Genomic DNA, 72,089 nt, shown 5'->3' on the forward strand with positions numbered 1-72,089 from the left:
CCATCCTAATGCGCCCCTTCATCTGCAACTTGCTCATCGCATTGGACCCAGGCCTGGGGGGTCCTCTTCTAAAAATCATCAGTCATTCGCCCGAGAGGAATAATTGTCCTCTTTTTGGAATATACTGAGCTGTTGACGGTCCTGTCTGCGGCTAACCAAAGAAAGCAGACGTTGTGGTGTGGCCAAATAATCTTTTGCTCTCAAGACGTGGCTTGTGCCACCCCCGCACATTGTAAAGAGTTCCTTTCACTTCACCCTGCTCTTCACTCCATAAATGCCAGATATGGTCTGGTACATCCTTGCTTTTTTAAAGTTATATACAAGGAAAGGACTCACTCATTTGATTGCCTAGAGGACTTACAACGGTTTATTCTTCGCCACAAGGGTGATGAAATGGACTTTGGGAAAACATGATTACTGACTTCTCCACCAGGTTTTATTCCCTCTTTGCTTAACTTTTCTTAATTCACAGGTTCTGTTTTTCCTTCCTGAGGTCTTACAACAGTTTACTACTCACCTGAAGGAGAAAAATTGGACTTCTGGAAAACCTGTACATTGTCTTTTCCAATACGTTTTGGTTCCTTTTTGGCTTATCTTCCCTCAGTTTGCAGGTTTTTGATGGTTCTTTCCAGATTTTGTTGTTATCTGTTTATTTCACTTGTGTTTGTTGTGTGTTTGCTTTCTCAGGCAGTTACTCCTCATTAACCATGTGGTTTCCCTTCACAGATGTCTCTTGTCCAGCACGGATACCTCTTTTAAGTCTGTTCATATTATATGTTTCCGTGTTTTAATATTTATCACTTTATACAAATTTGTTCACTATACTTTCCTAGCTTCTGCTCCATTTCAAATTCTCCTTTTTCCTGCTCAATTTTCTTGTGGTCCATGCCGTTTCTCGCTGACCTTGCTGATTCCGCTGTCTGTCTTCCCCCCGCTTCTCCCCGCTTCCTCATTCTGTCCCCTTTAATCTGGAAATGTATTCTACTTACCTTGACTGAAGTCTTCTGGCTTCCTGTCACCTTCTCTCTTTTTATCATCTGTACCCTCTTCTCTTTTTTTCCTTCTTTTTTCATTTTATTCTTGTTTCTTTTTCCCTCTCTTTGGGGCATATCAACAAGGGCTTTATCTCTGCTTTTTTGGCTTTAAAAGCCAAAAAAGCAGAGATAAAACTAGCACCCTATCAACAACAGGGTGCTAACACGCAAATTTGCATGTTAGCACCCTTTTACTCTACGCTTCCCCTTGCATCTCTAATGAGATGCAAAAGGGGCGTTCCAGAGTAAAATAATAGGAGAAATGTCGCTAAGTGACATTTCTCCTATTATCAAGAATGTCGCTAACCCTGTTAGAGACAAAAAAAGCAGCGCTAACCGCGGTTAACGCTGCTTTTTTACGTCTGCTAATTTTCAGACTTAGCCATGATATCCTATGGAAGGAGGATATCATGGCTAAGTTTGCCTGTCCCTATCAACAAGGTGACGTGTGATTTGCTGGGTTTCCAGCGATAATCTCACGTTAGCCTGTTAGCGTGTAGATTTTTATCGCTATTGAGATAAGCGTTGCTAATAGCACGCTATCTCAGCGATAAAAATTCACGCTAGCCGGCGATAATTATCCTCACGCTAACAGCGCTGAGCGATGATTATCGCCGGTTGTTGTTGAAATGCCCCTTTGTCTTTTGGCTCCTCTCCTCATATCCCTTTTTCTTTTTGTTTTCACTGTACAGTTACTTATTTATAGACTTCAATTTTTGCTCGCTATATTTTTCACTTTTTAGAAAAATCTTGGTGCTGTGTAATGCCTCTTCCCTTTTGTGATGACTGATAATGTGCGCATTTTTTCCTAGAATGTGAAGGGATTATGTAACCCCATCAAGAAGCAGGGGGTTCTTACCCATCTTTCTAGATTACGTTATAAAATTGCGTTGTTACAGGAGACCCAACTTAATGACATTGATATATATTCCCTTAAGAAAAAATATGTTGGTCAGGTGCATTGTTTCCCAGCTAAAGATAGGAAAAAAATGGAGTGGTGATTTTATTTCAAAAATCACTTTCCCTTACTATAGAGAGGGAGAAGAGGGATACAAATGGACGATGGCTTCTTCTTCATACACGCATAAATGGTCCCCCTATCTCTCTCCTCAACACTTATGGTCCCACTGGTATTGATTCACAGTTTTGGCACTCCATGTCACATACTCTTCTTTCACCTGCTGACTCAAATCTCTTAGTTGGTGGGGATTGCCTTCAAGTCATGGACCCTTTCACCGACAGGAAATCTGCTTCCAGGTACATTCCAAACAAAATGCAAAAAACCTTTGCCAATACGATCGGCTCGAGAGGATTGGTAGATGCTTAGAGGATTTATAACCCTGATTGCTTGGAATTTACTTTCTATTCCCCTTCACATATTTCTACTTCTAGAATTAATTATATTTTTCTAAGTCCTCATCTTCTCCCAAATCTTTATCATGCTGAAATTGGGTCAATACTTATTTCTGATCATACGCCTATCTTTAACAATTTGGATCTTCCTTCAATACCTTCCTTTCTTAGGAAATCTGCTTCCACACTCTCCTATATCAAACAATTGGAACATACCTATTTTTTCTCCAATGATGAGGCTATCCTTGAGAAACTGGTCCGAGCGAAATTGAGTTTTAACAAGAAATCCATTGAGGAAGCTTCTGGGATTTTACTCAAAATCAATTCCAAATAGTGGCCGCAATAAAGCGGGTAAATTGCTGACAAATTATTTGAAGGTCAAATCTCAACGGTCTAGAATAGTCATCATCATTGATGATACTGGTGTCAATCATTTTAAAGATGAGGAAATATTTAAATGCTTTACTGATTTTTATATGTCCTTGTACACTCCTGAATCTTCCCCCTCAGACGTTGCCCTGGATACTTTTTTTGATTCACTGACCCTCGATCTCCCCCCCCAGACTGTTGTATTTAGACAAAGATGTGTCCCTTTCCGAGATTAAGTCTGCTTTAGCTAAGCTACCTAGGGATAAGGCCCACTGTCCGGACGGCTTCACCGACTAATTTTATTCCTGTTTTTCACAAATTTTTATGCCATATCTTCTATCTCTTTTTTAATATTTTATTTCCCATAATGAAGCTCATAGTTCCTTCCTTGAAGCCATGATTTGTTTAATCCCTAAAAAAGATAAAGATCCTTCTTCATGCTCAAATTATCACCCTATTTCGCTAATTAATTTAGATTGTAAAATTTTTGCTAAGATTTTGGCCCTCCGTATTAATCAGGTATTTCTGTAATTGATTGGTCCTGAACAGACGGGGTTCGTTAAAGGAAGGACACTGGCAGACAACTCCAGAACTTTTTTTAATATCATTAATTTTGCTTCTAGGAGTTCCTCTCCTGTTGCGGCTATACCCCTTGACGCGGAGAAATGTTTTGACCGCATTCATTGGCTTTTTATGATACGCGCCCTTAAATGGCATAGTTTTGGTCCCTCTATCTTGTCTTTTATTAATCTGTTGTATTCCCCTCCAACTACATCAGTCTTTGTTAATGTATCCCAATCTCCATGTTTCACTTTACAATGAGGTACTCACCAAGGCTGCCCTCTTTCTCCCCTGCTCTTTATCTTTTCTCTTGAACCTTTTCTCCAATCCTTGCGCCATTCCTCTACCTTTCGAGGTTTTGAACAGAAGGCAATTGAAATCAAATTTACCGCTTATGCAGATGACATTCTGTTATACATATCCGATCTCCTTACCTCTTTGCCTGCCTTCACAGACCTTTGATCTTCCTTTGCCACTTTGTCTAGTTGTAAGCTAAATTTCTCCAAATCTGAAGTACTTCCACTAAATAAATATTGTTTAAAAAGTATGTTTGACGGAACTGGTTTCAAATTGAACACTAACTGTATCACTTGCTTGGGAATCAAGTATTCTTCCTCCATTGCTCGAACAGTTCAACTTAATTTGGAAGATGTTTTATCAAAAGTGAACAGTGAGGTAGGAAAATCGTCCCCCTTATTTTTGTCATGGTTGGGTGGAATAGACTCAATCAAAATGATGATGCTTCCTATGATCAATTTTTATCTGTCCATGTTTCCAGTAAAACTTCCATTACAAATTTTCAAAACTCCTAATGGTATTTTAAGTAAATTTCTTTGGAATAATTGGAAGGCTAGTATCTCTTTATCGTTCCTGTCTGCTCCTAAGGATCGGGGTGGGGTCCACTTTCCCAATTTTCGCCAATATCACTCCTCCTTTTTAATTCGCCAAATGTTACCTTTTCTCTCCTCTTCAGAAGAACTCCCTATATCGATATGGCATTAATTGGAGGAATCCCTGATTCATCCTTTTCCCTTTTCCTCGCTGGCTAACTTCTCTCACAGCCCTCTTCTTTTAACTCTCCAACCATTTCACAATTTATTTTTACTTATAATCCTATCATTAGCAAATCTCATACACCTTTACAAATGTTCCTTGATTCATCTCTTTGGCATTATAAATCTATTAAACTCTCTCTCTCTGTACTATGTTTTTCGAAGGTTTGGACGGCCAAAGGGATCACTCAGGTAAACATTTATTACAAGGTTCGCACTTTCTCTCTCTCAGGAAGTCCAGGCTAAATTTTGCTTGCCTGCCCCTTCTCTTCTGAAGTATGACTCTTTGCGATTGCTTTTAACTCACCAGTTGTCTCTCCTCTCTGGATCTCCTTCTTCCTCATCAGACCTTCTTTTAGAACCTCTGTCTTCTTCTCCTCTTCTCCGGACTTCTTATATTTACAGATATCTTCATTTCTCTTCCCCCAACCGCTCTAAAAGTAAAATTGAACTTCTATGGTAATAGGATTTGCATACATTCATACATGGAACTCCATTTGGGCACGGATTCACCACACCTCTTGTACTGCTAGTACCACCCAAACGCTTTATTATTTTGATCAGAGGTTGTATTTAACTCCAGTTTCTGTCTCCAAATACAGCTCTGACCTGTCCCCGGACTGATGGTCTTGTAAAAATACCCCTGGCACATTCCATTACTCCTTTTCCCTTTGTCCTCATTTTGGACCAAGGTCTGTAAATCAATTTTCTCCATCTGGTCTGTCAATTTTCCCTTTGATATCTACTCCATTTTGCTTGGTAGCAATTCTGTAAATTGGTTTGGCGCTCACAAGACAGGCTTGTTTGTAGATTTGTTAATTGATATTGCTTTTCAGGTAATCAACTCTAACTGGAAGGATGCCACTAAGATATCTTTTTCTGCTTGGTGGAACCTTCTCTGCTGCCATCACAGGTTGGATAGGGCCTCTGCCACCACATATCAGCAACTCCTTCGAAAGGACACCTTGTGGTCTCCACTCACTAATTATTTATCCTTCTCTGCATTGCGTAATAGGGACAGATCCTTTGTCTTTCAGCCGCCTTGAATATTATGCCTTATTTCTATTGTTTAGGCCTTATTTTTATACTTTATTACTAACTGGGTAGTGATTGTATTCAGATTTTACAACTTATGATATCTGGTAAAGACTTTTTTTTGTTTTGCCCCCTTTCTGGCTGCTTTTTCTTTTCTCCTTCCTCCCCCCTCTCCCTGTCTTTCCTCCCACATTGAAACATTTAAAATGCTATATGTTAAGGTGCATAACTAACTATAATTGCTTTCATTCTTTGGTTCTAGTTTTAGAAATTGTTGCTGTTTTGAGTTCCCATTCTACCTCGCTTATATACTTTCTTCAATAGTTTTTGCAATTTTTCTACAAATGTTAATGTAGTGTTGCACCTATGTTTGTATTTCCTTCAATAAAGCTAATTAAAAAAAAAAAAAAACACATTACTCAGTGCTCAGTTAGGAGTATGTACAGAGAAACCTTTATGCTATTAAAAGGAAGTGCTTGTTCAGTTTCATATGCTCACAATATCAAAACCAGATTTGCTGTAATGGGAAGGGAGAGCAGGGAGAAATAAAGCTGATATTTGAGAGGCATGAGAGGTGAGGGGATATCCAAATCCCTCCTGTTGTTTAGATGGGTGGGGGTAAGAAATGACAATACACTCAGTTCTAGCATTGTTCACAGATGGAGTCATGGAATGTGGTCACAACCCTGAATTTTGTATTCAGGTTCCCATCTAGCATGACCTAAATGGCTATTCCTTTAACTCTATTATGTTTGCTGGACACACTGTTTCTGTTGTTGAAGGGGTGTAAGGAAGGGTATCTGGAAGGAGGGATAACGAGCATTGGCAATGCCAATAGGTCTCGCCGTACAGTGGAGTTTAATGGCTTGGATAGGAGTTAAACGTAGTGTGGTAGGGAGTATAGTGTTGTAGAGTGGAGTATAGTATTAGAATTGAGTATAGTTTCATTGGGCCCGATTCACAGAACTAACTTAAGACAAAATCCTAAACTTACTACCATTTTCGTATTCACAGAAGGCACCTACTCATTTTCGTATTCACAGAAGACACTTACTCACTTCGGTATTCACATAAGTTAGGAGTCCTAACTTTAGGACTCCTAAATGCCTTCTGTGAATACCGAAAGTCTTAAAATTAGGATTTTTCTCAGTTTAGGAGTCCTAAAGTTAGGACTCCTACTAAACTGAGAAAAATCCTAATTTTAAGGCTTTCGGTATTCACAGAAGGCATTTAGGAGTCCTATAGTTAGAAGTCCTAACTTTACAACTACTAAATTGGGAAAAATCCTAATTTTAAGACTTTCGGTATTCATAGAAGGCATTTAGGAGTCCTAAAGTTAGGAGTCCTAACTTTACTACTACTAAATTGAGAAAAACCCTAATTTTAAGACTTTCGGTATTCACAGAAGGCATTTAGGAGTCCTAAAGTTAGAAGTCCTAACTACACTACTACTAAACTGAGAAAATCCTAATTTTAAGACTTTCAGTATTCACAGAAGGCATTTAGGAGTCCTAAAGTTAGGACTCCTAACTTCTGTGAATACAGAAATGAGTAAGTGCCTTCTGTGAATACCAAAATGGTAGTAAGTTTAGGATTTTGTCTTAAGTTAGTTCTGTGATTCGGGCCCATAGAGTGGAGTGGTTTATAGTGTTGCGTAGTAGTATAGAGTACAGAGTGGTAGTGTAGAGGCTGTTGTGTAGAGTGTTGTAGAGTACACTGGTGTAGAGTGGAGTATATTAGAATATAGTGTAAGAGTATAGTGTTATAGGATATAGTGGAGTAAAGTGGTATGTACTGTATAGATGGAGTTGTGTAGTGTTGTACAGTGGAATAGTGTTGTAGAATGGCAGATAGTGGAGTATAATGTTGTGGAGTGGACTGGTATATAGTGTGTTAGAGTGTTACTGGAGTATAGTTTAATGGAGTATAGTATTATAGAGTTTAATATTGTAGAGTGTAGTGTTGTACAGTGTAATGTAGTAGAGTGTAGTAGTGTGGCTTAGAGTTAAGTGGCTTAAAGTACAGTGGTGCAGAGTATATTGGCATAGAGTGTAGTGGTGTAGAGAGCATTTGTTTTGAGCAAAGCTGTGATGAGTGTATTGGTGTTTTTGTGCAGTGAGGTAGAGTAGTATAGAGTGCTGTTGTGCATAGTATAGTGGTGTAAAGTATATTTCAGTTGTATATAGTGCAATGGTGTAGAGTGGAGCATTGTAGAGTGGAGTATAGTGTTGTAGAGTGGAGTAACGTTTTTGTTTAAGCTCCAAGCCTCCTAAAAAGCTTCAACACCTAGAACACCTCTGCACCAAACATAGGCAATAATACTTATAGACAGAATGTAAACTCTCTTGCCCAATGACTCACCACTCATCTATCCAACAGAATGCATGGACACACCAAAGCTGCACTCTTATGCGGCCAACACAATGCCAATGATCATTTGGATTGGCAATCTAAAAGCATTTAATACACCCACAGCTGATTTTTTATGGGGACATGAACCTAACACAATACTAATGCAAAAAGGTACACAGTTCGTCTAGTCGAGAAAGAGAGGGGGGGGGAGAAGAAAACAAAGGGATGTACTGTCACGTGTCACAGAGAAAAAGGCCTGGTCATGAGTAGTACAGGTCAAGAAAGTAAAGGGGGGGAAACCCTTTTTGGAATTAGGGCTCTCACACACCCAGCAAGCTAGATGTCATGCTTCATCATTTGAGCCTGCCCCTCGTCAGGTCGGCGCTGCAATTCCTGACGGGCTCCCAATATTGGGGCTCTTTGGCGGGGATCTTTTACGCCTGCCGAAGGGTGCCGTGGGGGTAAGGGGCCCTAGAATGTGTAGATGTAAATGAATGTATAAAATAGGTACTGTTAGTCCACACGTGAATTTTATTAAAGTGGTAAACAGCCTAATTAAAAACAATGAAAGTTGAGGTGGGTATAGGCACTAGTGATTATGTAGCTAGTTATGCATACCCTACTCTCAAGAAGATCGACATGTTTCGTGCCTTGGTAGCCAAAAAATGGTCAGGGCACTTCCTCAGGATCAATAATAAGGACTATCTACAACAAAAGGTAAGTGACTAATCTACATACCTAACAGGTGCAATAAGGTAACCTACAAGGGAAGACAAAGAACAACAAAAACGTGACAATAAACAACACATTGAAATGCACTCACATGATGAAACAGACTCTAGTCATTGGGAGGCTCATAGTGTCATTGGGGATCCAAGGGAAATAACAGTCACCCAGGTGGAAGGTATAAAGTTGTTCACAGTAAAGTGACAAAAACCATCGATGCAGTAGAGGGAAAAAATCTATCAAAGCAGTAGAGGGAAAACTCACCAAAACTGCTATCAAGACAATCTTGCAGCAGTGACCGGCGGGTATGATGGACTCCAATGTGGTTCCTAAAGATTAATGCCGGAAGGGTGAGGAAAAAAGGATTAAAATATATGTTGAAACCCGCGGTACCGGAACCGGTACTAAAAGGAGTATGGAGGGTCAATCCACGAAGCCCACGGAGGTGAGAGAGACCAAGGAGAGTCAGGGTGGCCCATCACCTCGTAGTAAACTAACACAGGCGGTGTGGTGTGCAGCCATGGTAACCCAGCAAAACAAGGGGCAGGCGGCGCGAAAGCCAGGTGCATAGGGGGGGTGTGTCGTAACACGCCCGTGCTGTCCTCCTGGTGTGAGGGACAAGCACCGCCACCCCTGATTGTAAGCGGGCCAGGGCATGGACGGTAGCGCCCATGAAGTCATGACAATGGAGTAGGTGCCAAAACCGCTCCGTAATAAAAATCTCACCTTAGTAAGGGTCTGGACAAGGGTGAAGGATGCGTGTAGTACTCACCCGCGTCAGTAAACGCATGTACTCCTGAACCTACCCCTACCGCCGGACCTGGGATGGTTGGAGGTAAGACAGGGTGTGAGCCTGATATGCTGCATGGGGATGACGTGTGCAGCACCATGTGACCGCTGGCGCGGGTCCCCATTGGTGGAGATGTTATGGCCGGGGCAGCCATGATGGTACGGGAAGGAAGCCAGGGTGGCTGCATCCTACTGACGTAAAGAACGCCATGTGACCAGAAGTGCCTAGCAGAAAGCCCGAAGTGGCCGCGGCGGCCGCGGCGGCCATCTATGGCCGGGAGAGAGTTATATATCCAGCGAAAGGCACACCGGGTTGGTAAAGACCATGGCGGCGTGGGCCCGCTAGAAAGTGAATGATTGAAATTAAAAATCAAGCCCAGGGGACAAAGATAAGTCCACAATGTAGAAAGGAGTGCCTGAGGGGGCTGCGTGGGACAAGGAGGCCTATTAAGGAGGTCATCCAAGGTGCCAGAAAGTGTGACAAAGGGCACAGACCGCGGAAAGTGTCTGGAAGACTGTATGGAATATCAGTCACGTCTAAGTGGCGGGAGGATCTCATCCAGTGAGTGCACCCCATGGGATGTCGTCGTTAAGACCCGTCAGGTGTGAGGATAATCTGAGGACCCATCTCTGCTCAAGCCTGAACAATGCATTTTTGGAGATCTGTGGATGAGCCTCTAAGACTACCCAGCTCATTGAATCAGCATGGTGTTGCGTTTCCTTGAAGTGTGTGTAGAGTCTAGTCATCACTCTCTGACAGCGTATGTTGCTTCTATGCTCCGTAATCCTAGTCTTGATCGTGCGAGTAGTCATACCTATCTAATATAGGTCACAAGGGCATGTAATCATGTAGATACAATTCTTTGTGTTGCAATTAGTGTGTCTGGTCAATACCCAGTGAAAATCATTTTTGAAAGTGATGTCCTTGGTGGTGGTGGTCAAGTTACAGGCCACACATGAACCACAAGGGAAGTGACCTCTTACTGTGGGTAAATCCCACAAAGTGTGTTGTGTTTTGGTCATATTCAGTTTTGGTCTTGTGTGGACCAGTAGGTCCTTGATGTTTTGTGTTCTCTTGTATGCAAACCTTGGTTTGAGTATGTTCAGGCTGCCCGTCTGTACAATACTGTCACGTAAGACAATTAAACAAGCATGGCACATGTACCCGAACGGCTACAAAAACACACACAACTCTTCCGCACTTAAAGCAATCTTGTTTTCATTAAACCCGCCACAGCACAAAAGCCAACCCTCTGGTAACGTGGTTCTCCTAACACTAAACAAACTGCCCGCCTTTAAACCTGCATGTGTGCAGTCTGATTTCAGTCACACTTCATTTAACCCTTCTGAATGAATGCCACTACTAAAGTGCTAGTTGACAGCTAATTGGCAACATGCTGCTCTAGAAACATCTTGCAGCGCGCCCACTTCCATTCATGCAGCAAGCCATGTCTTGCGCACACACACATCGGTCTCGCTTTTGGGACCTTAAAGTTTTTTGGCTATGCAGCATATTATCCTGGGTGCTAAGAAACGTAAGAAACTGTTGAAAGTCCAAACTACAAGGCCCACAATGCTGCGAGCACATGGTTGATCCTGGGCAAATCACTTACTCTCCCTGTGCGTACCAAATAATGATTGTGTCCTTGTGTAAAGTAACTGGTTCTTTACAGCAAAGCTGAAAATAATTCATGAAATTGAACATATTTGTTTCATAATGGCGACCCTGGCATCAGACTGGGTACAGAGGCTTGGGCAGAGGCCTTAAGTCAACAGAGCATTAGGAATTGGCATGTTGCCATACAATGATGTGGACATGATAGATATAGAACCTCGAAAACTGGGGGAGCAAATTAACGTAAGTGGATGTGGATAAGCATGTGGAAGGGCTGCAGGCATGACAGACCATGCTTCATAAAAGTTTCTAAGCACATAAAGAAAGGAATGTCCGCCCTCCCTCAAATGCCAAATGACCCAACGCAACAGAGGATCAGCAAATGCTATGTTACAACATGCCCGCGGCAAGAACGCAGGAAGCGTGCTGGATCAGTGGAAGCATAAATCTAAGTTGGTATGGTAAACAGATAAAAGAGTGTTTGATTTGATTGTGTTTGATAGAAGCTCACAACTACTTTGACAGCATATGGAAAGTTTGACCTACTAAGTGGGGAGAGAAAGCTTATTCTTGTTTGTGCTTGATGGGAAAAGCCCACGTATAGTTATATTTAACTGTTTATAATTAGATGCCAATTAGTATACAGGTACAATGTAAAGATGGAAAGGGGCACAGTAAAGGTGGGTGGAAAAGTGACAGGTGAAGGTCTAAATGCAAAACACAATAGTCATGCAGACATGTAATGTCAGACGTTGTTTTTTGTTTGTTTTTCACTCCTTTTATTATAATATTTTCAGCATAAAACTCTGCACACATTTTGACCATGTCAGCTGTGCCAAAAGAACACGCTCAGTGATTGCAAGCCCTGTTTCACAGAATAAACGTTCTGTAAGAAAAGTAAAAACATTACTCCGAGCCCAAATGCTATTCTAAATGCATCAATATTGGCTAATTAGTGACAAGGCGTGCACGCTTTCCGACAAACGTACAGCATGCAGTTAGATGTTGGACTAAACAAATGAACATAAAAAAAGTCAGAAAAACACCCACTGAGCATGAAAGTCAATATGTGCTTGAACGCTCATGATCTGAAGAGAGAGGCGGTTACATGTCCGGTTAACATTATTTATTGAGCGCAAAATTGTGGGTGTTCAGCCAGCTCCTAAGTGCCTGAGCCGTGCAATGCCGAGGTGCTGTGCAGAGATTATTTATTTGAAATTAGCGGCGTTTTCACTAAACTGATCACAGGAACTAGATGGGATTTAACCAGGAGCCTCAGCGCCACTTCAACATTTGGTGATTCTGAGCAAATAACGTAATCTCCCCGTGTTTACCAAATAATTAATGTGTCCTTGTGTAACATAACTGGAGCTAATGAAAAGCGCTCCAATACCTTCAGTCTGGTTCGCACTATATAAAACTAAAAAAAAGGAAACACGCTAGATGGGAGGAGGGAAGAGAGGCCATCATATGCTGTACTGTGTGATGGCCAACCAAAATGCTCTCTGAGTGAATTCGGGGGCAAGAGAGCTAAACACACAAAGGAGGGACTTTTCCAGAAATGCACCAATAAGAAGCTAGCCTTTCTGAATGCCACAGATAGTAACCAATGGAAATCGGTGGTGGTTTGCCAAACCCCACAAAAGAGATATAACAGGTCGATCAAGCTCGACCTAATAAAAACCCACACACCCAAGTATTAGAGACATGTGGAAAGACGTCCAATTTAGAAAAGGAATAATAATTGGAATGTTTTATTAAGTGCTAGATAGTGAGATATTCAACACCTGCAGTACCAGTTATTTTTACTAGCTACGTTAATTGCAGTGATTGATCGGCATGAGGTGGCTTGAAAGGCTGACAGGGGCCTCCTGTGATTCAGAAACTGCGATCAGCGAGCTAGATCCAGATCTCTGCAGCACTTGCAATAATTCACTGAGCTATATATATCACTGGGATTGGAACTTGTGGCCTGCAGGTTACACATAAACCTGAGCAGAAGGACAATTTCACCTTTCAACTATACTGGGTTTGGAAAGTGTGCCTGAACTGAAGACACCTGTATCTGGGCATCACACGCGTAAACCAGCCACACTATCTTACTGCAACTGGAAAACGTGACTTGCAGTAACACAACAACCTTTATAGCCTGTGCTTGTCATCTAGACTCTAGCCATTGTATTGGAATCAACTCTGTTACCTCAGAGTGCACACTGAGGTAAGAGGTGTTGAACACGCTAAGCTATTGTACTGTAAAAGCTGATTATAAACTGAAGCCTCCATATTTTCAAATGGTTTTGTTACACAGTATTCTGTCATACTTCCTTGGGGAATGTAGAGTAAATGTAATAAAAAAACAAGTATATAGCATTTAAACAGAATGACTTTGATGTGGTTTACATGCATTTTAAGTATTTAAATCTAATACAGAGGTGCACCATATGATAATTATATAATTTCCATGAAAATAACCAGACAGTCCAATATGATTTTCAAAAGCTGCGTGCAAATCTTCTTTTATTCTGTTAGTGTTCATATATTAAAGGTATGTACAGCAGATAACAGCCAAGATGTTTCGTACAGATCACTGGACTTCTTCAATGCAAGAATCACAATGATGTAAGTGCTGTGGTCCTGCTAATTCACATATCCAAGAAGACGAATCGATATATAGTCCTGACACATTGTGTTAGTTGCATCTACATAAAAGCAGACCAACTGGATAGTATATGGACAAGGGATGAAGTGAAAGTAGAGTACATGTCTGCTCCAAACAATTACAAATTAAGAAGCCGAGGGGTCCATCACTGCCGCAAGTTGAGTAGTTAACTCATCGAAAAAGATGAGTTAACTACTCAACTTGTGGCAGTACGACGGGGCTCACTGCTATTTGGCACGGATTTCTGTGCCTATATTGGGGTTGATGGACACCTCTGCTTCTTAATTTGGAATAGTTTGGATTGGACATTTACCCTACTTTCACTTCAACCCTTGTCTGGTCTGTTTTTATGTAGATGCGACTAACACGATGTGTCAGGACTATATATCGAAAAGTGAATTAGCCTGACCACAGCACTTACATCATTGTGATTCTTGCCCTGAAGAAGTCCAGTGATGTGGAAAAAACGTGTTGACTGTTATCTGCTGTACATATTGTTTATATATGAACCCTAACAGAATAAAATAAGATTTGCACGCACCTTTTGAAAATCATATTGGACTATTTGCTTATTTTCAAGGAAATTATATAATTATCATGTGGTACACCTGAGAGTGTGGGTTTGTGTGATATACCGCCTAGCATGCTGACTTCAGGAAAATGGGGTTTGTTGCCTATTTCACACATTTCCTGGGCTGCATTTCAGGATGGGAGGGACATGCAGTGTTTTTGCAGCCATACAGTGACACTCCTAGTTTGGAAAGTGGAAGTCAGAACAGACATTGCCTGTGCTAATGGATGTTTGAGTACATGATGTTTTCTCATGCTCATTTGTGACCTTACAAAGACTTTTCATTCAGAGGGTACTGATGGAAGTGTGTTGTACTTTGTATTGCCACCATGGATCTGTGAGCAGTATGCACAAGAGTGAAATGACTGAGCGTGACACTCTTGGTGGAAATTCCCATATGACACAGCAGATTGTTGTACTTCAGAAAAATCACCCTTGCATTCTTTTCATTATGTGTACTGACTCGCATGTGTAGGCACTGTTTGCCCTCTCATATTGTACATGCATATGACTGTACTGATGGCCCATGTTTAACCTCATTGTGAGCCACCCTGGCCTACACAGCTACTGCCCAATTTGACAGGGACCCATCACTGAATGGACAGAGTGAGACATATGTGTTGTCTGCCACCCTATTCCTCAATGAGCTAGCTTCGGCCCGTGGATTGCACAAGACAGACCTCGTGAGAAGGGTGTGGGAATGTAAGATCATGTCCCTAAATGTGACCACCATGACACAGGTAGCCATTCACAGGCAAGGACAATGAGGGGTGTGCATTGTTGGACACAGTGATTCTGCCTCAAAGCATCATTTACAATGTAATGTATGTCTTGCTCACTCACAAACTGCATTGCAGATGAGGGCCTTCTTCACATTGCTTTCTGTGCTGGCATTCTGCATGTGCATGAGATGGCTAGGTACTGTGTCCATACTCATACCTGCATGCCTTTAGGTACGATTGTCTTATGCTAATGTACTATGTGTCATGCTGAACATATCTGAATATCTGTTCTACATTCGTGCATGGTCCTGTACTGAGACACAGTGGTACATGACCCAGTATTACTGATATTTCCTTCTCTTGTCTCCCATGGCTGCAGCTTAAAGTTCACCAGCGAAAGGCCTTATGGAGGGCCATTGCACGCAAGGTACGGGCTCTGGGCGTCTTCAACCGACGGCACACACACTGTCAGAAGAGGTGGGATGACATCTGCCGGCTTAGCAAAAACGTGGATGGATGGACGTTTGAGGGCCCATCAGCAGCAAGTTGACAGTGAGTATTCTGCAAAGGGTGACTTTGGGTGTGAGTGTGACTGCATGTATCCCAACCCTCAGCCAGTGCGGAGCTCTGTGATGTTATGCTATGGCTTATAAGTGGCCTCTGCTTTTAGTGCAGCTGTCATACATTTACGCTGCATGTACTTTCTCATGTCTTTAATGTAATGGCCCTTGACATTGCATGCTGAAATGTGGCCTTATGGCATCTGCTGCATTAGGGAAGTCAGATACATCACTAGGCAGTGAACGGCAGTGTACCTCATCTTAGTGTTCTGTCGTCGATGTGTGCAGTGCCTGACCTCGAAATTGCGTGGAGTACACATCCACATCTGACACCAATGTGCAACTGTAGTTGTGCTTCAAAGCACAACATGGTGGATAGCAGAAGCTTATGGCCATTGCAAAAGGACATTTTGGAGTCTGTGTCTCTGTTGTCCCCTTAAAGTGACCCCATATGTAACTTTGACAACATGTTGAGATGTACATCTTTTTCACCTACAGCCACCTAGGTATGCTTACAGGAATCTGTATGTCAGGTTACATGGAGGCATGGTCAAGCTATTTGACTGTGTGAACATCACATGGGTCATTAATGCCAAGAATGCATGTTACAATGCATCTTTTGATTTTTGCTTTAAGGTTGCACATGCAGACTGCACAGGGGTGTGTGCAACTTGGGGGTATCATCATCATGTTTTGTGCTTTGTTTTCATATGATGTTTGTGACTATGGCACTAAACAGAACCTACGTCTCTGTCTCTTGCAGCATCTACCGAGGGCACAGAAGAACATGGGACGGACACCAGTGGTGAAGCTTCAGGCATGTCTGCTACACATGATCTCACTGATGTGAACAGCGCCTCGGAGGGGACAGGAGTGCCCTTGAAGAATCATGCCCAGAAACACCAACCTCAACCTCATCTGACTCCTCGATGTTGGCGGGCACAGGAAGTGGGAGATCTGACTCTTCTTCACCCACATGTTGTCCAGTGCCCACCCTCCCAGCTACTTCCACTAGTGCTGCACGTACCCGCAACAGTAAGAAGGGAAGAGTGTCCTTCCCCCCAGGCACTGCTGCCCCTGCCCCTGTCTCCCCTGCTGCTTTCAGTGTTGAGACTGTGTACCTTTTGCCCAGCTGAGTGTGGGTCAGAGTACTTTCCTTAATGCCTTTGATGTCCATGACAAGAAGTTGGCAATGGTAGTTGCCTTCATGGAGGGCATTCATTCTGACGTGGGTGGGCTACACAGAACTGTCCAGTCTTTGTCCTCCACAGTGATGGCAGCCATTCAGCTGTCACAGGCTCAGAGTCCAGCTCCAGTCCCTTTGGCAACCCCCCTGTCAGTGGCAACATCTGACAAGAGTGACCACACACCACAGCCCTCAGGCTCCAGGTACTGCACACACAGTACACAACAGCAGCACCCCAAGCGGCCCAGAGTGCAGACACCAAACAAAAAAAAGTCATACAGGAGCACAAAGGCAAAAGCCCTTCAGGTGACACTCAGGGGCATCAAGCCAAGAAGCAGGCCTCAGGCTCACATGCATCAAAATCAGCCCCATCGAAGGACCCTCCAGTCCCAAAAGCGGCTCCCAAAGACAGGCAAACAGTTGCTGTGCCTGCTGTGAAGATGGTGCCTGCAAAGAGTCCGCAGAAAAAGGCCTCTAAGGCAGATTCACCCACAACCTCAACTCCCACCCACACCCCTGTGAAGCTGGGACAGGAGGGTACTGTAGTGGGTTCACCTGGTCAACAGGGGATGGAGGGGAAAAGGCAAGGCCAGGCCAAGCGTACCGCCAGATCCAGCAGATCCCCAGAGGGAGGGCCACCACCTGCACCTGATGCACCTTTGGTGGAGAGTGTGCCTGCTGTGCCCGCCCCACTTCCCACTCCAACCAAGACGGTTCTGGGCTATCGAATCCCCAAGAAGTGGAGAGGCAGCCCTCCACATTCATCCTCACACACTGTGTCTCACGGCAGCATGCCTCCACCTCCATATGCCACCACGCCACCCGGTCTAAGCAGCCCTCTGGTTCCCAAAGCCACTGATGCCTCTACCTCAGCTGGTCCTCTCTCTCCCAGGTCCAGTCCTCCAACTGGCCCCGACAATCAGCCACCTCCCAGTTCAATTAACAGCCAAGTCTGAGGCAAAGTCTCCCTCCCAAACCTGTCTCTCCCACAGCAGTGCCTGGACTGCCCATTGTTATCCCCCTAGCTGTGTTGCTTACCATGGCAATGTACCGTGTCACCCATTTCCTGTGCAGGTTCTCATGCACCCGTGTCCCTCCTTTGTACTATGGACTGGTCACTGGCCTTGCTGTTTGTAATTTTGGATGCCCATTCCCTGTGCAGGTTCTCATGCACACATGTCCCTCTTTTGAACTGCGGACTGGCCACTGGCCTTGCTGTTTGTAACTGTGGATGCCCATTCCCTGTGCAGGTTCTCATGCACACATGTCCCCCCTTTGAACTACGGACTGGCCACAGGCCTTGCTGTTTGTAACTTTGGATGTCCATTCCCTGTGCAGGTTCTCATGCACACATGTATCTCCTTTGAACTATGGACTTGCCACTGGCCTTGCTGTTTGTAACTTTGTATGCCCATTCCCTGTGCAGGTTCTCATGCACACATGTCCCTCCTTTGAACTATGGACTGGCCACTGGCCTTGCTGTTTGTAACTTTGGATGCCCATTCCCTGTGCAGGTTCTCATGCACACATGTCCCTCCTTTGAACTATGGACTGGCCACTGGCCTTGCAGTTTGTAACTTTGGATGCCCATTCCCTGTGCAGGTTCTTATGCACACATGTCCCACCTTTGAACTATGGACTGGCCACTGGCCTTGCTCTTTGGAACTTTGAATGCCCATTCTCTGTGCAGGTTCTCATGCACACATGTACCTCCTTTGAACTATGGACTGGCCACTGGCCTTGCTGTTGTCTACTTTTGATGCCTATCTTGGTGATATGTTATAAAGACAGTTACTCCTGTTGTCTGCTTTGTCAGTGTCCTTGCTAAATAAAAGTGTTTTCTGTATGGGTATGGTTGCATGTGACAAATGCTCTGTATGCCACTTTAACATTGCCAATTGCTTCTTTTACTTTTTCTGGGTTTGCCAGTGGTGAGAGGCACTTTAGTTCTTCTTGACTCTGAGGCTTGAGTGTGCAATAATGGGTGTTTGTGATGATCTACTGTTCTACTGTTATCATACTCATCATATGGTCATGTTTGCTAAATTGTACAAATGTCATGTTATGATACAATACCACAACAGAGGTGACTTCTATTCACATGATTACTTGTGTGGTGGCCAGTGTCCATCATATCTGTGTGATCTTTCTTGATGTGTGAATAGCAGTGTTGAAATATGGTCATCTTGTGTAGGCCTGTCTTCCTAGTCACATGGGTACATTTGAATGTGTGCCCTTGAGTGGTCATAAAGTGTGAAGGGGTGACTTTGTCAGTAGTGTTGATGTGTGTGCCCCTACAATGCCAACTGCACACATGTATGCTCCAGGAAATGAGTGCCTGTTTGTTTAAATTGTCAGCCATGTGCTACAGATTGTGTGCACATGTATGAGTTGTAGGTTGAGCACGGTGCAAAGTGTTGGTGTGTCCTTGCACTCCTGGGAGACACCTTCTTGTTGTTGCTGCCAGTTGTGAGTATGCAGAGTGGGTGGCAGCCGAGTCTGTGTTGTGTTTTGTTGATCAGCCATGTGTCTTGTTACTGTTTATGCACACTGTTCAGACCTGCTCAGCCACACTGACATTATTTGTGAGTTTTCACATGCATTGCTATCACTTGACCCATTTTTGGCTCCAGTATGGTATGTGTTATGTGCTTCTGATGCCTACACATTGTGAGTAACTCCTCTTTGTGTTTTTGCACTGTCCACTACTGAAGTACACACCACTTCAATCTCATGTCTTCCACCCCATGGCTTGCCAGTGTGTGACCCTCCACACCACTTCATGGTGTGACAATATGCTGTGTGAGGTTGATCTGTGTACAGGATGAATGTGCTACTCAGGACAATTTCTCAATTAGTTATGTGTTATTTTCTTGTACTGGTTTGCACTGCAGTCATGGATGCTCATGTGCAGTGCAAATGTTTGTGCAGCACAGTCCTCTGGTCATGTTGTTTGCACCTTGGTGTCCCTGGGTTGTGCATCTGTGGGTGATGGTTAAGCTGTATGTATGTTTGTTGAGGTACGGCTACCCTTCCTGAGTGTGATGTTCTCTGTGTGCTGTGATGATTTGTGTTGTAGGAGTACATGGTGCGGCACTCCGATGTGTGTGTTACTGATTTGGTTGGTGTGCACACACTGCTTGGTGTGCATGCAGTGTTGTCAGTGTATGTTGCCTTGTACTTACCTGGTGTGCATCCCCCTGATATGCAGCTGAGTTTGCAATGTGATGGATTGGAATGTGTATCTGTTGTGTTTTTGTTGTTGTGGATGTATGCAGTGTTTGGCCTGTGTTGTCGCTTTCTACTGACAGATGCTATGTGTGTGATGTTCTATTTGCATGACATTGTGCGTGAGTGGTTTGTGCATTGTGATATTTTCAGATGTGTGTTGCAAGTGTAGTGAGCATTACGTGTGTTTCTGTCACAAGCAGCAAGGCGGATTCTTGTTCCTGATCTTGTTTCGAGTGCACATTGGTGGTTTGTCCTCCTATTTTTGACCTGCCACTTGTCAGGATTGTGAATGTGCAAGCTTGTGGTACACTATGACACCATGTTCACTTGATGGGTGGTGTGGTGTCTCTGTGTTGGCTGATTGTCCCATTGATCCCAGTTAGTGTTCATGATTGATTTTTGAGGATGCAATTCTTGTTTGTGTTGGGGTATGGTGTCTGTGCAGTGGCCCTGAGTGACAATGTGGTGTACTCCTGTTCTGTCGGGGGTCCTTTTGCCTTTCTACTGTTTGGCTGCCCATGTGCAGGCTTGTTGGACTTCTGTGTATGTCGTTTGTGATCTTTGTGTTTGGCTATTGTTTTTGTATCTGCATTGGTTCAGGCATCCCTGAGTGTGAGTGTGATGTGTGTAGATACACCCCAGGGAGTGTGATTGGTTATCAGTGAACTCACAGGACATCATTTGCACCATTCTGTGTGTTTCACACTGGTGTTGAGTGTTGCGGATGTGAGGTGGGTAGAGGAGGGGCATATGTGAAGGTCCTACTTGTGTTTGATAGTCAGGGAGTGTGACATTGAGCCATGTGTGTTGTGCTGATGACATACACATGTCAAGTAAGTTAACACAGATGTGTGGCTGATCACTTTGACTTCAGACACTTCCCTGTGCCTATGCATGGCTTGCCTTGAAGTATCCCTGAGTTGTTGCACAGAGGTCACTTCGGTTTAATTTCAATCACGGTGCCAACCATGTCTGATTTGATGGCCTAAGGGTGGTGTGATATGGTCCGTCTCTTGCATGTGATGTACACATGCTAGGTGTCTTCCTCCATGGCTTTTCCAGCACTGTCCACTTCACTTTTGTCTGGCCCATTTATTATCCTCCATTGCTGCTGACCTATGGAATGAGTATGTGGCAGAGTGTCAGTGTGAGGTATTTGTGAGTGACTTGACAGGCAGTGTGAACAGTTCAGTGGATGTTCATATGCAGTGTGAGTCTTCATTTTGTGATTATACTCAGTTTACTTCACATGAGTGAAAGGTAGGTGTGAGGAGGAGGGTTGTCTAGCCCCTGAACTTCTGTGCAGGGTGTTCCTCTTCACCCCCACCTTCCAAGACAGGCTCCCTTGTATTTGCTGGTGGTAGATGAGGTACAGCAGCGTAAAGGCTTGAAGAGCTGGATCCATTGTGGTCCGGACCGGGTGGAGGGGACCGGGAGTCTGGTTTCGCGCTCAGCTGTCGGGCTTCCGCCTTCTCCGGGTGGGTGGTTTCTCTGCTGCGGTCTAATGGGATGTTTGGGGCATCGTGATTTGTACGGCGGACGGGACGTCATTCCGTATGGCGGTGGGTCTCTATTGGCTCCCTCAGCCACGGTGGCGGGCCCAAATTTCTGGCGATTCACGTCATTCCACGGTGGACGGAAAATGAGCTATATTTGCCCATTGTAATATGGCGGGCGAGAAGACGGCTGTTGGAGTGCGGAAAAGGTTAGTTTCCGCCAGCACCGCGGTTGTGCCTCCGCCCGCCATCCTAATGAGCCCCTTCGTTCTGTGTGAATAGAAATTTTTACCCCTCCGCTATCCAACTGTTTCCCTACTGTTGCACTTGATGGAGTGGGAATAGTAATTTGTACCCCCCCGCTATCCAACAGTTTCCCTACTGTTGCATTCGCAGGAGTGGGAATAGTAAGTTTTACCCCTCCTCTATCCAACACCTACCCTACTGTTGCACTTGCAGGAGTGGCTATATTCATTTTTTCTCGTCCGGTATCCAACACTTTCCCTACTGTTGCATTCATTGGAGTGGGAATAGTAAATTAATACCCTCCGCTATCCAACACTTTCCCTACTGTTGCACTCATTGGGGTGGCAATAGTAATTTGTAACCCTCCGCTATACAACACTTTCCCTACTGTCGCACTCCCTGGAGTGGGAATAGTAATTTTATCCCCTCCGCTATCCAACAATTCCAGTACTGTTGCACTCATTGGAGTGGGAAAAGTAAACTATTCCCCTCCGCATCTAACATTTTCCCTACTGTTGCACTTGCTGGAGTGGGAATAGTGATTTGTACCCCTACGCTATCCAACACTTTCCCTACTGTTGCACTAAATATAGTGTAAAATGTAGGTTTAAAAAATATTGCATATATTAATATTTTGATTTATATTATATTTTTTATTTTATGTTACAGATGTATGTATACATATTTATTTAATTTATTTTACATATTAAAAAAAACATTATTTTGTACTTCGATACTTTTAACAACAACATTTGTTCCCCCGATATTTTTGTATTTACCATTTAGAAGATAGGAGGTCGATATTTTTGACGATATTTATGTCCACATATTTCTGTAGGTTGATATTAGTGTTGTCGATATTCTGATCCGAGAGAGTTTTCTTGTTATGTGTTCATATACTCTTCCAGGAGTGACACTTCATAAAGGAGTTCTACAATCAAGAAAAATATACCTTGCATTTCTTCTATTGTCTGGCATAAGCAGGTCCGCCAGTGGAGATTTTACTTTTATATTTTGTTATTTGTAGCTTTGTTTTCTCCACTATTTCCTGAAGCACTACAAGTATCAGAATACAAGGTTGAAACCTTGATCGTATGATCCTGAGGTGGGAAGCTTATCCCTGGAAAAATGACTTGAAGCACACCCTATTTTTATTGTAATGCTTTTTGGTCTCCATTAATTTCTCAAATTTGGCGTGCATACTCGAATTGTGCCCCGTTCCAAGTGCACGAGTATATATATGTTCAAGAAGGTGTGATGCGCTCTGTGCGACTCACCTAGAGTTGCACAGCCTTATACACGTTTGTGATCCATGTTATCCACGTACTCAGAAGTATTCAAATTAGTTAGTAAACAGAATGAACTCCTGAGGCACAGCCGGGAGCTCTGCTTGAATTGTACTTTTTTAAATACTTATGTAAATTGATTTTAAAAAAAACTTGCGTACTTCTCCCTCACCTGTTAGGCTGGTTGGGGCATCTATCCGGTACCTAATTACCCGTGCAGCCGATTCGAACGCTGCCACGGGGTAGGGAATCGCAAGCACCGCCATCAGCGAGCGAGCCTGTTCACAGGCCACGCCCACTTCTCCAGGCCACGCCCCCCTGACTACATAAAGCACCGACGTCCAGCCCTTCTTAGAATCTGTACTCCTGAGGCACAGCCGGGAGCTCTGCTTGAATTGTACTTTTTAAATACTTATGTAAATTGATTTAAAAAAAAACTTGCATACTTCTCCCTCACCTGTTAGGCTGGTTGGGGCATCTATCCGGTACCTAATTACCCGTGCAGCCGATTCGAACGCTGCCACGGGGTAGGGAATTGCAAGCACCGCCATCAGCGAGCGAGCCTGTTCACAGGCCACGCCCACTTCTCCAGGCCACGCCCTCCACGCCCTCTTTCGGCATAAAACTATGCACAGCACGCGGACGCGCAGCGGACGGGCGCAGCGGGCGCGCCGTCAGCGAGCCGAAGGCGCGCCAAAGGCAAGCCCGTCTGGGCCCGTCCGGGCCCAGCCGGACCCAGGCCCAGGAACTCTGCCGGACTTGTTGCAGGATCGCCTGGTGTACACAAGTGACATGCTTCGGGCCCTTTACCAGAAAAAAACTCAGGACTGCCACTATGTCCATGCCGTAGGTAAACCCTTTGTCAATTGTGCACGATGTAACCCAGCCGATTACGGCTCGGGAAAATCGGGACTACAGATGGGCCTCCTTAACTGCCGCTCCCTCCCTAAGCATGCGCACAAAATCAACTTGCTGATACAGGATCATGGCCTGGTCGCTCTGTTTCTTACAGAAACCTGGCTCTCTGCCAGCACGGACTCGGATATTGTCAATGCCAGGCTATCTCATTCAAACCCTACATAGACCTAAAGGGAGAGGAGGAGGGCTGGCAATCATCTACAGAGAACATCTTGCCTGTAGGATTAGCAATGCCAACATTGAAGATTGCGAAAGCTGTTACTTTGCCCTCCAAATTTCCCCTGCACACTCCCTCTCAGGACTGTTGCTCTACCGCCCTCCGGGGACACCAGGGAACTTCCTTAACGCCCTTACTGATATGGCGTCACAATCAGTCTCTTCCGCCTCGAACTTTCTCGTCGTGGGTGACCTCAACCTTCACCTTAATGACCCCACAGACTCCTCAGCTTCGGATCTTCTTCAGGACCTAAGTCTTTCAATATCCGACTGATCAACAACGAACCCACCCATGATAAGGGGCACCTTCTGGACCCCGTCTTGACTAACATCAGGGATTTCACCTCGGGTCCCCCCATCCCTCTTCCCTGGTCAGATCACTTCCTCGTTCCCTGTTCCTGGCACCTTACCATTGCACTCCCCCAACCCCCCAAAATCCGAGTGACAGACCGACGTTGGCACAAGCTTGAACCGGTGGAATGGGCCAGTTTGCTCTCAGAGTCCACACCTATCCTCTCTACGGACCCGGTTACGGCCGATGAACAGTTCTATCTCTGGCTCACATCCTCACTGGATAAACTCCTCCCCAATACCAGCATCCTTAAACATACGAAAAGAGTGACTCCTGCCCCCTGGTACACTCCGGCACTCAAATCCCTCCGACAGGAATGTAAGAGAACAGAACGCTCCTGGAGAAAGGATAAATCCAACGAAAAGAAGAATGACTATCACATTGCATCACGAAACTATAAAACCACCCTCCGCAATACCAAAACTCTATTCTTCCAAGAAAGAATAGAACATTCTGCTAGTTCCAGTAAGGAATCTTTCACCATCCTAAATGAACTCCTTAAAATCCCGGACCCGAGACCGAGAGACCCCCCAGACCCCAAAGTAGATAAGGAAAAGTGCTACAAGTTAGCAAATTTCTTTAAGGAGAAAATCCAAAAAAATCCTCGACTCCATTCCATCCTTAAGTTCGAGCGAGGAAAAAGAAGCCTACAACTCTCCCTTCCCCCCATGTCTCACTTCCTGGGGACAAGTGACGGCAGAAGAGGTCGAAGATACGCTGAATATTATTAAAAGCGGCTCTACCAGGGACCCGGCTCCCTTACGTATTCTTAAAAAGGTAGTACCCACAATCATTCCCTCCCTTACTCACCTTATTAACGCCTCCCTTCAGCAAGGAGTCGTTCCCCCTAGCTGGAAGGCGGCAGTCGTCAAGGCACTTCTAAAAAAAACCTCCCTTGACCCTGCCGACCTAGCAAACTATAGACCAATCTCCCTCCTCCCGGGAACTAGCAAGATCGCGGAAAAGCTCGTGAACAGAAAACTCTCACAATTTCTGGAGAACAACCACCGTCTAAAAAGTTCGCAGACGGGATTCCGCCCCGGGCAGGGCACCGACATCGCCCTCCTCATGGTGGTGGAAGAGGCCAGAGCACTCTTAGACGAAGGAGGATCAGTGGCAGTGATCCTCCTCGACCTGAGTGCGGCCTTCGACACCGTCAATCACCAGCTTCTTATTCAACGACTCAGGAGTGTCGGTGTTGAAGGAAATGCCCTGTCCTGGCTATCGTCCTTTCTGAGCCAACGCTCCTTTCAAATCTGGGAGAATAACACCTGCTCCTCCGACACTCCCCTCCAATGTGGCGTGCCCCAGGGCTCCTCCCTTAGCCCTACATTATTTAACATCTACATGTCCCCATTGGAGGAGGTTGTTACTCCGTTCGGAGTGAGCATCGTCAGCTATGCTGACGATACACAGTTAGTGGTGTCCCTTTCACATCCCAGACAACAACCTGCGGACCTTTACAACTTTCTGACACAGATACAAGGATGGATGAACAGATCGTCTCTGAAACTTAACGGTTCAAAGACTGACATTCTCCTCCTTGGTCAGAAGGGACCTTCTCCACTACAAAACATCTGGCCACCCTGTTTAGGCCCGCTCCCAGACCCCAAACCAGAGGTAAAAAGCCTGGGTGTTTGGCTTGATAAGGACCTCTCATTTGTAACACAAGCTAAAAAGGTAGCCGGGACATGCTTTGGGCTGCTCAGGTCAATTCGAAAGATCCTGCCCCTGCTCCCCCACAAATCCCAGAAACTGTTGATTCAAGGCCTGATACTCTCCAGACTTGACTTCAGCAATTCCATCTACTTAGGGGCCCCAGAGGCAACCATGAACAAATTACAAAGGATCCAAAATGCAGCTGCACGGATCCTCACTAACACCCCTGCCAGAGCTTCGGCCAAACCAGCCCTGAAGCGTCTCCATTGGCTTCCGGTGAGAGAACGTGTGATGTTCAAGGCCCTATGCCTGGCACAGAGATTGCTTCAAAACAATGGCCCCCCTAGCCTGGAAAAATTTATCAAACCTTACAAAGCCCCTAGATCCCTCCGCTCCGACCAGGAACATCGTATTGTCACTCCCAGAGTGAAGAAGGCACGAACAGGAGGAAGACGCTTCTCGGTCCACACCGCACGCCTCTGGAACGCCCTACCTCACCACCTGAGAACTGAACCCAACTATTTAAGGTTCAGGAAGCAATTGAAAACCCACCTTTTCCCCTAACTGGCCTCCCTTCCTATCCCCGCTGACCTCCCAGTTGTACTGTTCTTAGCGCTGGGATACTTACGGGTGACTACGCGCTCTATAAAAATAAATAATAATAATAATAATAATAATAAGAAGAATCATTTATGTTTGTCTGACAGACATGTATTTTACTATTGTAGATACCCCTGAGGAAGGTCGAAATGACCGAAATGCATTGGGTGATTGTATATGTAAATGGAGGATTCAAGTTTCCTAACATGCCTGCGATTAGGCCCGGATGGGCAATTCCTGAGCAAATAAAAAGCATGAAATTGTGGAATCTAGTACCTTTGATGTGACGGACAAACGTTGACAAATGAATTTAAATAAACAGAATGAACTAATTTGAATACTTCTGAGTACGTGGATAACAGGGATCACAAACGTGTATAAGGCTGTTCAACTCTAGGTGACTCGCACAGAGCGCGTCACACCTTCTTGAACAAGCTTAGCCCTGGGACACATTGAGAACTCTTGAAACAACATAAATAATTGTTCAAAATGACCATCTTTTGCATGTACCCTCACATTTTTATGATCTTTAACTGAAATTCTATTTTTATTGGCCGTAGGACTCTGCACAGTGCTTGCGCTCTCCTTTTTAAACATGGTAAAACTGGCATACACCGAACTGACAGACCTAATTTACTTATTACTCCCTAGTATATGATACTACATGTACCTAGGGCCTGCAAATAAAATGCTGCAGATGGGGTGTAGGGGCGTGGCCAAACTCAAGATGGGGCAGATGTTTAGCTTAGTTTAGTTTAGTTTAGTTTTATCCATTTATAGAGCGCTTGGTTACACCAAACGGTGTGTCCCCGCGCTAAGACATCTGAGAGGGAGCTGTTCTAGGGGCGAGACTAAGGTCATAAGACTAAGGGAATTCTGTCTTTCTGTAAAGCCAGGTTTTAAGGTGTTTGCGGAAAACTGTCTCCGATGTCTCTGCTCTTAAGTGTATCGGCAGAGTGTTCCAAGTTTTTGCCGCCCTATATCTGAAAGAGCGAGCTCCTAGTCTGGCCTTGTATATCCTAGGTACTGTAACCAAGGCCTTGCCTAAAGACCGCAGGTTCCGGTCCGGAATGTATTCTGTTAGTAGAGACTGAAGGTATTTTGGGCTGGTCTTCCTGAGGATACGGTGGCCGTAACATAAAGTCTTAAAAATGATCCTCTCCTCCACTGGCAACCAATGTAGTTTTTTTAGGGCATTCCTTGAATTCGCTCTTCTGGGTAGACCAAGTACAAGTCGAGCGGCAGCATTCTGTACCCGCTGCAATTTGACTAGTCCCTCTTTGGTGGTGCCTAGGTAGAGGATATTGCCATAGTCCAGTTGAGAGGTTATAGTAGCATGGACAATAGTTTTTCTGGCATCAGAAGGCAAAAGGTCTAGGATCTTGCGTAGGATTTTTATTGTTCCATAGAATTTGCCAGCTACCCTGTAGATCTGGTTAATGAAGTTTAGTTCAGAGTCAAAGTAGATTCCTAAGTTCTTAACTTCTGTTTTTGGGTTGGGCAATTGTCCTAAGGAATCTGGCCACCAGGCAGAGGACCAGATGGTAGGTGACCTGCCCACAATCATGACCTCTGTTTTATTACCATTTAACTTGAGGCAGTGGTTGGACATCCAAGTCGCTACTTCTGATAGGCAATTGGAAAAACGGGAAGATGCTAAATCATCTTTTTGTGACAGTAGAACAATTAGTTGTGTATCATCCGCGTATGACACAATAGATACATTATGTTTTTCTACAAGTATCGCTAATGGACTTACGTATAGGTTAAAAAGGGTAGGGCTCAATATAGAGCCTTGCGGAACTCCCTGAGTAAGGGGCATACTTTTGGATAGATAAGGTGTTTGAGCCACTCTGAAACTGCGTCCCGAAAGAAAGGACACCAGCCAGTTCAAGGCTTCATTCCTCACTCCACAAGATTGTAACCTATGTAGGAGCAGCTGATGCGATACAGTGTCAAAAGCCGCACTGAGGTCAAGGAGAATTAGTGCGGTTGTATTAGCTTCATCGGCATGTTTCCTCAGTGCTTCAGTGGCATACAGTAGTGCTGATTCGGTTGAGTGGGCACTTCTGAAACCGGACTGTGAGGAATGTAGTATGTCGTGCTTATTTATGTGATCAGTTAGTTGTCTGTTCACTATTTTCTCCGCGATCTTAGCTACAAAAGGTAGTAGCGAGATCGGGCGAAGGTTTTCTAGAACTATACTTTTAATCTGAGTATTCTTTTTCAATGGTTTAACAATAGCCTGTTTCCATTTTACAGGGACCATGCCTTCCTTGAAGGAGCGAGAGATAATATCCAGGACGTGCGGCATAATAGGAATTGCTCCTTCCATAATTATATCTGGTCTTGCGCTGTCTACGGGAGAGCCAGATTTAATTCCTCTGGCTACATCAGTGAGTAGCTCTAGATTATTAGTGGTAAATGTGTCCAGTGTCCCTTCTATGTGGGGAGTATTTTTAGAGTTACTATAGTTGGTGCCTAATCTGGCTTCTATCGGGAACGATTCGTAGATGTTCTTTACTTTAGCGGCAAAGAACTCAGCTATCGTGTCACAGCTTTCCCTGGAGGAAGGTTGTTCATTCGTCTCTTTATGTGATTTGAGTGACTTCAGTATAGTGAATAATTCATTAGGGGCATTTCTAGCTTTTTCGATTCTTTCGGTGTAGAAGGTGCCTCTGACTTTTTTAATTAGTGAGTGATATTGTTTAAGTTCATGCTTATACTCTTCTCTAGTATAGCTGCAATATTCCTTCCTCCATTTTCGTTCCAACTTTTTACATGTTTTTTTGGCCTTCGCGAATTCACTATTGAACCAAGGTGCGGTAACACTCTGCCTTTTTGGGATCCTCGTACTCCAAGGTGCTATCTAATTCAGAGTTTCAGTGATCCATAGATCCAGTTGGTCATTGGCACGGTTAATATCATTGTCCAATTTTGGTTCACTATTTATTAGTGCTTGCGAGAAGGATATGGAGTTGAAATTGTTCCAGTTCCTAGTAGTAGTCGCTTTCCTAGGTTGTTTACACAACTTTGTGTTTGAAGGTAGTGAGAAAGGGATTAGGTAGTGATCAGACCAGGGGATAGGGCATGGTATGTCCACAGTTAATTCTTCATAATTTGAGAAAATTGGATCCAGTATATGGCCCTTCGTATGTGTTTGAGTGGTTACCCTCTGCTCCAAGTTTAGCGTCCGCAAGTCATGATATAGAGTGTTTACTTGGTGGTTCTGCATTTTATCACAGTGAATATTCAGGTCACCAAGCAGTATAAATTTATTATGTCTAAGGGCTAGTTCTACTATTTTATCCTCCAGACTTGTTATAAATGTATTAGCTGGGCCAGGTGGTCTATAAATTAGGAACTCCCATGCCATCCGCAGCATATTTATCACCCAAAGGAGCCCTCTGTCGCCACCTCAAGACCCAGGGAGGACAGTCCACCCACAGAATCACTATGGAGACTTGACATTGAAATCGAGTCACCGGGCAAGCTACTGCCCCACAAAGAGCCCCAGGGCAGCCTTGCGAGGTGACAGCAACATGGTTGCTACGGTGACGGGCCCTAATTCCCAGCGATGTAACACTGACTCGGGCTCCCGCCGGAGCTCTCTACAAATGGCAATTGGGATGCTTTGAGCCTGAACGGAACCTGAATAGGAGGCTGAAAAGCCACTTGCGGAGAGTGCAAGATAGTGGAGAGCTCTGCCCCCCTACACATCCATGCTGATGATGACCTAAGGCACGAGCAGACGGCTCTGACAGTGCTGGAGCGATGATGAGGAATGGGAGGATCATGGGGCGCCACTGACAGTACGCTTGATTGTCTGACCCCTATCGAGCTGGACCGGTATCAACACCATGGAGATGGCAGATGAGATGAGATGAGATTATTTGCAAGCAACAAAGCGTGCAGCCCCTAGTGAGGAGAGCACTTTGTGAGCCTCTCCTTACAGTAATGGAGGAATGTTACAGGCAAGGGGCTAGACAGACCTCTCACAACCCTACCATCCCATTTTCAGGCCCCAGCAATCATGAAGAAGCCATGGAATTGGCCAGTGAAAAGCATCTGTGGTAATTCCTGGGCATGGGTCACTGCTGTGCTTGAAGGCTGGAGAGGTCCAGGTAGGGAAGCTGCTGCGCAGTCGTTTTATGGGAGAATTTTGGCATGCTTCACGTGGCCCTGGCCCATCAAAGAGACCATGGGCATAGCTGAGATGAGTGCTTCCACCAGAATTCAGATATAAGATTTGCTTAGCCCGCGACCCCTGGAAGCTCCTGAATGCAGGTCCTGTTGTAGTCGAACCAGCTCTTCTTGCAGTGCCTCCACGATACCGGATGTATCATGCCCTGTGCAGAACTGACCTGCCACTGAATTCTTGGGGTCCAAACATTGCAGACTTGTCAGTAGGCAATTGGGATTAGCCAACTATGGCCACCACAAGGCTTGAACGTGATTCATCATTCAAAAACCTCCTCCAGGCCCTCCAGAAGTAAAAAAAGAGAAGTAGGCTCAAAACACTTCAAGCAAATGGGGACGAAACTCTGAGAGACGTCCATTGGCCCCTAGAGGATGATCAAAACGTACTAAAAGCTTCACAATGCAGTTCTTTGAAACCTCAAAACTTAGATAGGAGCTCTCTAAACTGATCAAAGGTTGATGGAAATATGAAAAGATAATGCAGATTTGGGCCACAGAGTGGATTCACTAGAGACCATGAAAGACAAGCATTAGCTGGACCTGAAAGAAGACACCTTCATCTTGATTGTAATCCATTACCACTTAATAATGCTACAAGAAAAGCAAGAAGATCAGGAGATCCACCCAAGAAGATGTAACCTTTGCATCAGGGGAGTAATACTCAGGAAGAAAGGAGAGAACATGAAAGGCTACTTGAAGAACATGGCCCAGGCTACCTCCTCAGTGACAGAACCTATTGAACGTGGCCGTGCAGCCCAAACTCAAAGCTACCTCCAGATAGATATCAGTTATAATGGCCATGTCCTCTGGATCTTTCAGGCACTGTCTGCTATCATGCTTAACAAGCGGCATGCCCGATCATCTCCTTTTTAAAGATAATAACATCTGATACAGATGGGAAGACCCCTTCCAGCTCCTCTTCAAGTAGCAGGGTAAATGATGGGCAATCAAGGAGGCTAATCAAGTGCTGAATTTGCCCATCATTGACACTCACGTTCTGTTGTAACAGGACCTGCTGTACCCAAAAGGCCCAGAATGGAAAACAGCACAAGGACGTGGCAAGAGAAAGACCCCTAAGCAGGAGGAATGTCTGGAGGGGTGTACAGCAGCTCCAGAGCAAGTGCAAAAAGTTAGCAAACCAGCAGATGCATAGCACTCTGGACCGGGGGTCTCGGCTCCTGCTCTGGACTTCCCAGATATGCAGAGGACCTGATGACAAATATGAATGCAGTAACATTGCTGCTAGATATGTGGCTGCGTTGGGGACTACACTTTATGGCTGCAAGCAGGGACGGCTGCCCAGCAAGTATAACAGCAACAGAGGCTTTACCCCCAATATCCTTTGTACTGTATCCCCTTTATTCTTTGACTCTGGTTGACAGGATTGGGATTATTCCACTTTTCTTTCATTTCAAGGCTTTAAAACTGTAACACATAAATGTAACTTTGTTGTTATATCTAGGTATGGTTCTGCATGGGTGGAGCAGGGAAATAGAGGAGGGAGACCTGCAGCCAATCCACCAACATAGATATATTTTTCTTATTTAGAGGAGGTATGGAGTGTGTTTCCATTAACGGGCCCTAACAATGACAGCCATTATGCTCACTAGCACCATAAACAATGTTAGAGTACTTAACAACCCTCTCAAAAGGTAATCTATCCTTCATGAATTTACAACATTGCATACAGGTATCGGGTTCATCCAAGAAACACCTCCTTAAACAGTATCATGCCCGACTAAAGTCTAAACTTCCAGAGCCAATATTTCTCCTTGAGGGGAAGAAATCAGCAGGGGTGGGGATACCAATACAAAGTGGATGAACATTGGACATGCAAATTGACAGAGAAGGACAATGGGTTCCTTTGAAGGGAACTCTGATGTACTTATCTGGCCTCCCTGTATAATCTCAATCATAGCCAAGAATGCATCCTATCTGATAGAGACATCTAGCCACAGATTTATTACCCTTGAATTTCCCGGGCAATATATTGTATATCAAAGATTTTTTGTGTAAGCAGTACCACTGCACGTAGGTAGGTAGTGTTGATCGGCTCAGTGCAGCATCGTCAACGTCGTCTGGGCCAGAAGTGACATCTGCGTCACTTATATAAGTGCAATTTCGGTGCGCTGATGTCAGTTCTTTTCTTTCCCAGCCAGTTAGCACTGATCTGGAGAAAGAGCTACCCCTCTGTCTGTTTATGACAAACAAAAAAAAACATTTTATCGAATTCGTTTTACAGGAACTTCCCTCCTTGCTGTGTTGAGGATATCTTCAAGAAAGACAAGGTTTAAACTGTGTGGTGCTTGTTATCGTGTCATGACCGTTACAGACCCACACCATGTGTGTCTATGGTGTCTTGAGCATTACCACGACTCCAAGTCGTGCTCGAGTTGATGGGCCATGGCACCAAAGGCTTCGAGGGAGCTGTCCCTGAAGCTGGTAGTAGCCCAGCAATCAACGCCACGTTGCGTGACTCCTCAGAGATCTCAGTCCCGATCAAGAGGGAGGTCGCAGGACCACTACAGGAGCCCCAAGTCCTCCTCCTCCCACTTCAAGTCATCAGAGGCCGTTATTACCACACTTTGTGGGACACAATTCAGCAAGTGCTACCACAGGTCCCAGAGGAGGCCCAGGCTGTTCTCTCCCAAACTGTCAAGGATGGGAGAGATGCAAGGAAGTTCACCATTAGGTGTGGTTTGGACAAAGCCAATTTGCTGGGCAGAGTGGTTTTGTCGATTATGGTACGCCTGACTGAGAACATCAGGATTTTCGGGGGATGTGCAGGCTTTCCTCATGAACATACCCCTTGATGGCAATTGTCTCATAGGAGACAAGGCAGGCTTGGCACTGAATCTTTTTAATGACTCGCGGCTACAGCCAAGTCCTTGGGCCTCTCAGCTGCCCTGCATCAACCTGCCTATTGCCCCATTCATGGCTACAGAATGGGAGTTCAACAGCACCAACCCTATTCCAGCAAACATCGCACGCAAGCTTCCCAGACTGTGCGTGGGCACAGGTGCGGTTCATATGGCCTGGGGTTATGCCCAAGGATCAATACCACTTCAAAAGGGGCCTACTGTGTCAAAAACAGATGAACATCATACCAGGCCTTCCCCCTTCCATTTTTGCTCTAAGTGACTTGCCTCTAAAACCAGTGAGAGGAGAGCTAACCCAGAACTGGTTTTGAGTGACGACAAGGGAGGGTTTGCCCATTTTTATAGCCACACTTCTGGGTGGGCAAAGGAGCTCTGACTGGGGGAAGAAGTGTTCTGCCATAATGGTTTGTCACAGAATAGTGTGAAGGAGGGTTGTGTCAGATTATACAGGAAACAGTTCCACTAACCTTAAGCTCCTGGCCCAGTGGGAGCCATGGATTATCATAGGCCACCAATATCCCTAACGGTTGTTCCTCTATCATGCTTAACATGTCATTAATACCACATCAAACTATATCAAACATTCACCTTTGAGTAGAAAGCTTCTTACCTTGGAAGCAGTATTGTCTTTGGCAGTTCTTTTGGACACCCTTAGGCTTGGACTTCAGCCCAATAGCTGTCTAACACTCAGAGTCAACGTTGCACAGTTAGCATTCTCTTTAAGTTCATAAGCACTGCATGTTAGAAATTGGGTTACTTGTTGACTGAGGTATAAGCCCTAGTCAAGCAACAACCACAGTCCTAGTCAGAGTAAGTCACCAGCAATCCCCAAATTAACCTGTGCTCAACCCTTCGGTAGCTTGGAACAGAGCAGTCAGTCTTAACTTAGTGGCAATATGTAAAGTATTTGTCCAACACCTCAAACAGTAAAACAGTGAAAACACCACTCAAAAGATCCCATATGAGATTAGGAAAATAGAGCTTTCTTAAATAAATAAAACAAGGTCAAAATAACAAAAATCCAATTAGTAGAATCAGAGATATTCAATTTTATAGTTTTAGGTCAAAATAGGACCAAAAAGCACAAAGCACCAACTGTGGATATCTGGACACGCCAGACTTGGGCAAAGTCACAAGTTTTGGCCGACCGTGATGGAGCGCAGGCTGGCTACCGGTACCCAGGAAAGCCTGCTTAACAGAGTACCATAAATCATGGTTGCGGAGAGCTGAGTGTATCCAAAGTGATATGTTGGTTCCAAGATGCGGTGAGGCTGCGGCGTGAAGCACTATTGCATCATCATCAAAGATCACGTTAACAGGGCTTGCGCTGCAAAGTCAGGTCCCGGGGATGCAGTGCAAAGCTGGTGATGTGTCAGTTCCTAGAAGCTATGATGTGAAGTCCTGTGTCATAGTGGAGGCTGCTGTTGGTGGGAGATGTGAGGACCTGGGCCGTGGATTCACCATGCCATTGGGGACTGTGGAGGCGATGCAGCTCTTTGCGTTGCGTCCAATCTGTGTAGCAGTGGCAATGCATCCGTTCTGCTCATAGATGCGCCGCTCAGCAGAGGAGATGCATTGGTTTCGCTGGTAAGGGTTCAGGAATGGGGTGGCACCACGTGGCAGGGTAGACTCACAGTCATCCAGTTTTAAGGTTGTTGGCAGCCTGTTATGTCCCTGAGGCTTCAGATCATGAGGCCAATCAACTAGGCCTTGCAGTTACTCTGGGTTGTGGGTTCAGGAGGTGCAGGTCCAGTCCTTTTCACCCAGTCTAGAGTGCAGCAGGGGTCAGGGCAGCAGTTAAACAGAGCAACAGTCCAGCAGAGTGGCATGCCTTCTTCCTGGTAAAGTATCACAAGTCTGAAGTGGTAGTGTCGGAGGTCCTACTATTATACACAGATGTGCCTTTTAAGTGAGGAGAAGCTTCTAGAGGCATGCCTTTTTAAGTGCGCAGATGTCCTGCCTTCCCTGCCATGGTTCCAGACTAACTACAGGGGATATGCATCACTTTGTGTAGAGACTGGACACAGCCTATTTAGGTGTGAGGCTGGGTCCAGCACCTTCCTGCTATCCTAACAGCGATGGCCCTTTCAGTCACACCTATCTCCCATTGTGTGTGGCTATCTCAGAGGAATACACAAAGCCCAACTGCCAACTACACCCAGTCATGTGACCAGAGACAGACTGCAGGCACCAAACGGGCTAAGGCAAGACAATATCAACTTCATCATAAGTTAGGATTTCAAACAGGCGCGGTGCGTCCATTGGGGTGCTTGGGCGTTGCCCCACCGCGCGTTGCCATCACACTAGCTCTCACACAATGCAATCCTGGCAGATGGCCTGTATCTGATTCCCAGGCCGCCAGAGGCAGTTGGTTTAGAAGGGCGCAGGGCAGCACTAGAGTTCAGCTGCATGTCACAGTGTCTGATTGACATCCACAGATTCCACACTATCACAGGTGGTCGGCGGAGCGCACAGCAGGAGTGCGCATGTTCTGTTTTGGGCTTAAACATTTTGCGACCAGCCCTGAACATGCACACACTAGGCTGCTCATTAGAAGAGCGAGGGTTGTTCCATGCTGCTCTTCTAATGAGCAGCCTAGTGCGCATGTTCGGGCTGGTCGCAAAAAATGTTAAGCCCTAAACAGAACATGCGCACTACTGCTCAAGCCAATCCTGGCGCTGCTGCTGGAGCAGCGTCTGGATTGGCTGAGAGCAGGCGGTACTTGCCAATGCGCCAACGCGGGAGTCGGACCCCGGCCCAGGAGGACTCGCAGCAGAGGCGGCGAGGATCGGGTAAGTTTAGTTTTCTTAATAATTGTGGTGCATTATTTTAATCTACCCCGCCGCGCGACCCTACTAGTTTTTCGAACAGACCGATAAATGTCCCTGATAATTAAAAAGCCATTTTCTGAATTCTCCGATGGAATCGTGCTATGAAGTTGCAGTCGCTTTGTTGTTGCGTTTCTAAGCTTTCAGAGCCCACCCCCCACTGCCCCATTCTCACCTCATGATCTGAAGCTGTAATGGACACCCTACCGCAGGTTTGTGAGTCTTGAAAGTGGTTGAAATTTGACTTGTATGAATGCTTGCACTTCAGTGGGAAAGCGCCTGACAGTTAATTTGTAGGAAACGTTTGTATGTTTTTAATTGTTAATCATTTTTAGCAGAAGCAGGTCTGCTTTGAATGACAGGTTTTGCTCTTCTGTGATATGACAGTCGCATTGCTAATGCTTAGTTGCCAGGTTTTCAGATTGCTAGTGTGTGGCATTTCCACAGTTTCAGTGAGCTTAAAAGTGACATTCTACAGCCATATATGACGCCAAACCACGTATAATATATTTTAATAAATAATGACTGCCATACTGGATACTGCTTTCCCACTCACAGACTGGGACCTCGCAACAAAAGTCTCTAGTCCCAGTGTTCCCTTTAAGATTCAATTCTGGTTTTCTCTGGTTACTCACAGATATCTTCAGTGATTAAACTAACTGAGGATTCAAAACGTAAAGGGCTGCATTTCCCACTATTTACGTTATCTTGCATTTGTTTTTCATACAAGGTGTGTGTGCTATTTTATATTAATTTACCTTTGCATGCTACAAAAATATACATATATGTATTTTGCAAACACTTGGTTTACAGTAAACAATAAATCTCTTTGCGCATTTTAAGGCAGCCTGTTTTAAACTGTTTGGAGTCCAATTTAGAAATATTTTTAGGCATACTTACAGTACCTTCTCAGTTGCAGGCTAAGACCTCATAGCAGTATAACCACACAAGTAACTATTCTGCAGTGCGCCCACCAAGATTCAATTCTCTTTCTCTCAGTTCTCACCCAGACATCTGCAGTGATTACATTAACCAACTGAGGCTTCATAATGTAATAAAGTGCACTTTCCACAGATTCCTGGTGAGCACTCTGGCTGTCAGTGTGTGGGTCACAGAATGCAGGTGAGGGTTAGTGAGTGCACTTCTGAAGCACACCCGCCATTAGTGCAGGCTAGTAGGCTGTGTCCTGAGCTCACTGTGGAAGCTCACACCATGTCTTTGTGGTGTGCCCACTGGCTGACAGTGTATGGGTCACAGAGTGTATGTGAGGGCTTAGTGAGTGAACTTCACAAGCACACCCGCCATTAGTGTATATTGCTCAGAGGTGCATGCACTGGCATGGCCTAGCTTCAGAAATATTTCTATCTACATGTTGATATATGACATCCCTTTATTATTGTAATAACTGCACTTTCACAATTGCTTTATTAACCTTCTTGCTTCTCAAATTTGCTTGAAAATGCATCATTTACCCACTCTTTTTTCAAAATGTTCTCGGAGGGAAACCCCTGTGAACCCCCCTTAAGATGTTTGGGCACGCTCGCTGCCCTCGCTCGCCACGGTGCACTCCGACAGAAAGTTTACACCCCACTACTTTCAAATGTCACCAGCCACCACTGATTTCAAATAAAGATTTCACAGACACCAAACATGAACCAGTCATCTTTTCCCATTTGCAAATTACACTTATAAAATGTAATAAGGCAATTCCAATGTTATCCTATGGGAGAGATAGGCCTTGCAATACACTGCACCCTGTCCTGGGGATTGTTTAGGGCCTACCTTAGGGGTGACTTATATGTAATAAAAAGGAAGGCTTGGGCTTTGCAAAAAGGGCTATTTTGCCAGGTCAACATGGCAGGTTAAAACGGCACATACAGGGGCTGAAATGGGCAGATCTGGGATGTTTAAAGGGCTGTTTAAGTGGGTGGCACAACTAGTGCTACAGGGCCCGCTAGTAGCGTTTAATTTACAGGCCCTGGGCACATGTAGTGTACATTACTAGTGTCCTACAAGTAGAATAATAATGCCAATTGGGTATCAGCCAATGTAATCATGCTTCAGGGAAAGAGTGCAAGCACTTTACCACTGGTTAATAGTTGTAAAGTATGCACAATCCCATGGCCAGCAAAACCAAAGTCAGCAAAAACAGAAGGTCTGAAGGCAAAAAGTTAGAGAGAACCCATGCCAAGGATGCCACGTCTAACACTGAGCTTGTGTTTCTTTTGAATCACAATGCTCTTTTTGCTATGTGCCTTCAAAACATGTATTCAACAAGAATGCCTCTCTTGCTTACTTGGTACTAAATGACTGAAAAGAATGACTTATAAGTTCTTGCTAACAACAAACAAATAACTATGTGCTAATCACCCAAACATGTACTCATTTCATTATGTTCTGTCTTCATTTTTCTTCCAGGTTGTTGAACGTTGTGATGGATGTGCTGGGAGGAGAGTCCAATCTGGATGAAGGAGTGATGAAGTTACATATGAAGAACTAGAACCTGGATTCCCTGGATACTCACAGGTAAGCATAGAAGCTCTTGCTGGCAGCAGCTGATTGAATAAAGACTGTTTCCAAGGAAGGTGTGGTCCACAGGCTGTGGCCTTTATAGGTTTGGTTAAAAAATGGCTGCTTCCTCAGTGATTGGGCTTGCGTTGTACCTTTATGCTCTCATTGGCCTTTCTTTGGGCTATCTTCATGTGGAGCACGAAACTCATTGTGTAACAGATGTGGTACGCGTAACGCTCTCCTCCAACAGATGTAGTGCACCAAAAGTGTACAGCACATCTATGCTTCTAGGTGAATGTAGTTTTCTTTCACATCTCCAGGCCTGCATGCTTGTAATCCAGTCTGTGGGAACATGGTAGTTTAGAGTTATGTACACAGGCTATTGTGTAAGTAGTTACAGGTTGTGGTGGGTTGGAGGGATGATGTGGCATCCTAAGATTGGCCAGGGGTGCCTGACATCTAGAACTTTCCAAACACACGTATAAACTTCTGCATAAGGGAGAGACATAAAGCAAGACCCAGGACTTGGACTGCTATTGCATCAGAATCATGGACAGCGGAAAGGAGAAGTCACCTGATGACTGATGAACAAAAAACCATGCCTGCATCTGACCCCGAGGACTAGATGGCACTCTCCAGGGTCAGTGGCACTGGCATCCTTATACCCCCTGCTGACCAGCTGGGAGAAGATCTAGACTCCACAAGTGGTGCTGCAACAATTTCAGAGTGGAGCTGCTACCATCAGTGTTACATCACTGAAGTCATAGGAATTGTGACAAATCCAAGTGTCACCCTAAGAACATGTGCAGCATATCAGTCATGGCCATTCAGCAGGAGAGTGATACAGTTGTTATATGTAGCCAGTGGTGCATTTGTAGAATATCAGCCACGGCCATTCAGCAGGAGAGTGGTACGGTTGTGGTTTGTACGAATATTATAAAGCATAGTGTGGTAGGTTGCTAGCATTTACAAATGTACATTTTCCATTGAAATGGCCACTAAATATGCACAGACATGCAGTTTTACTGATTAAACAATATAGCACACCAAGGATAATGTTTGGAAATCGGATTTTGCAAATATTTATAATTTGTGCATCACCAAGTAAAGTGCCTTGATTCAATAAAATCTTTGTTTTATTAATATTCAGAATTACAAAAAATGTGCTTCATTTGTGCATTCCTAACTGCTGATTTATTTTGAATAATTTTTATAGTTCAATTACATGTATTTAACTTTTGTTGTGCGTTACAAAAGTATGGACATGCTGCAGCCTTTCCTTTCACACTCCCTGAACTTTAGCAAGCTAGCCAGATAAGTTTATTTTACAACAGCCTCTACCTTTGTAGTCAGAGCAAGAAAAGTAAATACAAATCTCCATATAAGAGAATAAGAAGCAATTTGTCAGAAGACACAGCCTAACATTTTACCTCCATCTTTGCATGCACAGCAAATGGGACAACAGGAAAACAAATTTAAAGGCATATTTATTGCTCATTCACCTTCTGAATTCCTGCAGGGTTATTTTGGGGCTGCAGCAGCACACCGCACCTCAACTTCTAGGGCCTGTGGACTCCACTGCCACCACAAGTGCCCTGAAAGGCATCCAGGAAGCTCTGGGGCTTGAGAATGCAGGCAAGAGGGTGTTCTGCTGGCTGAATGCAAAGGGGCTGGGCAAGAGGCTCCCCTCACCAGCAGGAGAGTAGCTCCAGGAGAGGAGAAGGCTGCCTCAGGCAGCAATTTAAACCAGCTCCGAGCAAAACGCACCCCTTTAAATCCCAGGAAGACTGCTGAAAATGCTCCTGTGGGCTTGAGCTGCCACCAGGACTCGAGTTCCTGCCATGTAGCGATGTCATCAATGATCTAATTTCAGATGTTATCAAATATGTCATAAAACATGACATGAGAGAGGTAAAACGGAAGGTAATTAGCAGCACATGCTGAAGGTGGAAGTTATAGTATTTTAGGGCATGAGTTATAATTACTTGAGAAGTTGAGATAACCATAACTGGTCAATTTCAGTGGTTTTGCTAGTTTAAAATGGTATGTTTTAATTGTCATTTCGACCTAATTGTAAATCCCCTTTAACCTTTGCTTTTTCGAGTGAAGGTCCAAGGCTTTTTTTAAATTCAAAATAAGACATTATTACAATTCCTAACTATAACATCACTTTCACCTTTGATTTTGTCAAGGAATTTCTATGCTTTTGTAACCAAAAGTAAGATATCTATCACTGTGCATGGCCTAGGGTAGGGTGCAGGGCCTGGCAACACGTCAAAAGCCAGACATATGGTATGAATGTGATGTACGAGCTAGAAGTCATTAACAGTTTTAATAGTATGAATGGCTCCTGAATATTTACCAACAGAGGCATCATATGATCCTCAAATTCACTAAAGATATGGTTTTTTATTTAACCTGTGAGCATTTCCATTGCATAAACATTCACAATTTGACCTACCACAAGTCCACGGACAGAAGGTCTACCACCTTCCTTTTTTGCCCATTTGTAAGCTATACATCTAACAGCAGCATTGTGATAAGTATGTCTGCTTCATAGGTTTTGGTAGCTCAATCAAACTATGGGGCATATTTACTAAGAAATGTCGGAGCGCAACGCTATGCCAAATTTGGCAACACCATGCTCCAACATTTTTTAAACGCAAGGATGTGCTGTATTCACAAGTTTACGGCACACCTTTGCGTTTCCCCTAGCACTGATACTAAAAAAGTTGCCTACCACCAGCGCCGGCAGGCTACCACCATGTGGCAAGGGTGCCAGCCCTGCAGGGGTGATTGTTTATGTGAAGGAAGGTGCACCTTCCTGCACATAAATAATCAATAATGGTGTTTTTCTCTTTCTGTGTGTGTTGCAGAATGCAGCACACACAGAAAGAGCAAAAAACTAGGAGAAATTCATAATTTCTCCTCGTATCGCCATTATGAGACCAAGTATTCCCTGACATTAGTTTTTTGTGCTGCCTCAGCCTTGTAAATCTGGGGCAGCATCAAAAAGCAATGGGTGTTGCGGTGGAACGCTCACTGCAACACCCATTGCATGCCCCTTTGCCACAGAGGACTGAGGCGGAGAGGGACATATTTACATGGTGGCATTGAGCCATGTTAAGTGGCCTAGAGATACCTTATAAATATGGGAAATTGAACCAGGCCACCGGAGCCTCAACACATCAATGCTTCGGTGGTGATAGGGACTTGCACATATGCCCCTATATTTGTAAAGCGCTCTCTATCACCCGTGAGGGTATCCAGGTCCTGGAGGTTGCTGCTGCTGGGTGTAGTTAGTCGAAAAGCCAGGTTTTCAGACTTTTTATGAACTCCTGCAGGGTGGGGGTGGTCCGGAAGTGGAGGGGGAGGCCGTTCCAGGTCCTGGAGGCCAGGTAGGAGAAGGAGCCACCTACTCTCCTGCTTTTGTAGAGGCGGGGAGTGTGGGCGAGGGAGGCGGGAGCAGTTGTCTGAAGGGTTGGTGGAAGTTCACCCTGTAGTTGATATAGGCTGGTCCCTGATTTTGCAGGGCCCTGTAGATGTGGGTTAGCATATTGAGCTGGCACTTTTTGTGGAGGGGGAGCCAGTGAAGTGTTCTGAGGTTTGGGGTGAAGTGGGCCCACCTCGAGAGGTCAACGACAAGCCTGGCCACTGGGATCTTAATAGTCTGAAGTCTATTTAGCATATATGAGGGGATTCCCACATGTAGAGTGTTTCTGTAGACCAGGTGGCTTGTGACAAGGACCTGAGTGATGGTGCGTCTGGTGCTGGTGGGGAGCCACTTGAAGATTTTCTGCCTTATACGGAGAGTGAGGAAGCAGGCTGAAGAAACTGTGTTTATCTGTTTTTTCATGGTGAGTTTGCTGTTCAGTATAATGCCCAGGTTACTGGCCTGTTCTGTGGGTGGGGGTGAGGGTCCCAGTTCTGCTGGCCACCAGGAGTCATCGCACTGGGATGTGTTTCTCCCGAAGATCAGTCCCTCCATTTTGTCGGTGTTGAGTTTGAGGCAGTTGTTTTGCATCCAGCTGGCACTGCTGGTCCTGCACAGGTGGAAGCTGGCCTTGTTGGGTGTGGGGTCTGCCGATAGGGAGAGGATGTGCTGAGTGTTGTCAGAGTATGATATTATGTTCATACCATAGGACCTGACCAAAGTGGCCAGAGGGGCTATATAGGTGTTGAACAGGGTGGGGCTCAGTGAGGACCATTGGGGGACACCTCATATGATATCCTTTGGACCCGAGGTGTAGGGCAGAAGGCAGACGCTCTGGGTTCCTCCAGTGAGGAAGGATACGATCTCTATTAGAGGGCGTCCCCTTTGATCCCCATCTGGTGGAGTCTTTTTTAGGAGGGTGTAATTGGACATGGTGTGGAAGGCTGCTGAGAGGTGAAGCAGGATCAGGGTACAGTTTCTACCTGGTCTAGAAGAGACCTGATGTTGTCGGTGGCTGCGATTAGGGTGGTTTCCATGCTGTGATTCGAGAGGCACCCTGATTGGGATGGGTCCAGTAGGTTATTGCTCTCTAGGTGGATGGTGAGTTGGGGGTTGATTGCATTTTCCAGAACCTTAGCAGGGAAAGGGAGCAGGGAAATTTGATGGTAGCTCCTGAGCTTTTCTGGGTCTGTAGATGGCTTTTGAGGAGTACTCTGACTGTTTCCATTCCTCTAGGAAGGTGACAGAGGTGATGGAGGTGTTGAAGATGGTAGTGAGTATTTTGCTGATGGTGCTTTTCCCCAGGTGAAAAATGTGGTGGGGGCAGGGGTCCCTGGCGGGTCCTGAGTGGATGGAGCTCATGATGGTGGACGTGATCTGTGTGGTGAGATGGTCCCATGTTGTAATCCTTGGGAATGAGGTTGAGGGACCTGTGAATGCTGGCGATGGGCAGTTGGAGGTCGAAGTGTTTGTAGATGATTGAGATTTTGCTGTGAAAGAAGTCTGCTAGGGAGTCGCAGAGATCTTGAGAGAGGTGACGTGTTGTCGATTGCTGAGGGAATGGAGAGCTCTTTAACAATGCTGAAGAGTTCTTTGGTGTGGGTGGAGCTCGCTTTGAGGCAGGTGGTCAGGGTGTCCTTTTTAGCATCTTTCAAGCATTGGTGGTAGTTGTTGAGAACCAGTTTGAAGGTGGCTCTGTCATTTGGCTCTTTGCTGGTGCACCAGATCCTTTCCAGTCTTTTCCAATAGCATTTGGTGGATTTAAATTCTGGGTAGAACCAAATGGTGTGTTTGGTGGGTCTGCCTGGCTAGCAGGTTTGAGGGGGGAGAATATATTGGTGCATTCGGTGATCCATGAGTTGACATTTTTGACAACCACCTCGAGTTTGGAATTGATGTCTGGGGGGAGGCACTAAGGGTGTTGGTCAATAGGTTTTTAGGGTATCTAGCTCCAGCATCTGTGGAAAATGCTGGTCTGGTTGCTTGGGGTGTCAGGGTGGTTGTGATGGAGACGTTGATAATTGAGTGGTTATGATCAAGTGATTTCGGAGGCACAGCTGTAGCTGATACTGTTTCTGGCTGTGAAGGTGGGTCTGCCCTGCGATATGCGTAGTGTCAATGACAAGTTTGGAAAGGCCAAAGTTGTTCATTCTCCCAAGTAAATTGGCTGTGTTGGCATTGTCAATGTGGTAGTTGAGGTCTGCAAGGAGGATGACGTTCTTGGAGATGATAGCCAGAGGGGCGATGACGTCGGAAATGGCCTAGCAGAAGGCAGGGTGTGGCCCTGGCAGTCTGTATGCAAAGGTGCCTCTGTTGGTGGTCTTGCTGTCTGTGTTGAGTTGGACGTTGAGGTGTTCCATGATGGGGTGGAGTCGTAGTCAGCGGCTGTGCAGTGAAGGGATTCTTTGAGGATGATGGCTATTCCACCTTTGTTTTTTTTGTCCTCATTGACCTCAGGTTTTAATGACTTTTACCCGTGCCTTTTCTCTGTGAATGAGAAAACCATGGACCTCCATCAGGGGTAAAGAAAAAGGGTGCTGTGTTAAGACACTATCCTCCTTCTGGTATATCTCTCTCAGACAACTTCCGATTTTTCGGCGGCTGCATAAAGTGTATTGGGAGGACCTTGCAGCTTAAAGCAGAGAGTTATATTGGTGTAATCATTGGACAGGGGGTTCTTATTATTATCTTCTTATTGCTCTTTTACCCATTCATTGAATTCAGTTAACCCCTGCCCAATTTTGTAGTATATACCAGAATATTTTCCTGTTTTTGGACCCCTTTCCTAACAAGTTCATTCTTGACATATAAAACATGGACTCTAACCACTTTGAATGCTGAGGCGGTATTTCACATATCCAGTTACGGCATATCTCCCTTCTAGCCAGCAATAATGCGTAAAACAAAAAGTTCCTAGTGAAACCTGACACATCCTCCATTACCCCAGAAATAATTTATGAGAGGCTTACCTTTTATGTGTATACCCAAAATACCTGAGAGTGTTGCTTCAACTTCATGCCAAAAACTCTAAATTTGTGTACATTGAGAGAACATATGTATATCTGTCGCTTTTTCTAAACCACACTTTGCGCAGGCAGCTGACTTTCCTTTCCCCCTTTTAGACAGCTTCTCAGGTGTTATATATGCCCCTATGAAGTAAAAAGAAGTGGTTTCTTTTTTAAAACGTAAGCTTAACAATAGTATAAAGTGTACGTATCGATACTTTCCAAATATGTTGAAAGTTGCAGCTTGTCAAGCATCTTTCCCATAGATCTTCTACCGGGGTGAATTCTCCATCGATGGTATCTTGCAAACCCCAATACCAGAAGAAGACTTCTTTCACTCCAGGAAGTTTACAGGCCAGTTGTTCCACCAAGTCATTGGCTATGCCCAGTAGTGTTTTCCGTGCCCGCGCCCAACTCTTCAATTGCATATACTTAAAATGGGAAATGTTGACCCCCATAAGATCTTTTATCTCGTTCCATGCGATTAGCTGTCCGTCCTGCGTAATCTCATCCCAGACAAGTATACCCATCTCCCTCATCGATAAAGCCAATTTATACTTGAGGTATTCCGGAGTCCCCGGAGAGTCCCAAATTGGGGCTGAGAAGGAATAATAGTCTATTTTGAACTGTGTTTGTAGTACTTTTAACTTAAACTTCTTGAAACATTTTCGGTCCCCAAACTTAAAAAGAAGACCATCAGTGCCCATTTTGCATACTTTTATCATTACTGAGAACATAGCTCCGACATCATTGTCATCTGGGGTTCTAAAGAGCATTCTAGAGTTAGCGATTTGAAAAGCCCAAGCGTAGTACTGAATGTCTGGTAACGATAGTCCCCCTTTCTCTCTGTCTTTGCAACTTTTTCCAGGAGATACGGATCCCAGTCTATTCCCAGATTAAAGAGTTTATTGCCTGTTGGATCCAGCTATTGTTGGATTCTCAAAATGAAGAGGGATGTTGTTAAATAAATAAGGGATTTTTTGGCAGAATCATCAGCTTGACCAAATTAACCTGACCGTAGATCGAAGACGGGGAGATGTACCCAGCTCTTCAGTAACTACACTGTTTCCTTGAAAATTCTCAACAGGTTAATTTCTCAGATTTTATTTATATACTCCACAATTTTAATCTCCAAATTTTTCATTTCCTTTTTATTCAATGGGTTATCCATCCTCTGATTCCAGACCATGATTTCTGTTTTAGCCTTATTTACCAGGTATCCTGATATTCTACCAAACCCCATAGCTATCTGTATGGTAGGAGACAATTACCAGATCATCTGTATTTCTTTCTTCTCCCAAGTCCCCCAAGAGAAGGCAGGAATGTTAGTTGCCGTCTTCAGTTTCTGGGCAAAGGACTCTATGTACAAATTGAATAATAGGGGAGACAGTGTGCATCCCTGTCTTGTACCCCTTGAGATTTTAAAAGATGCAGTTAGGTTCCGGTTTACTAAAACTCTTGCAGTGGGATTTTGATATATTAATTGAACTGCCCTCCATAATTTATCCCCTAGCTCGAGTCTCTTCAAAACCACTAACACATAAGACCACCTGACCCTATTGAAGACCTTAGAGGCATCTAACATAATAATTGCAAGGGGGGCAGAATAAGCTGTTGCCTCATCAATTGCTTCTTCTGATCCTTGTGAATTACCCTACACCCACAACCTTGCTCAATCTCCCCGCCAGGATGGTGGTAAAGATTTTATAGTCTGTGTTCAATAGGGATATAGGTCTATATGAGTCGCAGTTAGCGGGGTCCTTACCTGGTTTCAAGATAAGACAAATTGTCGCTTCATTCCATGATCTTGGAAGTTGCATCCCATTCTCTAAAATCTCTCTAATTACCTCTGTCAAAAAGGGGGTTAGGACTTCTCCTAGGACCTTTTACAGTTCAGCTGGTATCCCATCCGCCTAGTGGCTTTTCCGTTCTTAGATGCGTATATGGACTTCCTCACTTCTTCTTCTGGTATGTCTTGATTGAGACTCTCTTCCTGCTCTTGACCCAAAGGTTTAACTGACTCTGCTAACCAGGCTATTGCCGCCTCCTCTGAGACCTCATCCTCTTCTGAATAAAGATCTCGCAAATACTCAGAAAAGGCCTCTTTCAAGTCAGAATCATTCGTTAACATTACATCAGACTGCCCCACCTTCCAGGATAAGAGCTTCCCTGCTCCCTCCCCATACTCAAAATGGGCCAACTTACTTTTGTCCAATCTTTTCTTAATCCTATTTTGTAGGGTTTCTTCCACTTGAGAGTAGTGACAGTCTCTCATCCCTCTAAGTATTGCTGCCGGCGATCATAGATCTGTCCGTTTCTAACTTTTTCATTTCTGCCTCTAGTTTACCCACCTCTAGTCTATGTTGTGTATTCCTATAGCTAAGCATACTTGTGATCTTGCCCCTAATAAAAGCTTTCAATGTATCCCACACTGTCCCGATTGGGGCAGAACCACAATTAATTTGTAAGAACTCACTCATTTCTATCTTTAAGGCATCCATTATTTCTATCTCTGTTAAAATAGTACGATCCAAAGTCCAACTTTTATCCTTATGTCAACTGTCATTCATAAGTGTTATTATTACCGCTGGGTGGTCAGATATTCAATGTCTAACACATCTTGTTTAAGGCTCGCTTCTAACAAAAAATAATTGCTCTTCGATCTATGCCCATATTTCTTGTTATGAAATGAAGTGCCCTGCAAAGATCCCACCCTCGCTCTCTATAGATCGCTAAGAGCATCTTGCCTCATCATTGATCTTAAAAAGGCCTGGGATTTTGAAGTAGGTATAGCCCTACTATTACTGGAATTATCCAACTTGGGATCCATAATGATATTAAAATCTCCAGCAAATATAACTGGCCCAGGGAAGTCTAGTACGTTGGTGAACACTGACTTTAGGGGTTCACAGTCATCCTGGTTTGGCCCATAATAGCCTACTAAGGTTAGTGGGCGGTCCCCTATTTTTAGCTTTACTATAATCCATCTGCTGGATTTATCCACCCTTGTACTTAATACCCTAACGTACCCTCCTTGCTTTTTCACCACTATTGCTTCCCTTCTTATATTAGCTGTCTGCTCTGTATACCCTACCTGCTGTACCCATCTTTGGTTCTTAAACAGCTTCATACAGGCCTCCTTTACCAGGTGGGTTTCCTGTAAAATCAGAATTTGTGCTGGGGAATCTTTGAGATATTGTAGTATCCTATCTCTTCTACCCCTTGTGCGTAGCCCGTTGACAATCCATGTTAATATCTGTGTCATCTTCCTACAGTATCTTTCAGAAGTATGTGCTGGGCATCATAACATGTTTTATCTTCTGTCTAGTAGAGGTGTTTGAGTAAATGTTTTGTAGGTTCTCCAACATGCTCCCCACCTAGTGCGTCCTTACCACCCCGCCTTGGAGAAACCACCCCTACTTCCTACTGGACCTAGTACAGGTCCCATTTTCTTCCCAGCCACCTGTTGTACACCACCACCTATATATACACTAATAGAAAGTAACCCATTTACCCCCAACTTTATCTCCTACTCCTCCATTTCTTGTATTATATGTCAGTCTCCGGATAACCCCCTCCTTCTTAATTACATCCAGAAGGTCATTGGCCTCTCTAACACTTTTCAAAAAGTGCATTTTATTAATATGCAAAACTCTGAGGGCAGCTGGAAATTTAAGCTGTGCAGATGCATCTGTTTTCCAAAACCCTTCCAGGTGCTTTCCGAGTTCCCACTGTCTATCCAGGGTAGCCTGGGCCAGGTCTGACCTAATTTCAAAAGAGAAATCCTCCCCCCTTAGAGTTTTTGATTTCAATGCACCTGGAGGTATTTTTTCTTTCAGAGCGTATGTTTGGGAGTTAAGAAGGATTTTCCGTGGCTTCACTCTATTCTGATTTTTCCTAAAGTGGCCTCTATGTATCTGCTGAATGTCATTTTCTATTGCTGCGTCACTTTCTTCCATCTGGAGGGCTTCCTTTATTAATAACACCACAAATGATTTCAAATTGTCCCCCTTCCGCTCCTCGGAACATTCAGTATACGCAGGTTATTTTCCAGCTGTTCCACCTTCTCCTGCAGTACTTGTTCCACCCTCTGTAGTGCTAGAATCTCCTTTTTGCTATTGTTTAGAACCGCCAATAGCTCATGTTAGACCTGGCACCATTGGCGTGGGTCTCCCTTCCATTTTTTTCTGTTGCCTCTGATGTTTTTGCTGGTTTTAGATGCTTCGGGCACTGTGCCACTGCTATTCAGTGCCACAGTGCAAGTGCTCCCTACATTAAATTGATGTATGGATTAGTGACTCCATGATTGGCTTATTTGGTTTACCTGTCAGACCCTAGTACAGTGCACTGCGTGTGCCCAGGGAGTGTAAATAAAATGCTGCTGGTGGGCTTGCAGCACTTATTGTGCCACCCACCGGAGCAGCTTGTAAAGTGTGTCTCAGGCCTGCCATTGCAGAGCCTGTGTGCAGTCTGGTACTGCCATGTTGACTTGGCAAGTACACCCACTTGCCAGTTCCTAAACCTTCCCTTTTCTACATGTTAGCCACCCCTAAGGTAGGCCCAAGGGCAGGGTGCATTGTATGTAAAAGGTAGGACATGCCCTGATGTGTGTGGCATGTCCTGATAGTGAATTACAGCCATTTTAGTTTTTTTGCACTATTGCACGGCTACCTGTCCCTATAAGCCAGAATGGGCAGTTTGATTATAACACCTTATAACACTAACTGACCCAGCAAACATGGTAGAAATTTGAGTTTAGTATGCCTGAACTCAGAATGATCAAACACATCTTTTAGTGAAGTTGGTTTTAACATTGTGTTTGAAAATACCACTTTTAGAAAGTAGGTATTTTCTTGCCTAACTATCCAAGCCTGCCTCTGCTAGTTTGTGTATTCCATATCTGGTTTCTGTGTGACATGGGGATGGGGGGCTCCTGGAGACAGGCTGAGTCAGCACAAGGCTGAATAGACCTATCTGCACGAGAAGTGATGGCAGGAGTTGCACCTGGGCCTGAATAGGGCTGCCTTCCACAATGCTGGCTCCACCTCCTGTGGTGTGTCTGATGACCCTGGCCCAAACTGTCAAAGGAAAGAAGGAGTCCTGTAAACAAAGTGCTCCAGGACTGCACAGAACTGGTTTGGACTAGTTACAGACACGCTCTGCCTTCAGAGACAAAGGATTTTGGTGTTTAAAAGGGGGGACCCAAACCCCAGAACTTTAGATCACTTCTGGGAATCAAGACAAACCTTTGCTGAGGAGAAGAACCAGGAAGCTGAAGGAGGAGACTACCCCTGTGCTGTGTGTTTGGGGGTTGGCCTGCAGTGGTTGCTTCATTGCCAAAGAAAGGAGAAGAGGACTGAGTGTGCTTTTCATCAACTTGCAGAAGATCTCCAAGGGCTTGAACTTGTGCTTGCCTCCTGCCTGACGTCTCAGGGAAGACTTCACCAACCACCTCCCCACTGAATTATCTTGCTGGGAATTGAAGTGCCTGCTGTTGTGCTGGGCATTCCGAGAGACTGCATGTCGCTGGGAACTGAAAGCGCGACTCAATGACGAGAAACGCGTCACCACTGCCGCAGTTGGCATCGTATCACCAAGGAAGCGTGCCGCCACGGCCGCTGTCGCCATCGTATCGCCGAAGCGCGGTGTATCCTTGGAAAAGCGTGCCACCGCCACAGAGGTCACCGTCGCATCACCGGTGAAGCGTGTCTCAGGGCCTGTCGCAGCTCAGTAGATCATCGAGTCGCCGCACGGCCGTCGGGCGTGCACGTATTGCATCAACGTTGTGGCTTCATAACCAAGACGCCATTTTGTCACATCTTACCGGAGAGCAGTAAGAAACCGATGCATCACCTCCCGACACAGTAAGGAAGCGAGCATCAACTCCCCTGCCCAGCTGTAAGGAATCGACGCATCCACTTCCCTGAGTGTAAGGAACCGATGCATCACCTTCCCTGCAACCCTTTTGTTTGCTTTGCGTTACGCATCTAAGGTACTTTGAGAGTAAAGTGTTGGATTTACAATCTTAGGAGCACTGAGCTATTTCCTACTATTTTTAAGTCTATTTTTGAGTACAGTATTATGGATTTTTGTTGTTTGGTCTTGTGATAAGTCTATATAAAGAATACTTATTTTTATAATACAACCTGTGTGGTGTTCATCTGTAGTTTTGTCACTGTATTACTGTATGTGCTCACAAATGCTTTACACACTGCCTCTGAGATAAGCCTGCCTGCTCGTGCCAAGCTACCAAAGGGGGGTGAGCAGGGGTTATTTTAGGAGTGTAGCCCCTTATCCTGACTAGACGCACGGGTCCCTATTTGATCAAAGGTACCTACCTCTTCCAAATAGAGACCCCCAAATCTAACACTCCCCAACATTAGTTTTCAGTGTCTGGGTTCTCGCTGCCAAAGAATCAATTTTTTTCTCTAGAACCTCGCAAAAATTGAGTATCTCGCTCTGGTTTGCCTCTGATACCGTGAACCCCTACCTAATGTCCCCAGAGAGTGAGGCAAACATATCTTCTAGAGAACTCTCTCCAGCACCAGCATCTTTTTCTTGATCCCCACGATTCTTTAGGAGCACTTCCGAAAAGGGAGTTCCCCTGTTGTTCTCTAGCGTGTTCCCATCCTTACTGGCCTCCCCTTTCTCACTGCTACCTCTTCTACTAGCCCTTCTGTATGTGACTCCATTGGATGGGTAGCCCCTCCCCCCCGGTCGAACGTTCCTGGGCTTCTAGGTTGCCTCTCCATGTTCTTTTTCTGATTTTTTAGGATAACCACTGGTGAGAGAACCTTAAAAAAGGTCCTCAGAGAGGGGGTAACTTTTATTTTACGGCTCAAAATCTCACTTCTACTTTTCTTGCCCCAGTACCTTTTAGGCTTGATGGTCCACTTCCCCCTTGGTACCAAGCCCCTCTGTGCTGGCTTTAAAGGTAAAAGGGGTAATATAGCCTTTGTTGAGAGAAGGTGGGCCCCTTTCTTGCTCCGAATTTGAAACATTCTCAGTCTCAATGACAACTGGTCCTTCGGCAAAACTACACACTTGCTCCTGCTGCCTCTCCACTCACACATTAGACCCTAAACTTTCTAAACAAACTCCCCTTCCACTCGGGGTATGGTAGCCTTACCAGCAGTCTTGTTTACACCTTCCTTCCTCCTGCTACGTTTGCCACGGGGACACCCTCCTTCTTTGCTTCCTGGTAAAGTATCTGAAGTGTCTAAAGGGTGCTCTGCTTCATGTAGATTGTTGTTTGCTCCCACTAATCCTGAGGAGACCTCGCGGCCTCCGTCCTGCAGCTCTTCCGCAGATCCAGGGCAGCGCGAGACAAGCAGTTTCCCCCGTTCTGATCCCGCGGCTTTCCGCTCCTCTTCGGAGCCTCCGGGACCATGCAGTAAACCGAGAACGACCCGGTAAGGCACATATGGGTTAGGGAGAGGGGTCGTTAATACGCTATGGTGGCGGTGCGCTCAGCGGAACCTAGCGACCGGCGTGGCTAGCGGCTCCCATGTTCTCCTTCTCACAGACCCCTTTGTGTTTGTTGATGTAGTTCCGGTGTATGATCTGAATCAGTTTGGTGTGGCAGTGGCGATGTCAGGAGTTGATTCGGCTTGAGCCAGGTGTCAGTGGGGAAGACGATGTCAGGGTGAGGGAAGTGATGGTGTCCCAGATCTCGGTGGTGTGGTTGTTGAGCGATTGGGTGTTGATCAGGATGCATTCGAGTTTTCCTGGCTTATGGGTGGTGGGCGGGGGCCTGCGGGTGGTCAATCTGGCATTGCAGAAGTAGAGGCGTTGTCGGCAAGAGAAGGGTCCTGCCATTGAGCGTGGGTGGTGTAGCTGCATATGTTACTGCGGGTTTCAGGGCTGTTATCTCGGAGCTGGTGTAGCTGTGGGTAGGTGGAGATCAAGAGGTCCTGGAGCTGGGTGTGGTCCAGGCCTGGATAGGCGCAGATAAACTTGCCTTTGGCATGCCTGCTGTGTGTGCCTGCTGCATGCGGCCGCGCTACAGCCTACATTAAGTAGATGTGGTATGGTGTCTTTATTAGGTTGCCATGCATTCTCTCCTTAGTTATTTGTCCCCAGCTGTTCAATCAGTGTGTGTGCATGGTTTGAGTGTCAGTTGGAATGTGTGGGCTGAGCAGCAAGGATGCTGCTCTTGGTGGGGCCTTCCTGCTTTCCTACTACCATCATCTACCAGTAAGCTGATTCTACTAACTTGAAAATAAACCTTACCTTTTTCACCTATACTGGCCACTCTGCATCACTTCTGTCACACCATATGTCAGGAGCAGATTGTAGGAAAGTGCCTCCGTTTGACATGGTCACTCCTACTTTTCACCGGCTGGTACTGATACTTTTTGATAGAAGTGCAATGAGTCTCTGTTAACCAGGCCCGGTGTCAGTGCTCTTTCCCTGAAAATAGTCAAATGTTAATTGTAACCCAATTGAAAAGGACTATAGCACCCGTGTAAGTCCCTGGTAAATGATACCACTGGTACCCGGGGCATTGATACTAAAGAGGGTTTCTAAGGGCTGCAGCATGTATTCAGATACCCAATGGCACCCACACACAAATTGAATGCAGACTGCTATTGCAGGATGTAATGGTGCAAACCATTCTGAAAACACAACATTGCCCACTCCCTGTGTGCAATGCCAAAGTACACTACATGTACTATGTGTAAGTCACCCCTAGGGCAGGTCTATAGAGTCCTAAGGTAAGGTGCAATATATTACAGGTGAGGGCACATTTCCACGCGCAGATATGTCCCTGTGATGCCTAGTTCTCTTGCTAGGCATTGAAAGTGATCAGAATGCTATTTTAAAGGAATCTACCGGGAACTGGTAATTTCAAGTTACCCAGCTACATAATGGCTTCAGTGAAAATAATGATGTTTGGTACCAAACACCTTGTTTCAATAAACCAATACTGATACCAGTATTGGCTTTATGAAGACATGCACCCAGGGGGCACCTTAGAGGTGCCCCCTTAAACCTACTTGTCACGTAGTGTGTTGGCTGACTGGTACCTTCCAGACAGTCACCACAGATACGTTTCTGAGCCCTGCCAGGGAGAGCCCATGCTCTCAGAGGTCAGGAACAATGCTTGTTCAGCAGAAGGTGTTCCTACCACCTGCAGCTTGATGGCTAGTGAATTAATATCTGAAGGCCAGAGGCTTCAAAGCCTCCACCACCTTTGAAATGAATCCCCGGCTTCCCCCCGACCTGGGTAATGCCACTGATGAATACAGGCCCCAGCTAGGCCCGCAGGACACAAGGGTTCGCTCTCCTGCAAATGGAATCTACAAGGAAGTTGGCACGGAAACTGCAAAGTACAAAGACAAAGTTTATTAACCCTTAAGGGTGGTCCTACAATCCATACAACACCCTTCAGTATTGCATAGAGTAGCACAAAGAACTTGCGTACACGGTCCCCTTTTATACACAACAGAGGGGCTCATAAGTGGGTGGATACAACATGAGGCAAAGAATACTACCTTTTATGGTCATTTTCGATACAGAATCAATATATGGGCGGAGCTGACACACTCCTTGAGCCCGCGAAAACATGGTTAAGCGAGGACTAACTGATAACAGATGTGGTCAAGTCTGGGCATGCGCCAGAAGGACAAAGGAGCTATTTATAGACTGTTACTAGGCAGATTGCAAGAGCAACTAACACGAAGATAGGACTCTTCTCGTGTTGAGCACGTGGAGACATGACAATACAAAATGGAGTCCAGACTTTAGTCAACATAACGAAAGAGACTTGGTCCTAAAGGGGAATTCATGTCTTTAGTGAATGCTTAATTACATCGACGTTTCAATTTACAACACCACCTCCATCCCTGAGGCACATTTTGCACCAGAGCAGGTGGGAAATTACAATATTCAGGAGGCGTGTTTCGCTCATAGGCTAGTCACACCCCTAAGGTGGGCTACCTGAAGTGGACAGCCAGCGAAGGATTGGACCATCTTGTATTTGCTGAAAATAGAGACTTCTTGGTCAGGGTTATGCCCACTTCCTGCAGGAAGTAATTCTATAGGGTGTGTAGTCACCCCAGCGGTAGATAGCTCAGTGGATACTACCATATACTCTCCTAATTTCCCCTACATTGAGTATTTAGGGGCCCTCCTAACACCAGAGACTCAGATTTGACTATCTGGGAACACAAGAAGGACAAAAAGAGCCGACACCTCGAGCATTGAGGACCTGCACCGAAAATGGCCCCAAACCCTGCATGGCTGCTGGTACCTCGATCATTTCAAAGACTCAACTTGTCCTGCAGCTGTGCATGCTCCCCAATACTTGGGGGACTGTCCAGCACTTTTCCAACCATCTAGCATCTCCTTTGGGGTGGAGCGTACTTGGCTGGTACACCGTATGTTTGGCCATTGAGCCCATCAGGAGGAATCTTTGTGGCTCTAGAACGTCAGCCCAATCTCTATCCCTCGTTATGATACTCTAAACCCTCCAGGAGCATCCCTGCACCAATACCCTGAGTACGGGGGAACTTGCATCTCTGTCCAGCTAGGCACCACTGCCTTTGAAACCTTCCTGAATGCTGAGGTACTTCATGACCAATGCGATCCACAACCAGAGTGGCCCTGCTGTCTTGTGTCCCTCTGCAGAACTGACTGACAGTGAGAGCCTCAAACGCAAGTGGTCAGCCAGACAAGCATGTCTGCACCTGAGCACATGCCCTAGTTCACGACTCCTGATTGTGTTCCCTTGGCCTAGGAGACTTCATGACTTGAACCCCCTTTGGGTTTTTCTGGACTTGTCCCCAAGTCCCGCCATTTCAGCCTCTTTGTTTCAGGTACCATCGACTTTACCAGTGTAGCGCTCGAGGCTACCATTCCAAACAGCACCTCTGCACCCGGACAGCCCAGGGTAGGTAAACCCTGAAGGTTCTTTGGACCGTGGTCCCTTAACACCTTAAGTCCAAAAGGGCACCTCTGAACTTCGACTGCAAATACTGCTTAGCAACATGTGTTTTTCCTCCCTTAGGTTAACATTGTAGCATTTGAGGCTCATACCCAAAAACTGTTATTCAATTAATTTTGCTATTTCTTTGTCAAATCAATATCTTCTCAAAAGAACAAAAACATTTCTAAAAATCTTGGTGTCTAAAATTATATTAAAATAGACTTTATTTTGTTAAATTCGTCTCAGATTTCTCCTTGAGTGTGTGAACCATGTATTGACTGTGTGTGTACAACAAAATGCTTAACAATCCTCTATGATAAGCCTAAGCAGCTCGACCACACTACCACAAATGGAGCACTATTTAAAGTAAGCCTGTAAACCAATAAGGGTTAACTGCACTACTAAATAAAAAGCCAGCTTCCTACATTGGTGGTTCAGCAGTGGGATACAAGACCTGCATTTGCTGATACCACTTGGTCAATAGGTGATTCCACTAAGAAATCCACAATTGAAATTAGTTTAAAGTTTTTTACAATGTGTCGATTTTTCAGTCTTTACTATATTTTCGAATTTGGAACTGTTAGGGCCTTGTGTAAAGTCCCCCATTCCATTGCGTTACATTTTTTTAAAAAGTGTACTAGTCAGTTAGACCTTTAAAAGTATTTTAGAATTTTGTGTAGTTTTTAAAAAAGGTCCCAACTGTGCTAAACGTGTCTGACTCAGGGGAAGTCAGGGTGCAGGAATTCAACCTGACCCTTTATCTGTGGCTTAGTATGTAGCAGTTAAGGAACCTATGTAAAGCCTGTAAAATTGCTACTGGCTCAAACCCTGCAAAAGCAAGCCTCCAGGAGGCCCTTGCGAAATATGATGCAGCCCAGTTGGCAAATAGTCCTGACAACGCTCAAGAGGTGGTGAACAGTGGCAATGAGACTGTTGTCAATACTCAAGGGGGTAGACCCCCCCCGAAGCCTAACCAGAGAGTATGAGGACAAAAACAGGAACCTCTATCCTAACCATGTACCTAGAGTCTCTTCTCCTTCTGTGGGTAGGTCAAGCAATTCAGGGTACAAAAACAAATTAGGCGAGTTTGGATGTATATCTTTCAAGACTAGACAAAATAACAACATTTGTTAACAATATCCTGGCTATAGTAAGAGAAAGGGCTGACATGGGTCTAGAACCAATTAATTGTGGCTGCACAAAAAGTAATTAGGGAGAAGTAGGAATCTTTTGATCACAAAATACCGAAAGGGATTGTACCCAAATATATTGAGGGTGATGACATTACAAAGTGGTTTACAGCCTTCGAGAGGGCTTGTAAAATGAGAAAGCTACACCAGAGATACTGGTGCTCTTTACTGTGGGAGTTATTCTCATGAAAGTGCAGTGATAGACTTATACTTGATAAAGAAGAAGCTAAGCCATGTGACCTCAAGAGGAGTACCCTGATTAAGTGTTTTAGTCTCACAACTGAAGAGTATAGGGTTATGTTCTCACAAAACCTCAAGTCAGTCCTGGGTAGACTTTGTTGACTTCTCAGTCAAAACACAAGGTGGCTGGTTGAAGAGCAGTAAGGTACAAGATTATGAAGGGCTTAATAATTTGATTTTGAAAGAGTATCTGTTGAGTAATTGTACTTCTGTAAAACTGTATCAGTATACCTAGTGGACTTAGGGTTAGTCTCTCCTCAGGAGTTGGGAAAGAAAGCTGACCACTGGGTTAAAACAAGGGTGTCCAAGGAGGCCCATGCTGAGTCTGGCCGAAAGAAAGGTGTCACTGCTCCCCCAGGGAAAGGATGTGGGACACTAAAGGGAAAAACCAAAATAGTCAAAAAGGTCCCCAAAAATCTGCTCAGGCGGGTAGACCATGAGACTCTTCCAAATCTAGGGGTGGGTACCAGAGTAAAAACTGGGATCCCAAAAAGGCTAGGTGTAATCTCTTTAAGCAGAATGGACACTGAACTGGACAGATTACTTCTGTGAATCAGGCCCAGTGTCTGGTGAGGAAAGGCTGGGAGAACCCTCCCAAAGAGCCAAAGCTTAACATAGTTGACCATGTACTTCGCCTTCGTTCAAGGATGGTTGAGTACATGGAAAAAGCAAACTGAAACCTTGAGGGAAGCCAAGAGCTCCAGAAGCAATTGCTTGACCAAAAGGCTGCACTGGTTCCAGGACAAAAGGTATGGGTTTTGAAGCCTGTGTCACCTAGGGCGCTCCAGGACAAATGAGGTTGACTTTACCCTATCCTAAAAAGAAAAGGGGAGATCAAGATAATTTGGGAGCCAGACCTAATGAACCACCACTCAAGGGTAATTCCGATAAGGATAACTTGAAACAGGCACCAGTGTCTTTTTAAAGACACTAGGATAATAAGAAAAATTAAGAAAAGTCTAAATTATGGGGTGGTTCTCCTCAACAGGAATCCTCTCAGAAGCGCTATCATTTGCGTAACCATGAAACAATTAAATAGCCTTATAGGTATCAGGATACTGATACAGGTCCTTCACGTTCCTTTGAGGAATCATCTGAAAAACGTTCGGAGAGAGGAGGATGATCAGAGTGCTGGTCAGAGGAGTATGTGAAACCAAAGAAGGACTCAAAACGCTCTTCTGACTTCATAATTAAAAAGGAAGAAAAACTTTCACAGCAAAAGCCTCAATTCAAAAAGAAGAAAGTGACTACGATAAAAGTTAAACATGCCACACATATTAAGGACTCTGTTTTTGAGTGGAGCGTGGGCTCTGACTCTGCTAAACAGCGCAGCAGAAGTCATGATAGTTCTTCAGAATCTAATGGAGTGATTGGCAACAGTAGCAACGAGTGACTAATTCCAGGTGGAAACACTGAATCAGAGACTAAGGGCCTGATTTAGATCTTGGTGGGACTCTCATCGTCCCTCTGCAGCGGAGCATCCAAGTACTCTGCCAAGCTAATGGTTTCCCGCCCGCCGTATTTAGATTTGTGCTAGCAGAACGGCCATCTGCATCAACAGACTGTCTTTGAGGCGGCAGACTCCACTGCTGGCTAACAGTACTCCATCGCCATTAGGTCAGCGGGTTTGTGGCGACCGTATTTAGATGTCCCCGTTGTGCTGGTGTTGTCCTAGTGGCGGTTTGCTGATAGAGTGAGTCCCTGTTGGGGTGGAGACTGGTAAGTAATACTGATTTATATGTCAATGCACAATATGTTGTGTTTGCTTCTAAAATATATGTAGATAATGTCATGCCCCTCTACTTACATATTGCATAGTACACAAAGAACACACACACACGCTATTGAATGCACACCCACAAAGCAAGCAAAATACCCACAAGAACCACAACATACATTTTTTGTAAGTGTCAATACAGGTGTGTTTATTTTACCTTGATAAGTTATAAAATGTACATTAATGCATTACACACAAAAAATGCATTCAAGGGCAATACAGAAGACTAAAGCAATTGTCAAAACACTATTCATAGTAAGACAAAAGAAGCTTACATTAGACCCCGGCGACAACAGAGTTGATTAGCATCGTGGTCATGTAGTAGCTGCAAAGGGAGGACCTGGCCAATAGGGATTGAAGAAGGAAACAGACGTAGATAACAGAAAAAAAGGTATGTTCTTACCTCATTTCTTTTGATTCCACCAACTCAAAGTAGGAAGTATCCCTGCCACAGTTTCTTCAATGGAAAAGCACATTGTGATTGGCCCACCAGTAATCTTGGCTGGACTTCCACAACAGTCGCTTCTGCCCATGATGCAGTCGACTCAGTTGAAAATGCCTGGCTGAGTAAGCCGCCTCAGGTGGCCTTTTGGCCATGGACCCGCTAACATCAGGCGGTGAATCTGTCAAAAAGGTGACAGCGGGACCAGATCCGCCAAAATCTAAATCAGGCCCTAAGTTTCCCAAGTCAGTTATATGAATTGCAACTCAAAATGGAAGGTGATACACTACGCACTATTAACATTTTCTTTTGGGAGAACTTATCATTTGGCTATGACCTTCTCTTGGCTGAAAAAGATTGACCACCTGAGTTTGTTAGACAAGTCCCCTAGGGAGAAAGCGTAATATTACCAGCTTTTTTCAACCTCGTTCCAGAATCAGTTAAACATACATACACCAAGGATTGGGCTATTGCACAAGTGTCAGCATTATACCGCAATCACGTGGGTTGGGATGAAGATTCATCTTACCAATAAGATCCAGCCCACAAGTGCAACCACAATACACATTAAATGTAAAGCCAAAAACAGGTCGGAGAAATTCTCACACAACCTGAACGTCAGGGTGTAATAGAAAGTTGCACCTCACCAATGAACAATCCTTTGTGTCCAGTGATGAAACCAGATCCTTCATATCGCTTAGTCTTAGACTATAGACAAAAGAACACACACATTTGCAGTTCAAAATGCGCATGGCGCGACACTAATGAGCAACATAGTGCACAAAAAATATAAAATCAAGTTAGACATCTCAAACAAGGTTTACTGACAAAACATAGCACCTGAAAACAGGAATTTAACTTCATTTATCGCCCTAGACTCGCAAAAAACAATTTTGTCGATTGCCACAAGGGTACAAGACTAGCCCCGGGTTGTTCATAGCCCGTGTAACAGAACTATTACAAGCTTTGGATGCCAAAGCATTGTCCTATGTCGATGACATATACTTAACTGATGATGACTTATCAACACACTTAGCAAGAGTAGATTGCATAATTCTGGGATTTGCTCACTTAGGCTACAAATTTAACTTCAAGAAATCAGAAATTGCCTATCTCAGTGTCCTGATCATGGGATATGAATTGTCAAGTGGAGGAAAAAGTTTATCGATACATTTCCTAGAGACGTGGGTTCTTTCACAATCACCAACCACAAAAAAAAGGTTACAGTCTCTTATAGGTTTTCTGAATTTTGGCAAAACATGCATACCAGATCATGCACAATGGATTCAACTGTTTTATGAACTGGTTTGTCCAGACATCACACAAACACATTGTACACAGGAACACGCACAGATCTTGCGTTCAGTGCAAGCTGACATGCTAGCTGCTAAACACACACACGTGTATATACAACAAACGTGGTAATCCGCGTAGTTGCAGAGACCACAGGATACGCTTATGTCACATTCAGTGAGAGTGACACATTACCAATTGAATATAAATCACATGTATATTCCAATGCGCAAATGTGTTTTGCCTCAACAGAAAAACTACTGACTGCAGTACAGACAGCTATAGTGAAAGAACGATCATTGGCTCAGGGGAAACGCATAATTGTGGTAAACCAGATTCCAGCCTTAGAGGCTGCTACAATGGTCAGAGTTCCCAACACAAAAGCCTTAGATCCTAGAGCATATAGTGGGCCAATTCACTTACAGCAACAGATGTAGATTATGTTTTTGACTTTACACTACAAACACAAGCATTCCCTGACGGGGAGAGGAGGAGGGGTAGGGATAATCTTTAAGGAGAAGTGGGAATGTGCCCCACTACTGATTAAAGATATAGTAGGATATGAAATCCTGGGCTTCACCCTACAGGAGACTAGGGGGAGAATGCTGACTGGTATGGTCTGCTACAGGCCCCCGGGCATGGACTCTAACCATCAGGCCCTACTGGATACTATTGTCGCCTTAGCATCAACGCATTCTAGATTGTTGTTTCTGGGTGACTTTAATCTCTGGGAGACAGGGAGCTTAGGGAACCATCTGGAAGCCCTGAGGTACACCTGTGAGATCTGCGGCCTCCACCAGCTTATTCATAAGCCAACTCACAAGGGTGGGCATACGCTCGACCTAGTTTTTGTTAAACAGTCTGTAACAGAGGTACTCAACATACTACCTTTAAGCTGGACTGATCATTTCCTAATACAGTTCAGGCTGACTATACCAGGAGATAAGCCGGCAGGAAAAAATCAAACCAACTCCAGGTGGGGGAGGGACTGGCTAAGCTCTCCAAAAAGGGCACATCCCCTCGTTTCTCAAGATGGAACCTATTCAATTCAGAGGAGACGCCTGAGGAAAACTATAATAGATATAGTAATTCCATTAATAAAGTGTTGGAGGGATGTATCCCCAAAAAAAGCTCAGAATGAGGAGAACTCCCTTGGCTCCCTGGTTCAGTGAGGAGCTTAAAATGCTGCTCTCAGCTCGCCGACAGGCAGAAAGAAGCTGGCGCAGGATGTACCTAGAAACAGATAAAAAAGCTCTACAACTAATACAAGCTCAATACAAGATGGCTATTAGGGAGGCCAAATCGCAATTCTACGCCAATTCCATCTTGCAGGCATCTAATGGAACTAAGGCCCTCTTTAACATCATAAGGGATCTTAGTAACCCTGGGTGCTTGGCCAACACAGTTCAGCCATCTCAAAATCTGTGTAACGAAATTGCCACTTTCTTCATTGACAAAGTGAATAATTTTGTGGGTGGGATTGATCAGACTGTCATCAAGATTCCTCCGTTTACGGTAGATATCAGGAGAGATATTTCTCTGAATTATTTTCAACCCCCGACGGAGGACTCCTTTTACAGCATAGCTCGGGAGATATCGTCTGGGTCACCCCTTGATCCCCTTCCTCACAAGATCTGGAAGGAGTACGGCCCGACTTATTCACGGATCTGTGGCAAATTTGCTGCCAGTCCTTGAATGAAGGAGTTGTACCAAGTTGCTGGAAGCAGGCGATAGTCACCCCCCTACTGAAAAAACCTTCTTTAGATCCATCGATGCCAGCCAACTTCCGTCCCATATCCCTCTTGCCATTCCCGGTTAAAATCTTGGAAAAAATGGTCAGCAAGTCCTTGTCTAATTTTCTGGAAGAGAATCTTCTCCTGGACAGGGACCAGTTTGGCTTTCGGCCAGGACATGGGACGGAAACCGCCTTGGCAACCGTCCCAGACAAACTTCGAATGCGAGCCGACAGTGGCAGCTCCTCAGTGTTGGTGCTGTTGGATATGTCGGCCGCATTCGACACGGTTAGTCATGCGGTCTTGCTGGCAAGACTGGAAGGTTTGGGGGTGACGGGCCGTGCCTTAAAATGGTTACAGTCCTATCTGGCTGACCGCCAACAGGCAGTCACCCTGACGCCATTTGTCTCTCCTTGGTCCTCGGTTTGCCATGGAGTGCCTCAGGGCTCAGCAATCAGTCCAATTCTTTTCAATGTCTATTTAGGGCCCCTGATCCCCTTAATAAAATCTTATGGGATTGAAGTGGTCAATTATGCGGACGATATTCAACTGCTGTTCTCCATGGAAGGAGAGCATGCAGTCTCCTTGAGCTCTTTTCAGGCTTGTATGCGACAGGTCTCTGACTGGCTGAGGGCTAATTCTTTACAGCTGAATGCTGGGGAAATGGAGCTATTGCACTGCTGTGCAGCTAAAATGTCTAAACATCTTATGGGCGAGTTCCGGCTTAGGCCGGAGGACGCCCCCATAGCTGCAGCAAAAACAGTTCGTAACTTGGGGGTCTTGATTGACGATGACCTCCAGCTGCAATCTCATGCCAACAAAACAATCAGCACCTGTATCGCCCTGATGAGAGCTCTTCGCCAAATTCTCCCGCTACTCCCAAGTGAGACCAGGTCCTTGGTGGTCCAGAGCGTGATCCTGAGCAGACTGGACTATTGTAATTCCCTGTATCTGGGTGCGCCCCAATATATTGTGCAGGGATTCAAAGAGTACAGTCCATGGCAGTTAAACTGGCCCTCGGGAGAACGCGGGATTCATCAGTGACATTGGCACTGAGGGACTTCCACTGGCTGCCTGTTGAAGACAGAATCAGTTTCAAGTCGCTGGTCACGGTCTATAAAGCCCTACATAATCTGGGCCCGTTACCTTTACGAGAACGATTCTCTTGGTATGAACCAAAAAGACTCCTCCGGTCCACTAGCCAAAGCCTGGCAGCTGTTGCCAGAGTAAAACTTGCAAGGATGGGAGGAAGGGCTTTTAGCACGGTGGCAGCCCGCCTGTGGAATAAGATTCCCCAAGATCTGAGACAGGCAAAAACGCTGCTGGGCTTTAGGAAAGTTCTTAAGACCTGGCTTTTCACCAGGAATAGGTAGCATCGCCTTTGACTAGTGGCTGCTCGTTCTATATGCTTCATGTTATTATGGTCTCTAAGCGCCAGGATACCCGTAGGGTGGCAGTCGCGCTATACAAAAGTTATACAATACAATACAATACAATATTCTCTGCCCAGTGAAATAATACCTCTAGATCAATATGACTTCATAATTTATACTGATTATTCTGTCCAGCCTGCAGATGGAACAAAATATCAATACTCTGCCGCCTGCGCAGCAGTAAAGGGTAAAATGAGGAATGAAGAATGCTAACCCCATAAAACATTCATGCAGTCACTAGGTGATGGTACAGCTGACTAAACTGACAGCTCTAATTCTGGCACTTGAAAATACTGATCCAAAATTCCCCACACTTATAGTGTGTGATTTGTATTACTGTGTCCAGTCTTATAATAAGCATCTACACTTTTGGAGCCAGAATGGAGTCAGAGATTCTAAAGGGAACACTATCAAGCATAAATGCTTTGGGGACAGGTGGCAAAATTTAAAGCAACTTTGCCACGGGTGCATATTCTTCACACCCAGAACCACCAACATGTGGAATTCACTTTGCGGGGAATTCACTGGCTTATGAAGCCACCAAAGCAACAGTGTAAACTGCTGTCGTAGCTGCAGTGACTTGTTCCAGCACGAGGATAGATGGAGACATTACGATGGCTGTCCTAGCTATGCGCTGTGGCACCCTCTTACCAAAAAGATTTCCAGCAAAATCCTCCTACCAGCTAAATGCACAAAATATTCCTACGAATCTTTGAGGAGTGGGGGATAGAGTCATTCCAAATTTAGACCACAGTCTAGAATTACTATTAGCAGCCTACCTAGGTGTGACGGCTACAATTTCACTATTGCAGCAATGCTACTGGTGGCCAGGTCTATACAGAAAAAAGACTATGGGCCATATGTAGATAGCTAAATACCGGTCGGTAACGGCCGAAAATCGGTACTTTTCCCGTTACCGACTGGTATTTAGCCCTTTCCAATGTAGGAGGCATGTTTTCAGGATTCGGTAATTTACCGAATTTGTATTTTAAGAAATCAGTAAAATACCCATTCGGTAAATTACTGAATCCTCAAATCCTATGTAGGGAGCACTCAAGTGAGTGCTTTTTTGTTTCAAGGATTCGTTATTTACCACCAACTACAGGTTGGTGGTAAATACTGAATACCTGTTAAAAAGCACTTTTGTGCTTTTCTAGATATGCCATGTGGCAGACATACATGCCCTTAGGGCATGTATGTGTTCCACATGTGCACACATGCACGATTCAGGGGTGCAACAGGGTGTCAATGTGACACCCTGCCACCCTTGGATCTGCTCCCCCTATTACCGAATCGGTATTTACCGAATCGGTAATAGTCAATGGCTTCCCATTCATTCCTATGGGCCTCCAGGCCCATAGGAATGAAAAGGAAGGTATTCCTTATTACCGATTCGGTTAATACCGAATCAGTAATACCGAATATTACCGATTCGGTAAAATTTACCGATTTTTTACCTACATTATATTTACCGATTCATAAATACCGAATCGGTAAAATTCGGTATTTAAGAAATGGTAAATATAAATTACCTACATATAGCCTTTGGTCCTTAAATGTGACATTTGTCAGCAAATAAAGGTTTCCACCACAGCACGCACACCACAAACAGCTCTCTTGATCTCAAACAAGTCTCTGGCTTGTGTTTATTCCAACCACTGTGGGCCCCTACATTCTGATGGCTCTTTAAAATACTAGCAGTAGAACCTGCTCTTGATTCCTATGGGTATGGCCACAGCGATAGGCTGAAGCTCACACTGATAAATACAATTTGCAAGTCTTTATCGCCACATATGTAGTAGACACATTCCATTCAGATCAGAGTCCAGCATTTGCTTCTAGGGCTTACTAAGACACCATAGGTACATTGGGTGTGACTGTGCACGATTCCTCACCATACCATCCTGAAGGAAACGCAGTAGTGGAAAAGAAAAAAATGTGACTTAAAGCAGTCTATAACAGCTACAGTACAGGGTTCTGGTAACAGTATGGGTTACAGAGTGCCGTAAACAATTTGCCAAGAGGTTCCTTGAGTGGTTGGACTCCCTATGAAGTCCTGTTTGGGGTAAAGATGTGGATTCCAGACCTTGACAGTTCTAGTTCAGTGGCAGCTGAAATGCCTTTTGATGTCAGTGAATGTTTGGCTGTTTTACAGGAACTGAATGACTTCTGAGACAAGCAAAGCAACAAGCTACAGAAACATTCTGCCACTGGCAAAGTGCAGGCAGCACCAGCAATTCTTGGATGGATTCCAAAGATCAGAGCGTCTGTGCATGTCCGGGTAGTGGAACGTACCAGAATTGTACTTTTACAGCCCCTTGCTGGTAGGAAACACAAGAGATTTGTGTCTATAGATCTCATCAAACCACCCCATTGTTGTAAATTGAAACGACGATGTGATTAAGCATTTACTAAAGACATTAATTCCCCTTTCCTAGATCGTGTTCTCCCTGTTATGTTGACCGAAGTTCGGACTCCATTTTTGTATTGTCATGCCTCCACGTGTTCTCCACGAGAAGAGTCCAACCTCTGTGTTAGTTGCTCTTGTAATCTGCCTAGTAACAGTCTATAAATAGCTCTTTTGTCCATCTGGCACATGCCCAGACTTGACCACATCTGTTATCAGTTAGCCTTGCTTGACCATGTTTTCGCGGGCTCAAGGAGTGTGTTAGCTCCGCCCACATATTGATTCAGTATCGAAAATGACCATAAATGGTAATGTTCTTCGGTCTCATGTTGTATCCACCCACTTATGAGCCCCTCTATTGTGTATAAAAGGGGACCATGTACGTAAGTTCTTTGTGCTACTCTATGCAATACTGAAGAGTGTTGTGTGGATTGTAGGACCACCCTTAAGGGTTAATAAATGCTGTCTTTGTACTTTGCAGTTTCCGTGCCAACTTCCTTATAGATTCCATTACAGGAGAGCGAACCCTTGTGTCCTGCGGGCCTAGCTGGGGCCTGTATTCATCAATTGGCGCCCGTCACGTGGGGCTCATCGGCGACTCGGATGCTCGAAGGACTGGTCGCGACGAAGGTGAGGAATTTGGCCGGGGACGTGATCACTGCCAGCGGCGTCTTAGCCCTGGCATCCCGAGGTTTTTCTTCCTTCCCTTCCGAGCTGACCGTCTGGGTGGCGCCGGTCCTCGACTGAGACCTCTTCTGTCGGTCTTGCCGTGAAAGCCGTTTGGGCGATTGTGGAGCTTGGCAGTTGGAATCTGGACTCTTGATTGGTAAGAACCGGTGTACGGTACTTGCTCCGAGTTTTTGAAGCCTGATCTGGCTATTTGAGTTTGATTTGTGATGACTAGTCATATTTTGTATTTGTCTTTGTGAATATATATGCGTTGCAACACATATAGGCAGGTAATGTGGAGAGATTTCTCCGGAGCTGTGTAACTTTGAACGGCGCAACGATTAAGTGCCATTTTTCTATAATATTGCATATTTTGCATTATTTCTGAGCATGCCTGCTTTCAGCGCACTCCGTAAGTGGTGTTGCTGTTTTGGGAACCGGTTGAACCTCGAGGAATCTGCTCCAGCTCCCCCAGAGGGGACTCCTAATAGGGATATGTATGTGAAGCATGGTCTTTCTTCCATAATGTACAGCACAGTATGGAGGAAATATACAAAAAAAGATCCTGAGTTGCGATGGCCTTTGTATGGATCGTTTGATATACGTAAGATTGAGTATGTGGAACAGTGTATGTGTAAGCGGCGTGCTCGTCAGGATATGTTTGAGTGTGTACGGTTGTGGGTGAAGGAGGTGCGTGAGCGAGAGAAGCGTGAGAAAGCGCTGTTTGATAAAGAACAACGGAAGAATGATCATGTGCGAGCACAGGAAGCGAAGCGTCGGGAGGACAGAGAGCAGACGGACAGGCAAGAGAAGGAGCGTAGGCTACAAGTTTCGGGTCAATACGCTGTTCGGCAGCCACTTTATCCTGTCCTCAATAATCTTGATGATGATTTTTATTTACTAGATCGTTCTCCGCCCCCTTATGTCGGCGCATCTGCTCCAAGGCCGCAAGATTCTGTCCCGGGTCCGGGTAAGGTAGATACGCGGTCCATGTTATCAGCCGAACAAATGGCTGAGCTTCGGCAACTTTCCTTCCGTGCACTTAAAGGCAAGATATCCATAGAGGAATTATTCCATACTTGGGGGCCGTGGCAGGAGAGAGATAAATTGTATTTTCTGGGTCATTTCGCGGAGGAAGTGATTGATGCTTTCCGGAAACGTTCTGGTGTTTTTGAGCCCAACGAAGTGTCATCGGATGCTAAAGCATTGCGTAATGGTGTTTTCTCTTTTTCTAAGGCTCCAGATACGGCTCGGCGGCTGTTCGCCTTGCGGGACGAGGTGCTGGTCTTTAAAGAGAAAGCGCGCCAGCGAGCAGGGGAGGAGAAGCAGTCGGATTCGTGCACAACAGAGGGCCACTCATCCACCTCCCAGTCAGATAAGGATGACATAGTGCATGTTAAACCAATGCGGGAGGCGGCGCCTTTGTATGTTCCTCCTAAAGGAGCGGGGACTAGCTCGGACATTACCTCCGCCGATGCTAAGGGATATTTTGTGTATAATTGGGTTTACACTCCATGGCATAGGGCTGATGTTATGGCATTGAAGAATGCGCTGCCCGACCCCCGCAAGAATCCAGCGGCCTTTTATGAAGAAGTTGAGGGGGCCTTGAATTCTTGCGTTATGACTTTAGCAGATATAGATTTGTTCTTTGGGCTTATTCTACCACCAGACATGTGGCGATCTGTGCGAAAGGTAGATGATGTTGCCACTTTTAAGGCTCGATGGTCTGAACTGGAGGATGAGGATAGGGAGAGGAAGCCTGCGCAGAAACCGCCCCAGAATATTTTAGATCTCCCTGCTGCTATTGTGGCTAAGTTGAAGACAATTATCCCCCCTAAAAAGATTGACTGGAATATGTTAGCTGCATGTAAACAGAAAGTTGACGAGTCAGTTGCGGACTTCTTTACGCGCTTTGAGGAGAAGTTTCATGATTTTAGTGGACAGTCGCTTACTGACGATACGGGACGCCACCTTTTTGCGGATAAATATGTAGCTAATCTGCTGCCGGCAGTTGCGGCCCGTCTAAAAGCGAGTGAAAGTTCTTGGTCCTCCGCTACACCGACGGCCCTCCTGACTATCGCCCAGTATTATGAGCGTCAGGAGCAAGAAGCAAAGGGCCAGGAGGAAAAGAAGTCGAAAGATTTGAAAACAAAGGTGATGTTGGCGCAAGTCTATGGCCCGCCCCGACGGGGTAGTAATAGAGGTAGGGGAGGAACTTATGGTCCTCCCTCGGGCCGATCTGATTTGAATAGGAACCAATGTGCGTATTGTAAGCAATCGGGTCATTGGGCTAGGGACTGCCCGGTGTTGCATGCATCGCGTCAGGGGCATACCCATGGTGGCCCGCGAGGTAGAGGGGGTTTCTCGAACTTTCGAGGGAACTCTAATGAACAGGCTCGTTTTGACTCTGCTGGGCAGCACCGAGATAGATCAAATGTTTTCGATCGCCAGCATCAGTATCAAGCGTCAGGGATTGACCGGTCGGGGTACCATGACTCTCAGCATGCATAGGAATGCGTTGGATGGGGGTTAGAATCAGTTGAGGTGCCGGTCGATCAGAAGGGCCCTTATGTATCGGCTGAAGTTTTGGGCTCTACTGATCAGTTCCTAGTGGATACAGGAGCGACACGTAGTGCGCTATCTAAGCAATTGGTTCCGGGGGCTCCCCCATCCGGCTTAATGGTCACATCGGTAGGGTTTGACGGTACACTCTCCCGAAGCCCTCTTTCACAGCCCCTCATGTTTAAGGTTGATTCTTTTTCTGCACCCTGTCCGTTTCTGCTTGCCCCGTACACACCGGACAATATTATGGGTCTTGATATGTTAAAGCATTTTAGGGCTACTATCCGCTGCTCCCCTGCTGGTGTGCGGGTAATATTGAATGACAATTACCCCCGGTCTGAACGGATGTGTGCGATGTCAGAAGATGCGCTGTTATCTACCCTCCCTCGTGCTTTGTGGGCAACTTCGGATACTGATGTAGGACAAATGGTGATTCCACCGGTCCACATTAGCGTCCAGGAGGGGGCGGTGTTACCACGCCTCCCACAGTACCGTATTTCCCAGGAGGGTGAGGAGGCTCTCATACAGATAGTGCAGGATTTGATAACGGTTGGGGTAGTCGAGGAAGTCCCCTACAACATTTGTAACAGTCCGATTCTTCCCATATTGAAAAAGGATACGGATGCCAGAGTTTATCGGTTTATAATTGATTTGAGAGAAGTGAACAAGATCGTGATACCTCAATACCCAGTGGTTTCCGATATCACGACGTTGCTTACCTTGGTCCCGCCTACGGCGACCATGTTCTCAGGGATTGATTTGAAGAATGCCTTCTTTTCCATTCCCATTCACCCTGATAGCTGATATCTTTTTGGGTTTACATTGAATAATAGATCTTATCGTTTCTGTAGGATTCCCCAGGGCTATACAGAAAGCCCTAGCATTTACAGTCAGGCTTTGAAACGACAATTGGATTCCTTTGTTCTGCTCGAGGGGGTCGCCCTCATTCAATATGTTGATGACATCTTGCTGGCGGCTGACACCCTGGAGTTGTGTGAAAAAAGTACGTTATCCTTACTTTCGTTTTTAGCGTCCCACAATCATAAGGTATCTAGGAAGAAATTGCAATTCTGTAGACCAAAGGTGACTTATTTGGGTCACCTTTTGTCTAAGGAGGGACGTGCACTCACACCGGATCGTATCCAAGTAATTTTGGATACACCGAGACCGTCCACACAGAAGGATGTGCGTGCATTTTTGGGCCTTGTTTCCTTTTGTAGACAGTGGATATTGGGGTTTTCGCACATAGCTAAGCCATTGTTAGCCCTCTTGACAAAGGACACGCCTATCCCAATCCCTTGGTCAGATGAGTGTGATACTGCCTTTCAGCAACTACGACAGGCCCTTTGTTCAGCACCAGTGTTAGGGACCCCGGATTATGCAAAACCCTTTTCGTTGTATGTGCATGAGAAAGATGGATGTGCATTGTCAGTTTTAGTGCAGATGCACGGCGATAAGCAGCGCCCATGTGCATATTTTTCGGCTGTACTTGATCCTGTCGCCCGAGCATTACCAGGGTGTTTTCGCTCGGTTGCGGCGACAGCTGTGTCAATACGCCAAAGCGAGGGAATTGTGTTATCTCATAAGCTGTTGGTATTAGTCCCCCATGCTGTCGATGCCCTGCTTAATCAAACGAAGACGCAGCATTTGACCAGCGCCCGTTTAACGGGATATGAGTTGACGCTTTTGGCTCCTCATATTACGTTGAAAAGGTGCGTAACGTTAAACCCGGCAACATTGTTGCCATACCCCGAAACCCAGCCTGAGGCGCGGAAAGCGCATGATTGTATTCTCGTGACTGAGGAACAAACAAAGGGTCGTATTGATCTCCAGGATACGCCCTTTCCAGATGTAGATGGAGAACTGTGGGTGGATGGATCCTGTCTGAAGCTACCAGATGGTACGACTTCAGCAGCATATGCAATTACCACATTACAAACGATAGTGGAGACAGCACGAATACCACAGA

Source organism: Triturus cristatus, chromosome 7, assembly GCF_964204655.1.
Source record: "Triturus cristatus chromosome 7, aTriCri1.1, whole genome shotgun sequence".
Classification (NCBI taxonomy): Eukaryota; Metazoa; Chordata; class Amphibia; order Caudata; family Salamandridae; genus Triturus; species Triturus cristatus.